At 36.8% G+C, this 71,491-nt stretch overlaps 6 protein-coding genes and 1 long non-coding RNA gene across 10 annotated transcripts; 2 read left to right on the plus strand and 5 right to left on the minus strand.

Annotated features, from left to right (window-relative positions):
- Positions 1 to 11,126: 11,126 nt before the first annotated feature.
- Positions 11,127 to 21,440, minus strand: LOC122027064 (7-dehydrocholesterol reductase). Its single transcript, XM_042585884.1, has 13 exons — positions 21,277 to 21,440; positions 20,285 to 20,507; positions 19,212 to 19,267; positions 18,120 to 18,222; positions 17,967 to 18,032; positions 14,536 to 14,649; positions 13,566 to 13,692; positions 13,113 to 13,213; positions 12,851 to 12,976; positions 12,692 to 12,756; positions 12,443 to 12,524; positions 12,276 to 12,358; positions 11,127 to 11,477 (listed from the first exon to the last, which is right to left on the minus strand). The coding sequence occupies exons 1-13, from the start codon at positions 21,366 to 21,368 to the stop codon at positions 11,411 to 11,413; spliced, it is 1,305 nt and encodes a 434-aa protein (XP_042441818.1). The 5' UTR covers positions 21,369 to 21,440; the 3' UTR covers positions 11,127 to 11,410.
- Positions 21,441 to 23,616: 2,176 nt separating this feature from the next.
- LOC122027856 (WRKY transcription factor WRKY51-like) lies at positions 23,617 to 24,986 on the minus strand. The gene is made up of 3 exons (XM_042586867.1): positions 24,220 to 24,986; positions 24,009 to 24,137; positions 23,617 to 23,930 (listed from the first exon to the last, which is right to left on the minus strand). The coding sequence occupies exons 1-3, from the start codon at positions 24,882 to 24,884 to the stop codon at positions 23,774 to 23,776; spliced, it is 951 nt and encodes a 316-aa protein (XP_042442801.1). The 5' UTR covers positions 24,885 to 24,986; the 3' UTR covers positions 23,617 to 23,773.
- A 5,202-nt stretch (positions 24,987 to 30,188) lies between these two features.
- On the plus strand, positions 30,189 to 31,819 carry LOC122026249 (protein ENHANCED DISEASE RESISTANCE 2-like). Its single transcript, XM_042584917.1, has one exon. It carries the CDS (start codon positions 30,835 to 30,837, stop codon positions 31,720 to 31,722), a length of 888 nt encoding a protein of 295 aa, XP_042440851.1. The 5' UTR covers positions 30,189 to 30,834; the 3' UTR covers positions 31,723 to 31,819.
- Positions 31,820 to 35,121: 3,302 nt separating this feature from the next.
- LOC122027623 lies at positions 35,122 to 37,304 on the minus strand. Of its 4 annotated transcripts, none has more exons than XM_042586617.1 (5): positions 36,429 to 37,304; positions 35,942 to 36,307; positions 35,814 to 35,859; positions 35,576 to 35,626; positions 35,122 to 35,507 (listed from the first exon to the last, which is right to left on the minus strand). In XM_042586617.1, the coding sequence occupies exons 2-5, from the start codon at positions 36,235 to 36,237 to the stop codon at positions 35,481 to 35,483; spliced, it is 420 nt and encodes a 139-aa protein (XP_042442551.1). In that variant the 5' UTR covers positions 36,238 to 36,307; positions 36,429 to 37,304; the 3' UTR covers positions 35,122 to 35,480. The 4 variants fall into 4 exon arrangements, with proteins under 4 accessions (XP_042442551.1, XP_042442550.1, XP_042442549.1 ...); XM_042586616.1 differs by having other exon boundaries at positions 35,122 to 35,498; positions 35,772 to 35,859; XM_042586615.1 differs by lacking the exon at positions 35,814 to 35,859 and having other exon boundaries at positions 35,122 to 35,498.
- A 20-nt stretch (positions 37,305 to 37,324) lies between these two features.
- On the plus strand, positions 37,325 to 38,435 carry LOC122027624. The gene is made up of 4 exons (XR_006124476.1): positions 37,325 to 37,463; positions 37,559 to 37,853; positions 37,960 to 38,212; positions 38,296 to 38,435. It is a non-coding gene; the product is annotated as an uncharacterized LOC122027624 (long non-coding RNA).
- On the minus strand, positions 37,454 to 38,405 carry LOC122027622 (xyloglucan endotransglucosylase/hydrolase protein 20-like). The gene is made up of 3 exons (XM_042586613.1): positions 38,270 to 38,405; positions 37,986 to 38,179; positions 37,454 to 37,917 (listed from the first exon to the last, which is right to left on the minus strand). The coding sequence occupies exons 1-3, from the start codon at positions 38,321 to 38,323 to the stop codon at positions 37,548 to 37,550; spliced, it is 618 nt and encodes a 205-aa protein (XP_042442547.1). The 5' UTR covers positions 38,324 to 38,405; the 3' UTR covers positions 37,454 to 37,547.
- Positions 38,436 to 53,964: 15,529 nt separating the features above from the next.
- On the minus strand, positions 53,965 to 55,601 carry LOC122027328 (rust resistance kinase Lr10-like). Its single transcript, XM_042586273.1, has 2 exons — positions 55,461 to 55,601; positions 53,965 to 55,348 (listed from the first exon to the last, which is right to left on the minus strand). Exons 1-2 carry the CDS (start codon positions 55,483 to 55,485, stop codon positions 54,111 to 54,113), a joined length of 1,263 nt encoding a protein of 420 aa, XP_042442207.1. The 5' UTR covers positions 55,486 to 55,601; the 3' UTR covers positions 53,965 to 54,110.
- Between the last annotated feature and the right edge of the window lie 15,890 nt (positions 55,602 to 71,491).

Below are 71,491 nucleotides of genomic sequence, written 5' to 3' on the forward strand. Positions count from 1 at the left end.
GATCTGGTCAACGTAGAGGACAGATCATCGACCGGGTCATGGGGATGCGGTCAACCTTCCAGACACGTCACACCGGCAGGTTCATTTTCTCAGCTTCCAGACAGGATCAAATATGATTCTTTTTTTCTATAAATGAGCCGGGTCAATCCTTCCTTTCCTCCAAAAAAGAGATTGAAATGATCAAAGCTTCTGGTGTGTTCGAAAGCAAATTTGAAGAGAGTAGATCCTCTATTTCGTAAATTATGGATCAGGAGATGATTCATTACATGAGGATCTTTAATTTGGATGGACTCTATTTTTAAATAGATGGGGTTCATCCAAATCAAGGATCCACATCAGTGGACCATCCCCTGGTCCGTAATTTACGGACCAAAGAATCCCTATTGAAACTTGAAACCTCAAAATACAAAAGACAAAATTTCACTTTACTCTCCGCAGTTATCAAAATTCTCAATTGACAATTCTGACTGTTTTGAAAAAAAAATATTAATTCACCTCCTAGAGTTTCCATTATATCAACCTAAAATCATTAGCAAATTTGAAGTTTTAATCAGACAGCAAAGTAATAATTTTGATACTACGAGGGTGCAAATTAAGTGACGTTTCCTCACTTAAAACTACTTAAAATCGACAAAATCTTTCTCGGAATCAACTAATTCTCCATATGCAATAATTTTTTCCTACCTTCAAGGATTAAGAAATGAGATTGAGAGAAGCACAGAAGATCAGTTTAGAAATGAAGCCTCCCTTCTAAGGAACATCTCAATCTCGCACCCACTTCCACTCAGATCTTTGAAAGATAGGCCTGTCTCCAATGACCGATCCTTTGACAGACATGCATGTGTTGATAATGGATGAGCTGTAGATATCCAATCTAAAGAATCAGAATCACACTCCACAGGTGGCAGATCAAATCCAACTAGATCCTATTAGATCCTCTAGCTGCTTAATTACGTGATCCCAAAATATGTGAACCATATCTAATTATAACATGTATCTTGCTATCTCCTTAATTAATTAAGCTCTCAAATACAGCTAGCTAGCTGCACATTGTGATCAATTGCTTATATTTATATACACACTTGTCTGCCTGATTCTAATACATTGGCCTCTATGCATATGCAAAGAAGATCACAGAAAAAACCATTCTGCTGTGTCATTTTTGCACACTTACGCGAACCATAAGACTAATGCAGTTGGCAATTAATGCCAAATTTTGGATATACGGCCAGAATTTGCCACCGAAACCAGAGTCAACCACCGGCAAGCTGTCCCCTTCACGCATCAAGTTGCATCGGCATTCTTCCGCATTTTAAGCAGCCTTCCCACTTCTTCTCTCACTTTGAGAACAAGGCGAGGATTAGTTTAATCTTCTCGCCATGTTCTCTTCCTCTCTGGCTCCACACTTTGATGCATCACAGCTGCACTAAGTTCAGGTCCCCTGCCTCCTCTTCTGTATTTAATTCCTGACTCAACTCAAATCGTGCTCCTTTTTTTTTTCTTCTTTCTAATTTTAATTCCATGCATGGAGTGAAAGCAACCTCCGTGCATGCATTTTTTGTGTATATAAAACCTTGGAGATCACTAAAACCTTGAAAATGAAGCTTGAGCTATAGCCTCGGCCTCGGCCTCATTCACCATGGCGGATGCAAGGAAGAAGGGGAGGAGGGGGCTCGGCGGGCGGTGTGCCGCGCTGGTTAAGGAGCAGCGGGCGAGGATCTACATCATGCGCCGCTGCGCCACCATGCTCCTCTGCTGGTGCATCCATGGAGATGATTGATCAAAAGATTTAGCAAGGCATGCTTTTCAAGTACTGATGGCCAGCACCAGGCTATACAGATAGATAGATAGATAGATATATGCTTCTCTGCGTCATGGCCAGGGCATGGTTTTTGCTGGTTCTAGCTGCTGCAATGGATGTTTGGTTCGATCCTAATTTTTTTTCCCCAGGAATTGATGGAGTACTGGGTTTATTTGCCACAGCTGCGGAATGCAGAGGCAAGATCGAGTTCCATGGTTTGTCATTGCAGTGATCTTGAGAATTAAGGGCCAATTAAGTGGATATATAATATCCCCTTTTAAACTGAAGTCTGTTTCCTCGCGATGGACTAAAAGGCTTCATGTATCAGATATCTGTCTGTGTATGCTAGTTAATAAAGAAATGCTATATCTTAATTAGCTTTATGAAGCTAATTATCAAGTACTTAATTTTCAATAAATTGGTGCCTATATTATAATAAATAATAAGCGTGTTTTAATCAATGTGAAATTATTGTTTGAGAAGAAAGTGATAAATTAATTTAAACTTCTTTTGAAATATTATTATACAAAGTTAAACTTTTTGACGTTAAAAATTCTGAAGCCTTGATTAGTTCATGAAACATGTGTTTTAATTGATAAAGGAAAGATTGTTTAAAAATTAAACTACAATTTCTATTTAAATTTATTAGTTTAGATTATATTATCAATATTTTAAAATTACTCATTGAATTATAATAAGGCAGTATACCTATAACAGTTCAATTCGTCCTTAAATTATGAATTTTTTGAATTTTAAAATTTAATTTATTCAATTTTAATTAATAGAGTTCAATTTTAACTGAATACTTAATTCTATACCCACCCACCACTCTGCCAGAGTGGTGTCGTTGCCCTAGCCACCACCCTCCTTATCACAGTCATGCCGATGCTATATTGTGGCGCGCCATCTCTGGATCTATATATTCTACTATTGGCACTCTGGTGTTGGTTGTTGTCCCTACAACATCATGTTGTTGATTGCTATTCGGAAAATCTAATGATTCCACTGTATAAAAATTTTATACAAAGGTCTGAACCTTTTCCTAGCTACCATGTGTTCTTTTAAATTAAACTTGGATCGCCTGCGGAACTTAACACGTTTGATCCAAAGTTTAATCTATTTGTTCTTTTAGGTTTAGACTTGGATCTCCTGTGAAACTTAACACGTTCGATCCAAATCACCTAGGTTATTAATTTCATTAAATATTAGTTTCCAAAATTGACTTTCAGGACTGCATGACGAGGCACATGACCTTCTTGGATATGAGAACAATCACCACCGCCTAGACAAAGCCTTTTAAGGAAAGTTAATATTTAATTTCCTTAAATAACTTTAGGTCAACCGAAAAAAACAATCAAATCACAAGGAAAAGAAAAACAAAAAAAAACACAAATTCAAAAATTATTTCGAAATACTAGAATCGCACGCCTCTTGTATTTGGTATTATTTCCAAAAATAACTAGTATGATGCGGAAAGGAAAAATACTAGTTATACCTTTTAGAAAGACCTCTTGATCTTCTACCGTATTCCTCTTCTAACCTCGGACGTTGTGTGAGCAACGATCTTCCAAGATGAGGACCACCTAGCACCTTCTTCTTCTTCCTTCAAGTTTCGGCCAAGCACCAAAATCCAAGGATGAAGAACTTTTTCCACCAACTAAGCTCCAAGGGATGCAAGCTTTCTCTCCTTCTTCTTCTTCTTCTCCAAGTAGTATCCGGCCACCAAAAAACTCCAAGCAAGGAAGAGTTTCGGCCACCACAAAGAGGAAGAGAGGGAGAGAGGATGGCCGGCCACAACACCAAGGAAAAAGAGGGAGAAAATAATAGAAGTTGTGTCTCATGAAGGCACCCCAACCCCCTCTTTTATAATCCTTAGCTTTGGTAAATTAGGAAATTTAATTACAATAAAATTTCCTTAACTTTCCTTGACATGGATTAATTAAGAAAAATAAAATAAAATTTCCCAATTAGACATATCATGACCGACCACATCAATAAGAGCAAACAAGGCAATTTCAATCAACAATTAAAATTCCTTATTTGTCTTCAGAAATTTTTAAAAAATAAAATTTCCCTTTAAAATCCCTTCATGGTTGATAAAAAGAAATTTCTATAATTTTAATTTTTCAACATGTGAATAATTTACAAAGAAGAAAAATAAAATATCTTTCCAATCTACAAATAAGGAAAAAGATCTAATCTCTTTCTTTAATCTTTTGTAGATCCTTTTAAGAGATATTTTAATTTTTAATCTCTCCAATAAATTATATCTTTCACATAAGAAAAATTTAAAATTAAAATCCTTTTTAATTTAATGGGGGCCGGCCACCTAAGCTTGGGTTCAAGCTAGGGTCGGCCACCCATGAGCCAAGGCTTGGCCGACCCTAGATTGATCCACAAGCTAGCTTGGCCGACCCCTATATCATGGGTATGAAGGTGGGTATAGTACTCTATAAATAAGAGGCTACGATAGGGACCGAGAGGAGGAATTAGTTTTGGTCTCCCGATAAAATTAAGCATCCCGTGTTCGCCCCGAACACACAACTTAATTTTATCAATAATAATTCATTCCACTAGAGAACTATTATTGAACTACCGCACTAATCCCAAATTACATTTTTGGGTTCCTTCTTATTATGAGTGTGTTAGTCTCCCTGTGTTTAAGATGTTGAATGTCCACTAATTAAGTGAGTTACTGACAACTCATTTAATTAATATCTTAATCCAAGAATAGTACCACTCAACCTTATCGTCATGTCGGACTAAGTCCACCTGCAGGGTTTAACATGACAATCTTTATGAGCTCATCTTGGGAACATTATCAACCTAGATTACTAGGACACAGTTTCCTTCTATAATCAACAACACACACTATAACTGATATCATTTCCCAACTTATCAGGCTTATTGATTTATCGAACTAAATCTCACCCATTGATAAATTAAAGAAATAAATATCAAATATATGTGCTTGTTATTATATTAGGATTAAGAGCACACACTTCCATAATAATTGAGGTCTTTGTTCCTTTATAAAGTCAGTATAAAAGAAAACGACCTCTAATGGTCCTACTCAATACACTCTAAGTGTACTAGTGTAATTATATAGTTAAGATAAATTAATTCCTAATTATACTACGACCTTCCAATGGTTTGTTCCTTTCCATTTTGGTCGTGAGCTGCTGTTTATAATTTATAAGGTACTGATAACATCATCTTCTGTATGTGACACCACATACTATGTTATCTACAATATAAATTAATTGAACAACTACAAACGAATGTAGGTAATTTGACCAAATGTGATTCTTTATTCAAAATAAATGTTTACAAAAGCTTAAGCTTTCAGCATACACTCTAACACATGTGGCAAAAGATGAAATCGAGCTCCCGCCGCACCCGATCCTAGATCATCACGAGGGAGATAAATCACGGTAGCCGAGAGGACAAGTGATGGTGGGATGAGTTACATAGGATCTGGAGATTTACGCCTCGACAGTCTTACGGTTCGATCCCGTGACCTCATGTGATAAATATAGCACCATTTATCATCTCGGATGATCCATAAAATCACTGTTCCCATGAAATCACTGTCCCTACGACATCAGCACCTGTGACATATTGCCTCGCCTCCTCCAAGATCACATCATCTTCATTGACGATGATATTTTAGATGACATGACCGTTGCTCAGCTGCTATTCCTGGACTCTAGAAAGCCCTTCGATCTGATCCACATCTACATTAATTCCCCGGGGGTCTCATATCACGGCAAACCTAGGGATCCAGGGTATAATGGAGCAGATGCACTCCCCAGTCTCCACTCTTCGGATCGGCCAGACAGCTTCCATGGCCGCACCACTCCTTGTGGCTGACACCTTTGGCGGACGTCACACCCTCTCTAATTCTGGTTGACACCAACTATATGCAAGATTTTGATTAAGGAGGAGTAAAAGTTCGATTAAATTGATTAAATTTAAAATTCAAATTGATTATTTTAAAATTTTATTTTTTAAAATATTAGTTATTTTGATTAATTCTGTTTAATTTCGATTTTAAAATTTTTAATTCGATTAAACAGAATAAATTAGATAAATCAAATAAGTCCAATCCTAAATACCTAAATTGGAAAAATTCGTAAATTAAGTGAATAGAAAGTTAAGATAGGATAGAAATAAAAAGTTTGATAAATCAAACCTAATTAATCATATTATTGGTACAATTTATTTAATTTTTTTTTAAAAAAATTATTAATTCAATCAGCTAAAAAAATTAAATTAATTTAATTTTAATTAAAGCTTGACACTGACAGAAAAAATAGGACGAAAAAAACAGGAGTCGAAAGATAGAGCATAAACGATGTCAGTTTATAGAATTTTAGAGGAGCATTTATTTTCAAACGATGTCAGATTATAGAATTTTGGAGTAGAATTTTTTAAATACGTTTTATAATTAAAAGGGTATCTCATGTTTGATCTTATGCCCCTTTCCAAATAAAAGTCCGAAAGCTGGATATTGTAAATATTCAGGGATATATTTTAATACGATCAATTAACTTAATATCTTATATCTAGGGACTTAGAAATATAAGAAGTTGAGCGAAAGATACAGTGAGTGAGAATGATAAATTAGGAAGTGAGTTGATAGGCTCAGTACGCATCCGAAAGACGAGGAGCTGCTGAAAAGTATGTTGATGGATAAGAAGTCGGAGAGGAAGAAAAATGTCAGAGTTAGATTCGAGTGAGCTCAATTCTGGATGGTCGGAGCATCATTCACGCGAGCAAGAATGAAGAATGGTTAATGCTGAAATTGATCATTCGAATGAACAGTGTTCGAGGCGCCTTATATGAGACAGGTGACGCCTCAGATAAATAGTATCCGAGGCACCTCAGGTCAACTAGAGACACCTCCAATAAGCTAAAGTTGCTGGTGAAGAGATAAACTGTGAAGTCCAGCTCAACCGATTCAAGGCACCTCAGATGATTCAAGGTATCTCGCATGAACGATAGCTGAGGCGCCCTGGATCACTAGAAGTGCCTTCAATCTACAAAATCAGAAAATTGAACGTTGGCGTGGATAAAGCTAAATCCACTTGGAGGTGCCTCCAACTGTTTGAGGCGACCCAAACTGCCACGTCAGCAAAATAGTCACTTTGACCATTAAACTATAAATAGAGTCTTGAAGCTACTTGTGGAAAACACACCTGTTTTTACAATTATGTAATATTTTCTTTGAGCTTCCAACTGTTGTAAGGGGCTTCTTCACCTCTGACATATCGAAGAAGGAGTTTGTTAGTGATCTTTCTACTATCTTGGATTAACAATCACTTAAATTGTAACCACGTAAATTCTGCCTCCTTACTGTATGTTTTTGTCATTAATTTAAGAAATTAATTTGTGTGCCCTTGCTAAACTAGAAGCAAGAGAGTTGTTAAATTAACTTGAAGATCATCTATTCACCCCCTCTAACTGATCCACCCGATCCAACAAGTAGTATCAGAACCCAGACACCTTAGAATGACTAATCACCGACTAAAGCAATAAGACGATGGTCAGATCAAGTATTCACCCTTCAAAGTTCGAAAGGGAGTTTGTACTTTGGAAGTGTAAAATAAAGGTATATTTTTAAACCAATTTCGGCATTTTACTAATAATAAAATATGATTTTAAAGTACATAGGAATGAGACGGAGAAGAAAAAGAAGAGCTACAATGGAATAAAAAGTAGCAGACTGACTTTGTGGCTAATGGCAAAACAGAGTTATATTTATTGAGTGTACTACTATCCCAAAATGTCAACAAGATTGGTGCCTACAACTCAGCCAAAGAACTCCAGGAGAAATTATGGAGCTCCATGAAGGAACATCGGAGGTCAAGCTAGCAAGACGGAATATCCTCCAAAATCAGCTAATGAACCTCGGATGGAAAAGGAAGAGAAGGTGGCTCAAATGCACGTGAAGCTCAAAACACTGATAACTAAACTCAACAATCTTGGAGAAACGGTAATGAATTGAGATTCACTAAGATATACTTTAAATGTGTTTTCGAGATCACCAGAATGAATGTCTATAATAGATTCCTACTATATCTTCATAGACTTCGAGATAAGTAGTTTAGATCTTATTTTCTACTTTTGAATTACACAAATCAAGATGTGTAGACCTTAGTAAAAGAGGAGAAGTCGACCCAAAATTTTGCACTGCAAGCCAAGAAGAACGAATCGGATTCGGAGTCTTCCCTCGATGAAAAGGCTTTTATGGTAAGAAAGTTTTCAAAGTTTTTTAAATCTAAAAACTTTGATAAGAAATAGGCAATGAAGCTACTTCAAAAGAAAAGGAAGATTGAATACTACAATTGTCAAGAAGAAGGATATGGCAACTGCCTAAGATTAAGCAAAGGAAAAGAAAAAGAAAAAGGTCAAGAAAGCCCAAGTACAAAAACTCAAAGCAACGTGGAGCAAATCATCATCATTTGAGTCTGAGACAGAAAAATACGTCAAACTAGTATTGATGGTCAATCGCCAAAAAGAAAATGACAAAGCTACTTCAAAAAAGACCATCGATGAAGGGAGAACATCTAACTATGAGTTTGACATGGTAAATGAGGTAAGATTCTTATCTTTTGATTAATTATATGATGTGATAAAAATGTTATGTAGATCTTATGTAAATTATGAACTAAGTATATGAATTTAAATAAAATTAATATTGACTTAAAAAATAAAATAGAGAATGCGTGCTTAAAAGAAGAGTTTAATAAAGTTTTAAATGAAAATATAAAATTAAAAGAATAAATAGAAAATTAATTTTTTTTTAAAAAAAAAGATTTTATACGTTCAAATTTTTATGCCCTAAAAAATCATTTTAGATATTATAGAGAATTAAATTAGTATTTGATAATTTATAGGAGTCAAATTGTAAAGGTTTTAAAAAATTATATTTCAAAAAAATTTCTGATGAATTCAATAGATAGAAATTTATTTTGGGTTTTAAAATTATGCTTAGCCTATTAAATTAATTTTATGTGCATGTTTCAAATTAATTTAGTTAAATTTTTAAAGTATTAGTAAAAATAATTGTTCATACACTTTCTATTTGATTTTCCTTCTGTTTAATTTTTCTATGATAAAAGAATTATATTATCTATTGGTAGAACAAATTTCAAGATGTTTTGAAATTAAATAATTTTTAATGAAATTTTTTAACTGAAATCAAATTTTTTGAAATTGAAAAGTGATACATTTTTAAAAATTTTGATTTTTCCTAAACTAATCGCTGGATTTTGAATGTTCACAAAAAATCAGTAAAATTTTCCAAAGTTAAAATCTATTTTTTAAGTATTTAATATCAAAAATACATATTTGTTAAAAATATTTATTTTTGTTATAAAGAAAAATAGTTTTCTTATGTAAATTTTTATCATGATCCGAATATTTTTGTTTGATATTGAAAAAATTTTAAGAATTTTTTAAAGCTTAAGAATAATTTTTAAATTATTTTGTTTTGCCAAAAATGAGATTTATTTCTTAAAAATTATTTTTGTTGCAAAATAATTTTGGTAAAAGGACAAAGATAATTTGCTTACAATCCCTCAAAAAAAAAAAAAAAAAGATTTTATATCTTTTTCAATCTTATTTTTTTTCTTATTTTTACGTGATCAAAGGACAAAATTTATAGGGGTTAAGTTAAGGGAGAGTTTGCAATTTTTCTTTTTTAGTTAATTGTAAAATTTGATATTGGTACTTAATTGTAATATTTAATATTGAATGTTATGATTGTTTTTTTATAAATCATTTATTGTGTGTTCTAACCTTAATTCGGATTGTTGTACATCAAAAAGGGAGAGATTGTAACTACCAAAGATAGTTTTGATGTGATCAACCGAATTAAGCTAGGTCATATATATTTAATGTCTTGTGTTTGAGTGTACAGGGACTTAGAAACACAAGAAGTCGAGTGGAATACGTAGTGAGCGAGAAAGATGACACAGGAAACGAGTCGATAAGTTTAATATATCCGAAGGGTAAGAAACTACGAAAGAGTACACCTGTGAATGAGAAGGACACGCACGGAGCGTCCGAGAGATGAGAAGACAGGGAGGAAGTCTACTCGAGGAAAAGACCGGAGTTGAATTTTGGTGAACTCAACTCTGGACAGTCGGAGCATCACCCAAGCAAGTAGGAATGAAGAATGGTCAATGTTGAAATTGACCATTCGAATGAACAATGCTCGAGGCACCTCAAATTGGGCTAGAGGCGCCTTGGATGAACAATACCAGTCATTTGAAGTGCCTCAGGTCAACTAGAAGCACCTCTAATAAGTTGGAGCTGTTGGCGAAGAGATAAACTGCAAAGTCCAGCTCAGCCTATCTGAGGCACCTAAGATGATCCAAGGTGTCTCGTATGAACAGTAGCCGAGGTGCTCTGGATCACTCGAGACGTCTCCAGTATGCTAAATCAAAAAAATTAACATTGACATAGATAAAGCTTTATCCATTTGAAGGCACCTCCAATTGTTCGAGGCGCTCCGAACTGTCACGTTAATAAAATAGTCACTTTGACTGTTGAATTATAAATAGAGTCCTGAAGTCAACTGTGAAAAATACACCTATTCTTACAATTATGTAATCTTTTCTTTAAACTTTTAACTATGATAAGAAGCTTCTCCGTCTTAGACGTTGTCAAAGGAATTTATTAATGAACTTTTTATTATCTTGGATTAACAACCATCTAAATTATAACTAAATAAATTCTACCTCCTTACTTTATATTTATATCATTTATTTTTTAAAAAATAATTTATGTGTCCTTACTCACCGTAAGCCCCCTTAGTTTATGTTTTTATCATTTATTTAAAAAATAATAATTTATGTGTCCTTACTCAGCTCAGCTAGAAGTAAGTGAGTTGTTAAATTAACTTACATGCCGTCTATTCCAAATAAAAAACAATGACCCGAAGCTAACTTATCTCATTGTTTTCCTATTCCAAAAGTGCTAATTGATTTGCCCCCAAGAGAGGCCCTTATTTATTGTAGGAATTTCTTCATTTTCTACCTCTCCTAAATGATTTATCATTCCGAAAGAGGATTATATTTATACAAAAAATGCAGCATATATATTATTACATATGCTGTTATTTTATTAGGGAAACACAGAAGTACCTATAATTCAAGCCACCGTGCATAATTTAATTAGGCAATTAAGTTGCATTAATTAAATGTAGGCAAGCAGTAAGAAAGGTCTCAATAGAAAATCGCTTGCATCAAGCTTAGAGGTCATTCAAGCACCTCAAACAAGCATAGGCTTAGAGGAAAAGCGCCTGAAGAGTTGGTTCTCAGCATAACATTCAACCATCATAAACTACTGGCAACGCAAAGCATTCCAAAAACCAATCCAACGTCTCTCTACATCAACCACGATACAAAGAGTATAAAGCTAGATAGACTGCGTAAACGGCCAAGGAATCCCACAGAACGTCAGATTGTCTAGACTACATTTCATTATGCTACATGGTAAAGGGTTGACTCAATGAGCGCACACTTGCATAAATTTGAATACAAGGATACCATCTTTTTTATCTGACTTAGCATGTGAATCTTAACCGAGCAGAAATATTTAATAAATCCCAGGTACGACCCTGTAACGCACCTTGTCGCAGTACATCTTCCAGTACTTTCCGTACCTGTCACAAGTTGAACATTGCATCAACATTTACAACAGGTCAAGAATAAAAATAAGAAACACAAGTAAGCTCATCTACAGGATTCAGAAATGTTTAACCATATTCAAAGACAGATGGAAGTAGGAATTTCAGGGTAGGTAGGGGTAAACCACACTGACAGGGTCAACGAAGTTCACGAGTTCGAGGGAAGAATGGCATAAAGCCTTGCAATACATGAAGCCACAGATGATTAATCCTAAGTCTTTATCATAAAGAAACCATATTAAATTCCAGCAATAGGTGGATGTGAATTCTACACTAGAATACTTGTAGAGAAAAAGATGAAAAAATTGCAAGCATTTCAATAAATTGCTATCTCAAAAAATTGAATATCCATATGATGTATATTGATGTTATCATCTAGCCCATAACAACATGATGTAATTGTCCATTTATGCAAATCTACTATATATGGTTACTGGCTCGGCTATGCCCTGAGGGCAGGACTTAATTGTCCATGGCTCTATTGATGGTATATCCATCCAGTACCTGAACAACTTCATTTCTAATATGACCCAAATCCCTGAAGTTCCAGTTCATTAAACTCTCACTTTTTACAAAGTAGCAATCAAAAGAGAAATTTTCTTTTCAACAATAACATATAAAATAGTAAAGGACAAACCTTCCAATAAGTCAGCTGATCAATGTGTACAATTGTTTAATATGTTAACTTCATTAATTATTCATCATATTTTTATCATGTGCCTAGATGGGAAAAAAAATATGGAAACAACATCAAAGAATATTTTTATAACTTACTTAGATGAACATCGATCATCATCCCTTTTCGCTCGATCCAAGAGGAGAATAATGAGAAATATCACATAGAAATAAGGTAGGAACTGCAGTAGTAGAATAAAATATCAGATCAAACTCATAGGCAAAGAATGCTACCAGACAATAGAATATATCCAACAAACACTTGCATGGTTAAAAAGTGCTGGTACACTCCAGAAGAATGCAGCTAATATCTCGGGCACATAGTGAAAGTGACGAGATACACCCCACCTGCCCATAATCTAATAATTAATAATTGCATTCAAAGTTTACTTTGCAACCAACTTAAACTTTCATAACATAAAGAGTTTGACCATCTTTGATCCAAAAGATGAAGTTACATGGAAAATACAATTTCAAATCATCTTATTTTACATGTTGCCTATATAAGGACTGACCATCCAGAAATCAGGAGAAGACTAGTTTTCGTCTCCCCTTGCTCAGTCTTATAGGAAGCAACTATCTGTTGGAATCAATATGTTCAAAGCTTCAAAAGCATATTCAAAAATAAAACAAAAATTCACATAAGAGAATATGGTGTGTAAACAGCCCGAAACCTTTGATGGAGCTTTCCCCCAAATCAAACACTTCCCGTTGGTTCTGCGAAAGACTTGCCTTTGTCTGTCGCAGTCATAGTTAACATAGATGCAAAGAAGTCCAGATATCAGTATGAGAACTGCAAGCTACAGAGATAATCAAACATTAAGATGCTACAAAAAATGTTGCATAATTGCTGGCACAAGAAAGTTATAAAAAGAGGAATAAGATTTACATTTAACAAGATCATTCATGGGAGAAATTTGAATATATAAAATATACCTGGGTACCAAGATGAACAGGATGATTAACAAGGTACATCCCTGGAGAGGTATAGATTGAGGGAACCCATACCAAGCATCCCCAACAGATGTAGAATCCAGCTGATAGAAAAGTGCAACAGTTAAACTTGCATCAGAAACTTAAAATGATTTATGTTTCAAACTCTAAAACTAAAACTGTAGAGATTAGATTGTAATTATTAGAAAAATGTTGCTGATGTTTAATTAGAAATATTTTCTATCAGAATGGGGTAAGAAGAGTAAGTATTGAGCTGACAAACTTCATAAGTTCATATGGTATGTTTATTGGTCAATAATAGGTTATAAATTCAAAGCTAAAAGATAGGTATCTGTCCTGATCCTAATTATTGATCACTATGCACAAGCATACATAAAACAGATATTATAGAAAAAAAAAAGTTTCAAAGAACGAATTATTGAATTATATACCAACCCCTATCGTGTGCAATATCCATAGTGCTCCAGTACCCAGCTTCCCACCAGAAGAATTTAGTGATATAGACAAGCATCAACACAGTATTCACCAGCATAGAATCAGATACTCCACCATTCATTTCATACTGCAGGTAAAAAATTATTTGAGAATCAAAACTAAATTGAACAAACCACTGATAAGCAGTGATCATGCGTGCTGAGTTCATTGTTGGTAGAGAATATATTAAATGTTTCCTTGCATGTGTGTTTATCCTTTTTGTCTTGTCTTTTGATCCAGATATCAGCATCATAGGTGAATTAACTAGAAAACTCTACATGTTTTGCTTCAAATAATCTCTCAACTGTACAACCTTCAGTCATTTTTGTCTTTCTCATGTGTTTTTAAGGTCGACTTGGGGAATCCATCCTTTGACATAAGGCATTACATCCAGGTGCCTAATTGCTTGAGATAACAAGTCGATGGCAAAAAATACCTACTCCCCAAATGATCATTTGTTCTTTATTGGTTACTACAGTCAGTCATATGGAGCATGGTTCGCATGAGAGCAACGCCCAACTATAAAGGCACACCTTTAAACACTGCATTTGGAAATATTAGGGTAACTGTAACTCTCTTGTAAGCCACCAAAAGTTCTTTTAACAAACTGGACGTCAAGCTGAGGCATTGATGGGCAAAACTAAGATCAATTGGCCTTTTAACCCTAAGTAAGTAATACCTACAGGAACCCATAGCAGTTAAAAAAAAGTGTAGGCTGACATCTGAAGGATTTGCAATTTAAACTAAGAAAATTAGAAAAATTTCTCACTATCACCCAGCTTAAAACCAGGGATACAGACATCTGTAAAGTCAGCATCTTCTTCCTCAATTAATTTTCTTATTGTTCCAGATGCTGTTTGACATATTAGTGCTTTCCTCATATGCTATATTTATCAACTGCTCAAAGAACAGATGTAAAGATAAAATTGACCTGTTTGATGCAATATGTGACGGCAAGAACAGCCCAGGACATCATACCAAATCGGCAGTTTGTAAAAACCTTGATGTCAAAGTTTTTGCCGATACGAGGATACAGTTCCATGCCCTGCACAAGAAAAAAAAAATTGTCCACAAACTGTATAAATTGCAGCTACATTGATAGGAAAAATTAGGCTGAAAAGCATTGCCAAGTAATTCATTTGTTCATTATAGAAGGATATTAATACATGAGATACAACTTGCATGATAACAACACATAGCTAGAAAAAACTAGCATGAAGAAAGGCACAAACCAAATGGTTGAGCAAAAGGAAGTCCAACAATATCAACAAGATCCTCATGTGGTTTTAATGGCAATTATTTAAAAGCAAAGAATAGCCTATTCCACCTAAGGTTTCCTCTGCCAGGACCTCATATCAGTGAATATACTTCTCCGTGCAAGAAAATTGAACAAGCAGTGTGAGGCAAGTGTTTATTGTATAGCCAGAAATCAAACTTTACTGATAAAAAGAGGAGAATTTCAATTCTGTCGAGATGCTCTTTTCCCAACAACTTAACATGAATGGAGCTTTAGAGATTGAAAAGTTCATGGAACTGCAGAACTAGCTTGAAAAGCTTAAATAGAGACCAGGCAGGAAAGTATTCCAATGCGCCATATTCAAATTGACTTGTGACATCCCAATTCATTGGGTATTCCTTATAATGAAAGCTAGAATGTGGTTGCCGAAATCAAAGACATCATATTCTAAGCCATGTTTAAAGAGTTTTTACATGTATGTGATATTATATAAGATCCCATCATCATAGTAAAAATAATCCTATTGTTGCAACAGAAGTACATGCATATGTGTATTATAGTGGGCAGTGAGACCAAGGATGTGAGAGAATTTTTTTTTCCATGACAGTGAATATATGGCAACATTGAATATTGGTGGGCAAGTGTTTTAGATTTCTAAATAAATCATTTCATAAGATTTCACATATAACAACAACAACAATAACCAAACCTTTTCCCACTAGGTGGGGTCGGCTGTATGAATCCTTTTACGCCATTGAGCTCTATCTCCTATTATATCATCATCTATATTTAAATAAATTTTATTTGTTTTATTGTTGCTAACCAAGTCTTTTTTGGTTTTCCTCTTCCTCGTTTGATATGCATGTTTATTATAATTTCACATCGCCTAACTGGAGCATTTATTAGTCGTCTAAGTACATGTCCGTACCATCTTAAACGTGTCTCTCGGAGTTTGTCCTCAATAGATGCAACTCCAACTTTCTCTCTAATGCTCTCATTCCTTATTTTGTCCATCTTCGTATGTCCACACATCCACCTTAACATCCTCATCTCTGCAACTCTCATCTTATGCTCATGTGCTCGAGTCATAGCCCAACATTCAGCTCCATATAACGTAGCAGGTCTAACAATGGTTTTATAGAACTTACCTTTAAGTTTAAGAGGTACTTTACGGTCACATAAAACACCAGACGCTCCCCTCCATTTAACCCATCCTGCATGTATTCTATGTAAGACGTCTCTCTCAATCCCTCCACCATTTTGTAAAAATGATCCTAAATATTTAAATCTCTTGGTTCCGGACAACTCGTCCTCTCCTATCTTAACAATTGTTTCATTATTTTTAATATTGCGAAACTTAAATTCCATATATTCTGTCTTTAATCTACTAAGTTAAAACCTTTCCCTTCTAGTGTTTCCCTCCAAGATTATAGCTTAGCATTTACTCCTTCACGTGTCTCATCTACCAAAATAATATCATCTGCAAACAACATGTACCACGGTACTGTGTCTTGAATGTGCGTAGTGAGTTCGTCCATAATTAGTGTAAAAAGATAAGGACTTAGGGTTGATCCTTAATGTAACTCTATCTTTATTGGAAATGCTTCAGTTACTCCGCCTGAAGTCTTTACTCTGGTCATTACATCCTCATACATATCCTTAATTAGTTCAATATATGTTACGCTAACACCTCTCTTTTCTAAAATTCTCCATATAATTTCTCTTGGACTCTATCATAAGCTTTTTCTAAGTCACTAAATATCATGTGTAGATCTTGTTTTTGCTCCCGATATTTTTCAATTAATTGTATAAGGAGATGTATAGTTTCTATTGTCGACCTTCCAGGCATGAACCCAAATTGATTTTCTGTCACTGTGGTCTCCTTCCTTAATCTTTTTTCTATTATTTTTTCCTAAAGTTTCATAGTATGACTCATTAGTTTAATACCCCTATAGTTTGCACAATTTTGTATGTCTCCCTTGTTCTTATATAAGGGAACTAGAGTACTATCCTCCATTGATCAGGCATTCTTTTCGATTTCATAAGATTTCACATAATGGAAAAAATACTTGAAGGTTTTTTGTGATTCAGTTGGTTCCACAAGTAGATATGGTTAGAAAATATCCTCTGAACTCTTAAGTCAACATATCTTGGATCACGAACAAACACATACAGAGTAGGCAATGAAACATTTGAAAATAAAATACTAATGAAGTCACAAATAAGGTTATTCATTTGTACTAAACATAAATATTTAACTAATTTTTTTTTTAAGGAAATTGCATTTTCCAGTGCAATTTGATCTCATGGTACTCCTTTTACGACTAAAACCCTCAACACCAAAACATGTTATAGCACAATTTCCCATGGAAATATCTAGAGCATTAACTACTAGTCTTGGGTAGTTCTGCTCCCTGGTGTTGGCTAATGATTGAGACTTAACTATTCAGCAAAACACATCACAGAGTGATTTTCCTGTTTAAGTCTGTGATCAAGAGCATATATTACTTTCTATGCTAAAAAAGAAAATGAATGAGGCTACATTGAATTTATGACATTTGACTTTAGCAAATAGACGTGCTTTTTTAATGTTTGTTGAGGATAAACATGCACAGTTAAGAAGCAAAAGGGAATCAATTGGTTAAAGAGACAACCAGAAGAAAGTAAGACTGCTACATATTCTACAAAGTAAACTTTAACATACACAAATATAGTTTAATCTATATGCAGATTGGAGAAATCTCATGTAACCATTAGTACAGAGAATGGAAATACAAGAATAGAGTGCACCCATGCAAACATAATTGTAATATGTAAAAATAGTGATACATCTGTGCACAAGTAACAGATAAAATCCTTCACTATCAAATATAGCTAATAAAAGTTTAAGCATTGGCACATAACCTGCCATGATTAGGTAACAGTGATTAAAAAATAAATCAACAAATCCATTGTAATATGTTCATTTGTTTTTTTTTTTGAAATATTTGCAAGGCCCTTGCATACTCCATAGTATCTCAAATTATCAATCAGATGCATTTATCTGATTATTTTATGTGCAATCAATCCAGAAAAAAACAATGACGCATCAACTCTGCAAATGATGTCTGGTTAAGAAAGCTCACCCAATAAAAATCAATTATGAAGTTCCCTAATGAACCAGAATCCGAAGAAGATGGTGCCAAATGACCCTTTGGAGAAAAACAATCATCTCAAATTAGGAACAAAGGATAGTAATAACCATAGGAAAAGCTAGATTGAAATTTACAGAAGCTCACTTTCAAGTATAACAAAATGCAGAACACTAAGCTTCCCACAATAAGTGCTGAATAAATTTCTCCCAGGTGATCATACACGACTGCTGGGTTGAAGATTCCAAACCTTCAAAGATAATTCAAGAAGCACTGGTCATAGTTAAAAGTTAGAAGTATGTTAAAATAAAGATAAATACACATGAATTGGCAACCGACATCAAAAAATGTGCATACATGTAGAGGAAAATAAGAGATGCAACTAGGTGTCTATAAACCCCTCATCTAACTCCTTGCAGAGAAACAAAATCCTACGTATGCACAACAATACGAAAAAGTATGAAATTAAACCATTTAATTACATACTTGAGGTATGAGTTAAACATAGGAGATCAACAAATTTAGCAATAACAATGGTAATCATCATGGCGACTTATCATTAATACTATCAATTTTCTAGGAAGAGATGTGGAAACTTACAGGAACATGTAACCACAACCAGATATGTAAATGTGGTGTTTCAGCACGTTGAATATGTTGCATATGCAACTCATCATCATCGTTAAGTCATATTAGTTCTACTTATTCAAGGTCGGTTGTCTTGATCTTAACCATCCATTAAGCTCTATGCAAGTTATATCATTGGCAATTTTCAAATCTATAAAATCATTTTAATACATTAACAAAGATTTCCTTTTTCCCTCCACCCCTTACATCTTCAACTCTAATTAATCCAAATACTTGAGAGTTTATGCACTTTACTAACAATATTCAGTCTTTGTCTGCATGACTTTATGCCTCTGTATATGCTTTGTGAAGCTTGATCACAAGATAGGACTTTACCATGTGCTATTAAATTTGGAAAAAGTGGCATACTTGTAGCCGTTTAAGTGATATGCTAGTATATAAAATAAAAAAGACTGCCATTACCTTCAAAACTTACAACAAATAGCAATCAAACCAATCTCCATAGCTTGTGTTTTCCAAAAACAGAAATTGGAAAAGATAAATTTCAAGTTGAAGAAAAAAAAATTGGAGAAAAGAACATAGAGATGTGAAGATAATCAGGTACTTAGTGAATCATACAGATTTAGCACTATATATTTTCAAAACACTCACCACCAAAGGCCGAGGTAAGTTACTAATGTTACAGCGTAAGCTAATAACCCATTTGCCTGCAATCAAAAGAAAGAAAGAACTTATGTTAACAATGACTTCATATTGTTCAAAATGTATAGTCTCCTTAAGTGAAAGAAAAATAGGCCTTGGGATCTCTAAGCTGCTAGACAGAAGTATATGCATTGAGAAATTCTATAAATGGGGTGTCCTTTTACTACACAATCTTTATATTACAACATCCTAAATCTACTAGCTATTTGTTTTTTTAAGAATACTTATCACAAGTACATAAATTAACAAGAAAGAAATAAAAAACTTATACAATGATATGTGGTCTTGAATGACTGTGACCAAGTAGTTTATTAGACTATACATTTCTGGATACCTAACAAACAACACACGTAATTCAAGGTCATGTACACTCTTCATCATCATTATTATCACCACCAAGTCATGTAAGTCCTAACTATTTTGAGACCTGACTGCATGAATCTTATTCCATGATTGGAATCTACGTGAGGTTATATTAACAGAATCATTGGATCTCTTAAATCACTTTTTAATTACATTAACTAGAGTTCCTTTTGGACCATAAGACCATCACAATATATTCTCTCATTCTACAATCTATTAGAATTACACCTAGTTGCTCATGCAGGGTAGACTCATATCCATCTTAGCAATCATGTCTACTATAATAATTTTTTTGACATGCCATTTTCTAACTACTCAATACTCTAATCCAATATACATATATATATAATATGGTGAAATTTTCTTTTAAAAATTCAGGTGAACACAAGGATCATAGATGACTCCAAATAATTTTTAAGCAATAGAGTGTAGAATACCCACATCAGTACATAACTCAAAAGGTCATATATATAACCTTTCAGAGGATCATTATTTTATACTAACAGAAATTGCACATAAACAGGGGCCTCGACCGAATGGAGCGGGAAGTACTTATAAGATCAAGCATTGCTTTAATTTTATAAATATTCTTTAAACAAAAGGTATGTGAACGGCATTTCTGAGGTGTTATGTCAGTCTTGATGTTAATTAACACAAACCTTGTAGACAGGTATATTTCCATTAGGAGAGATCGGACCTTCAACCCTCTTTCCAGGAAGTGCAAGCTGGAGTATGGCTTCAAAAGCACCAAAACAAGCAATTATCTTCCAAGCAATGAGGGAAGGTGCAGGCCAGATATTTTTGAGACCCTGCAGGCCATGTTTCCTAAAATATTCAAAGGTTTGCAGGACTGAGCCATCAGCATGAACCATCGTATACCATCTGTGTCAAAGAACAGTGACATGAGCAATATGATCATTGCATCCAGAAAGTAATTAGATCCTCAACTCATTATTAAGAAAATAGCCTAAAGATATAAATAAAGAAGAGGATAACTGTACAAGGGAAAAAGTATGGTTATCCATTAATGGATCGAACAAAAACACATGCTGTTTGAGAAACTTTGGCATCCGAGTATAATGAATTTATACAAGTTTACCACTAAGGAAACATTAAAAAGGATCCAGATGGGCATGAGGCGACATATTTAGCTAACTCCTTTCCAAATTAACCAGGAAGCTAATAACTATAAATATAAAGTGATACCTCCCAAGAATTGAAGCATGAGCTTGATAAGGAATTAAATTTCTTAGTTGGAGACGAAATAGATAAACCAAAACTATGTGGCGGAGCCACGTTCATGGCTACCCGGGTAGCCAACGACGGTGAAGAAGAAAATTACAGTGGAAGAAAGGGAGAAAAATGGGCGGCCAGCCCGGGGCGGCGACGTCGCGTCGGTGGCTAGCCAGGGGCGACGACGTCAACGTCGGCAGCTAGCCGGAGCGAAGACGTTGACGACGTCGGCGTCGGCGCTTGTGGCCCACACCCTGAGATCAGCCCGGGTAGATCACCTGGGCTGGCTCCGCCATTTAATGAGCATACGGTATGCTGAAAAGAACGCCTAGTTTCACAGTTATAGTCTGACAATTTGCAATCACCTAAACAAATCAGAGAGAAAGGGCAGGGAAAATGAAGAGCGAAGAGATCTTACAGCAGGATGACGAAGGGAGGGCATAGCGTGAGGAGCGAGAATATGGAAGTGTAAGTGACGATAGGTGAATGCACTGTCTTCGTTTCCCCCATCTCAGTCGTCGTCCTCTCTGCTGATACTGGTGTCGAACTGGCTTGACTGCTGAGATTTGTTTTATTAAAACGACGAAACGCAGACGAGATCCATTTAATCTCTTCCTATCTTCCGAGAAATTGACACTTCCGATGATTCACCTCATACTTTTTCCTATTCACAAGAATGCCACTACCGTCATGTACTTACATCGTCGTGTATATCATTGTGACGATGAGTTTATATCCATGTTATAGACATGGCATTTCGGTGTTACAAGAAAAACACGGAATTGGCGACGAAAGGGCTACCGCAGGTAAAACAGAAAAATAACAGAAAGTCGTTCGCACGGAACGGGTTCGAAGGAACAGAAAGTTGTCTGTAGGAATAAGCCATTTCGTAACGGCTTCAAAATAACAGAATCTTGTTTGCCAGCATGGAGAAGCAAAGCCATTCCGCGCCCACTAACGCTGAATACTTGTACAATTCATTTTAAAGTTTATTACTAAATATAATTAAAACAATAGATAATTTATACTTCAAAAAAGAAGTATACGGAATATCAATAATAAATCAAAGGTCCAATCACTTATTTTGAGATAATTTATTTTTTTCTTTACAAAAATAATTTATTTTTGTAAATTTCACTCCATCCCCTCTGACGCAGCTTTTTTTTTTTTTCCTTTTCCAATTTTATCTCATGTAAATAACATTTATACTCCTAACTTCTTTATTTATATTTTTTTAAAAAATTTATTTCATATTTATTTAGTTTTATTTTTTTAATCAATTTTATTTATTAATTTTTTATTTTATACGGGTATTTTTTTAATTTTATTTAATTTTATTTTTTAATCAATTTTGTTTATTATTATTTTATTAATTTTTTTATTTTATATTTTATATAATTTTTTAATTTACTCAGAATCTTTCTTCCTTTAAATTATTTTCCTAATTCGACATTTTAATTGTCCTCATCCAATCCTTAATACATGTCAAAACCTCTCCTCCCTTAAAATTACTCCTCTCCAACTCTTAATCAAAATCTCTCTCTTTAAATTACCCACCCTCCAATCCTTACATATATCAGAACATCTCCTCCCTTTAAATTATCCACCATCTAACACTTGACACATATTAAAACTTTCTCTTTAAATTACCCTCCTTCCAACCCTTAACATATGTAGAACATCTCTTCCCTTTAAATTGATTAAAATTTCTATTTTTATATATTCTTGTGTATTTTTTTATTATTACATGTATTTTTCATTTGAATATATATATATATATATATATATATATATATATATATATATATATATATATATATATATATATATATATATATATATATAATTTTTATTTTCATCCATATTTTTATACTTTTTAAAATTTTTATAAATAATAATTCCTAAAATCTACAACTAAATAATAAACAAAAATTACAAATATATAGTAAAAAACAAATTATTCAAAAAGAATAAAATTATAAAAAAATTGATAAAAAACTGATTAAAAAAATAAACCCAATAAAAAAAAGAAACAAAACTTAAAAAAAAAACGTGGACAAGAAAATAAGAGAAGGATATAAAGATAAAAAATAAATAGGACGGAAAGATGAAAGTGTAAGAGAGGCGGGAAATGCGGCTCTAAATGTTTTTCTATCTCTTCCTATAAATTTATCCTTTTTCAATTTAGCAAAAATCTAACAATTTTTTTTTTCTTCACAGTTTTAAAAGAGCTTATCTAATTTAGAAATGTGAAGAAAGAAAATAAATTTTAAATATGGTTAAAAGGAATTTTAAATAAATAGATAGATCCTTAAAAAATTTTAAAATATAAGTTTTGATAAAAGCATTGAAACCGAAATAAAAAAAATATGTAATAAATATTTAAATCGTAAAAAATAATATCACTTTGCCAAATAATACAGCATTAGGAAATGCTTCAGGTGGCCCACCCACCTTCACCGCCATTTAATAAACAAATACCGTCAGTAAGCACCAGTAAACCAGGCAGTGGGCCCCGGTATCTTCATCGTCTTTTGACTTCTGCTATCGTACCTTCTCAAGCACGACCCGCAGTTTAGTGCGAGCTACGCAACTGATTACCCATATTCGATTCCGGTGGGACCCGTTATATTTCTTCGGGTATGCATTAGGAAGACGTAGACTTCAATCCCCGGATTTCAAAACGCTCTTCAATCCTACCCAATTAATTACGAGCCCGCTACACGACAAAGACTGCCACTTGATACGCACCGGCCGCTTGGTCAATTTTTTTTCGGTTTTTTCTTCAACGAAGAAAATATTTTACAAAAAACAAAACCTCTCTCCTCGTCGAAAGGCAGCGGAAGAGAGCCCACGAATCCAACAACATGGGAAAGGGGATCGAGGAGACGGCCGAGGCCTGCACTGAGACGGCGTCACATTGCGGCGGCTCCAGAGATCGGGATGCAGGCGGAGGGAGTGTGGCGGTGCTCTCCTTCGTACGTGACGATGAGCATCGAGGGGTCATCCGGCGCACGCTCGACGTGCTTCCTCGCAGGGCAGCCGCGCAGGGTGCTGCACTTGTAGTAACCCCTGCGGTTTGAAGAGAGTAAGATCGATCCGTGCCAGTTTGATCGGGATTAGACGGAGCGGAGCTGGGAAAGGAGTTACCTTGGATATGGGGATCCCTTGATGGGCTTCTGCCCGTATTTGCGCCACGAGTACTCGTCGCCGGCTGGGATATTCGCCGCCTTCGAATCAGCCGCAGGCACGCGGATCGTGTGTTTAACACGCAGTTTCCTGCTTAATCGAGGATTAATTCGTTAGGGGCGAATTGATGTATAAATTGATACAGGATGGATTTCGAGATGGCTCTATTCACCTTCGCTTGGAGCAGTGGCAGCGAGCACCGGGAACAGCGTATTTTCCAGCTACGTGCTCCGATTGGGTCTGGTCGTGCTCGTGGCACCTCCGCTTATTCGTGGATGAGAGAGGCGGCTTCCCAGCCGATGCAGCAGAGAGAGGGTGGAGGAGGGAGGACGGTCCGAGCGTACAGTTCGACACGCTGCCGTCACCTGTAACGGACGACACGAACGACGACGTGGCGGACGGCATCGGTGTCGACATGCTGAAGCACTCCCTAGCCGAGGCGGTGGCCGGCTTCGTGAAGTCTAGCGTCAACGACTGCGGCGGAGGCAGGAGCGAGAGCGGGTGGTTTGGGGGCTTGACGCTGAGCGGGATCGGAGCAAGAGCAATCGTCTTCGTGGCTGCGGGTGGAGACGGTTCCGGCAGAGGAGGCTGCGGCGGCGCAGTGGGGCCTCGGCGGAAGCGAGCGTGGCCAGTGCGGTTGAGGATGGAGATGACCTTTTTGAATTTGGAGACGGCGTGACCAGCGATCTCGTGGCAGTCGAGCGGTTGCTGCTGCTGCTGCTGCTGGAGCGAAAGTTGCTGGATCAGATGCTCCATGGAGCGGATGCCGGCGGAGGCTGCTTCCTGGATGGCGATCTGGTTGTCTATCTTGGAATATCTCATCAGATCGACGGCCATCGAGCGCCGGCCGAACGAATCTCTAACAAACGAGCAACACGAGAAAGACGGAAGAAGGGAGTGGCGGAGCAAGGAAGATGGAATGTTTTATAAAGAGGACGACTAAGATTCGAGTCAAAGGCAGCCTTACATCCAACGGCTGATACCGCTCACTTTCTCCTCGTGATTGTATCCAATTTTGGTTATCACCTTTTCTTCTTCTTCTTTCTGCCAACATACACCCGCCTCTTACCATTTCTTCTATTTGCTAGACAAGTTGTCGCCGTATGCAGGACCCATTGTGCAACAAGGAGAAGATATTGAGTTGAGTTTTGAGGCTATTGGTCCACAAATTAGGTGGACAGCAAGTGGGGGTGGACTTCCTCGTCCTGCGTGTTTAATTAAAAATAAAATAAAATAACGAAGAATATCTATAAAGAAATCAAGGAAAAAAATGATCCACGTATTCATCGCTTACCCATTTTCCACCTCCGACGTCGACCGTTGAGTGAAATCATTGGCCTGACACCTGTTTCTTTTTCTCAAGATCACATGTTTGAAAATTATCTCAGTCGTAGTAGACTTTTATCTTTAATTTTGAATGCTGCTGGTCTTAAAATCTTATTCAATATTTTATTAGAAGTCTATCCGTTGTAATTTACTATTATATTTAATTTAATGCGTTTATTAAGATTTAAATAAGTTAATGCGGAAATAAAATATGGTGGATGGCACACTGAACTCAGCTGTAGCGTTGACCATAATCGATGTCTGAGTTTGACGTTTAATTAATGAAAATAAAATAACAGTACTGCCATTATGATGTGGACGGAAAATAATGAAGCATAAGAGACAAACGTCAAAGCGGGGCCCGAACGTTGGCGTGAAACAGACGGCCATTATAATTGTATACCCAAATTTGCACCTTCGCTGATGGCCAAAAGAGAGGGGTTGAGTTACTACGTTCTGCCTTGGGGGATATTCCGGTTTTTCTTCGTGGATCTACAGACAGTCCACCTTGAATGAGCCGGATTATAATTGATGATGGCACAACAGACAACAGGCTCATGTCACATGAAATATATGATCGAATTACCCCCAGAAGAGTTCATTTTGATGAAGTACAGGGAAAAAAATCTTCCTTTCGTACTGAATAATTATAATTTTCCGAACCTCTTTAAGGGAAAGAAGCGCATTTTTTTGGCCTTCAAAAGCAGTGATCTTGGCAAAATGGCAAGTAATGTTCTTTTAATATTATCAAGCAGAAGTTACCTCAACTGGGAAGGTTTTGAGGGGATCTCTGCTTATACCTAATCCCCGTTTCAATCTGGGACGCTTCTTTGAGGTTTTTATTCCCATGGCAGCCATGGACAGTTTTAGGAGGCCGCTAGCTTCCTTGGTTGTCCGATTAATAAGATATTCAGGAACCTCACGTAGATGAGATGGAGGATCCTTCTTGCTCAGCAACTTGTCATGCTTTAAAAGATCGACTCATAAAATACAGAAGATAAATTGCTAATAATATAAACTTAAAATACAAAGAACTAGGGACTGTTGTTTTAATGAACAGATGACATGATTCCTATTTCTTGCGACAAGTAAAAGAACATTTCTGGGTCATTTCAGAACTTATTGCAGTATTTAAATCTAATAGAGTGAAATGCTTACAAGGGAGACAGATACACCAGTGTTAAATGCTCTTCCTGTTCGTCCCATCCTGTGAATGTATCCAGTAGAGTTTTCTGGCATGTCAAAATTGATTACCTGTAGTGAGGCATAACATAGCTTGATAGATGTATAAAAAAATCTCAGATTGACTTGATTCCAAAAAGAAGAGTAAAAGTTTTTATTCTGCAAAAAGATAAAAACATTAATCTGGATAGATAATAGGTCACTGCATATTGGAGAATCTTAGCAAGGCAAGTCCAAAGATGCCTACGAGGTTAAATAGTTAATTTGACCATCCTTCTGTACGTTCCATGCTTACATCTGATCAATCACAGAATTCCATCTCACAAGTTTAACAGGGTCATGAAAATAAGGTTCAATATTGTGCAAATTTTTTGTTTGTGTAAAGGAAAACAATTAGCCAACCCGCCTAGTGGATGGGATAAAGCTTGGTTTTTGCTGTCAAGGAAAACAATTGTGACATGAAAATTTAGAGTTTGGCAAGGCCATGAAAATAAGGCAAGTCCACTAATCTTTCAGAGAAGTATGCATTTGGAATATGTGGTAACACATGCTAATCTTGTATGGAGAAAATAACTGAAATGTCCAAGAATGTGGAAGACAGTACGTGAGTATAGTAACATTTAATTTGCAGCCATCACCATACCGTAAATACATTCTTGAAGTCAATTCCTCTGACACCTCCAAACTCTCCATCTACTTTGTGCCTTGTTTGTTTTTTAGATTTCTTTGATGACATTTTATTTTCCCTCTCCTTTGGCTCCTTCTCCTTTGTCGGGCTGTCATCTGCTGCTATTAAATAATCAAATAATCCTGCATTGAATTCCTGATAACCAACAACAGAAAATAAATATCAGGTATATATCATACCCACAAATCTAAATCAATTAATCAAGTATTTGAGAAATAAAATAATTAGAATATGAAGGAAAATTAGGACAAAAGGGAAAATTGTAATAATAGGAATAAAGGAAATTATAAAAGTACAAACCTCAAGGATATGAAGACGTGACACTACAAAAGAAAGTAAGATTACTGATGGAATTTTAATTCCGTCGTTAATCTTTAATTTTACCGACGGAATCATTCATTCCGTCGATAAACCCTATTGGTACCGATGGAAGAAAAAATTCCGTCGGTAAATCAAGGATTTTACCGACGGAATAATTTATTCCATCGGTAAAATTAAAGGTTACCGATGGAATTTTAATTCCGTCGGTAATGTTACCTAAAAAACTCTAACCCCTTCGCTCATTTTCCAGAGGTATAACGGTAAAGAGCTTCTGAAGATTTAGGGTCATATTTTGATTTTTTTACTAAATAAAGCGACACCTCACCCTATTTCACATCCGTCAGTTTCAATGACTAAGTAGTCTAAGCCTAATAGTAAAGTTAATTGGGGTAAATGTTGTACCTTGACTTTGATTTGTTTAACCAACTCAATGTCTTGTTGATTAAAATACCTTTGTCCAGTTTAAGAGGTTTTATTGTATAACAGACCACTTAATTTGTCAATGTCCTTCAAGTATGGTCTAGCATAATTAAGTAAGCTTAGAAAGGATTTGAGTGTTTTTACATTTTTTATTTTATCTGGGAAGGACAAAATCTTGTTGGAAATATGAGGTTGGAGTGTAATTTTTCCCTAGCCAATAAGACTGTCAAAGAAGTCTATATATGTTACAGCTAATTGCATCTTTTTTTCGTGAGACAATTAAGTCATGTTTTTCAAATAAGTTAAAAATTATGTGTAGATGAACATAATGTTCTTCTTTGGTGCGTGAGAAAACTAGAATGTCATCAATATACACGCAAGTGAAAGTAGTTACTAATCTAAAAATATCATCTATTTTGTGTTGAAAAACTTGAGGTGCTATTTTAAGGCCAAAAGACATAACTAACCATTCAAAGTATCCTTCGGGGCAGGAAAAAGCTGCCCAAGGGACTGAGTCGGGATGCATTTTAACTCGTCAAAGCCCAGATTTCATATCAAATTTAGAATACCATTTTGATTTATGGATTTTGTTGGGTAGTTGGTCCTCATCTAGTATTTTATACTCGTCTTCATGACAATTATCATTAAGGCATTTATAATTGAATACCATTCTGGATTGACCTCGCGTTTTTATCCTGCTCCTTTGTTAATAACAAAAGCAGGACTTCTATGACTAGAGTAATATGCATTTTGCATTTTTACATTTTCCAATTAGTATATTTCAAGTCATGTGCTTTAATAGTTAAATCTGGATTGATGATATTAAGTTTATAGTATACCTTATCTTTTTCCTAATTTTTTGTAGGATTTTCTCTTATGATTTCTATTTTCTCAAGTCCAACATAATAGAAAAACCCTAAAAACAGAAATAGAAAAGTGGCACACCAGGATCAAGGGATGGGTTCGTGCTGGATGGGGGTGACTTTGTTGATGCCCTTCTTCGACATCGCTTGCGTCAAACGGGGGTCAAAATCGAGTTCCTCAAAGCCGACGTCCTCTTCTTTCTCCTCGTTCCTGCTCGTCGGGTTTCGATGCTCCATCTTATTGTAGCTCTAAGTCTACGTCCTCGGCTTCAGGCGGCCAAATCAAGGTGCTGCTAAGTCGCAAGAGACTGTTCGTCGTAGTCTTCTCAGCCAATATAGATGCTCACCGCTTTTGCTACCACGCCGCTGCCGATGTTCGGCGTAGTCCTCCGCGCCATTGGGAAGTAGATTGTTCTGAAGGTAATTAGGCATTTAGGTTTTGAGATAAGACTGGGTGGTGGATGGAAAATTCATACGAGGCACTAGGGAGGGGCGCAAGGGACCGGATCCTCTGGTCCCCTTATCCTGGTCCGCTCTTGGATCGGAATAAGGGGATTGGTGGGAGGCCATGACCCCCACTTGTTAACAGGTGGGGGGTCATTGTCTCCCACCAATGTAAAGGCTCATGGTCCAGCCTTTGTGGACCAGAGGATCCACCCCCGAGGCGCAGGGCTATGTTTGTAATTAAGAAACATTCAAATAACGAGAAGTGATGTTTAGAAACAATAGATAGTTATATAAGAGCATCCACATCAATTACCCTAAACTAAACTTTTATCTTAAATTTTATTTTACATTAAAAAAATATCCGCATCAGGTACCCTACTCATTCCTTAAATATACATTTTATGAATAGTAATTTTTTAAATTTAGGGAATGAATTTCATTCCCTAAACATTAAAATACTATTTCTCTCTTCTCTCTCTAATAATAAAAAATTTCTCTCTCCTTCTTCTATTAATAAAAAATTTCTCTCTCCTCTATCTTTTTCCTCTATCTAATAATAAAAAATTATGAAGGGAAGAGAAAAAATAATATAAAAAAAAACATATGGTAAATTATAGGAAAGATATGTATCATGTAGTAGAAAATAGATATCTAAATTTAATAAAATAGTTTTTTATTCTAAATTTTAAATTTTGGATGAGGATATTGATGTTGATGATCTAACCATAAAGCAATATTATTGGTTTTTAGCAAGAACAATATCTGAACATATTCGAAAAAAAATATTGTGAGTCAGATTTTCATCCCCAACATTCGGTTCCCTTCCAAGCAAGTGCGCCAATCCATATAGAAGTGCTATTGTCACGGTGGCATGTTGTTTTTTTGCTACCGGTGGGCTCCATTCCCCTCCAGCTCGCATTTTGGATTTGCTTCTGCAAAACCTCCGTTGCCAACTCACCTCCATAATTTCACAGCGCCGCACCAAACCAGATGCACTGTAGGAACAGCGTTCTGCGGCAATGACTCGATAATTTCACAGCGCCGCACCAAACCAACTGCACTGTAGGAACATCGTTCTGCGGCCATGACTCGATAATTTCACAGCGCCGCGCCAAACCAACTGCACTGTAGGAACAGCGTGCTGCGGCCCTCCGGCCCTCCGGCGGACGCAGTCAAAGAGGGGATTATCAGAAGTGACTTCGACAAATGACATCACGTAGCGACAAATAGACGACAATTTTATTGGGACGCAACGTGGAGGAACACGTTTACGGAATAGGTAAGGCAACCATCTTGAGTCTTGCACTCTACGTGACAGCGGATCGCCTTGTACGAAAATTACAGCCGCCGGCCGGTTAGGTGGCTCCGCTATTTGCAGTCGGCCAAGGTCCAAACAAATCTCAATCTAAAGGGTAGCAGTGGCAATGCAAGAGATCTTCTCTGGGCGACAATAAAGCGATGGCGTATGCCGTAATAACACATGTTAAATTGGCGAGACAGAGGCCGAAAAGGTTAAAAGAAAGCGTCGTCTTCGCGGGAGATGTGCCCGACGACGAAGAATCCAAACGACACTGCCTACGAGGATGCCAGCGGTTTCGCACCGACGCGGGTGATCTCCTTGGCCGTGGTGGAGGATCCCAGCTACGACTGGCGGCGGGAGGCGATCGAGGGGGGCAGCCTGCGCCATGTTGACCTCCACAAGGGTGTTAACGGCTGGGCCTCCCCTCCTGGGGATTTCTTCCGGCTACGCGGCCCCGACTATTTCTCCAGTCGCCAGAAGTACCCCTCCGGCGAGTGGCTTCTCCGGCCCGCCGGCGTCGATTGGCTTCGCTCCGCCAACCGCCTTGATAACGTCGTCGGCCGCCGGGACAACCGCATCGCCACCGCTTTACGGCGCGCTCACTCCCTCGGCCGAGCCCGCAAGGCTTTCGTCGTCGCTGTTAACCTCCAGATCCCAGGCCGCGAATGCCACTCCGCGGTGTTCTACTACGCCGCCGAGGATCCGATCCCGGCCGGATCCCTCTTGTACCGCTTCATCCACGGCGACGACGCGTTCAGGAACGCGCGTTTCAAGATCGTGAACCGGATCGTGAAGGGCCCGTGGCTGGTGAGGACGTCCGTGGGGAACCACGCCGCATGCCTCCTGGGGAAGGCGCTCAGTTGCAACTACCACCGCGGGGAGAACTACCTCGAGATCGATGTCGACATCGGGAGCTCCGCCATTGCCACTGCTATCCTTCACATCGCTCTAGGTTGCGTCACCGAAGTGACTATCGATATGGGCTTCCTCGTGGAAGCACAAGAGGAGGAGGAGCTGCCGGAGCGGCTTATTGGGGCGGTTCGGGTGGCGCAAATGGAGATGAGTTCCGCCAGATACGTGGAGACCAGAGACGTTGGAAAGGAAGGACGGTTAGGCATTCTTCACTAGCTGCTTAGTGAAGAATCAATCTAGTTGTAATCCTATTCAATTATCCACGATTACTCATCGTCAGCTGTCTAATTGTTTTTACTAAGTATTCGATTCATTTTCTGTGTTTAGGCTACATTTGCATCAGTTGTATGCTTCGCATACTTGTTCCTTTTTGCAATCATTAATTTTTGTGGCCTAAGTTAGAACCTTGAGAGCACATTAGCCCAATTTTAGAACTGCAACAGTTCGACCTTAGGTTTGCCAGAACTCTTCAGAAGCAGTTCCCGTAAATATGAACACTTTATATCCCTAGCAGAGCTGGCTCAGAGCTATTCCAGTTCAGCCCTCATTTCCCCAGACTTTACAACCTCCTGTCAGTTAATTCTTCTAGCTCAAACTTACGGACGACCTCTCTGCTAGCTTTGTAGATATGCCAAATGTATCTATCAGTCTTGATCTTAACAACTACAAGCATGAACCACCACTAAACTTTCTGTGCTGCATGCTTGTGTCTGTATCTACAGGTTTATGGCATCACATTATTCCATTTCTGTGCTTACTCATTTCAAAATTGTTGTTGTTTGTGAGCATCCTCCTAATGTTACTTTTTATAAGCTGTTTTGTAGTCCCTCAAAATGCCTCTTTTGGTGCATTTTATTATATGTTTCAGTAACATGATAATTGTACAATAGAGACTTGGAAGTAATAATCAGGCAATACAAGCGCACCTAACTTGCATTTCAAAAACCATATATGTAAAAAATAAATTCTTCTCCAATGGATTGGATGCAGACACAGTTGCATTCTGATAAGGATTTAGCTAACTAACCAGCAACTTTAAATCCATTCTTGAGCTGGAGAGCAAAAGGAAGATTCTTTTGATAAACAACTGCGACGCAGCCTGGGAGCATCATTGCGGTCCTTGACGCCCTAATTCTTCCCAAGATGGGCTAACAAGAAGGAAAATTTGAGGAGAAAGTAAAAAAAAAAAAGAAACTATCAAAATCAAAGAGAAACCTACTGTTTTCTAGATTTTACTAAAAAAGCAAATTTATTCACTATAGAGAAAAATCTCTCAAACAATTACGTACACAGGGCAACTTTAATTCATAAATACCTAACATACTAAAAATATCTTAAATACCATAAAAATAGAAATGACAAAATAATAAAAAGATGTTCGATCATCTGAAAATGACTTAAACAATATTTTTTTATCTAAAACTTGACTGTTATGGGTTCTATAATAACAAATTTAGATTTTTCAATTCTTACTCAGACAAAACCTGATTATGAGTTATGAATCAAAAATTATGATATGTTGAAAATTGGATATTCCTACTTATCTTGCAAAGAACTGTTGGGACCGAAATGTAGCTAGAGGGGGGGGGGGGGGGGGAATAACTCGGCGTGATCTCGTGCTCGTCGTTGCTTGCTTCTTGTGATGAAATGCAGCGGAAAATACAAAGAAACAAATACACAACGCTAACACTAGGGATTTACTTGGTATCCACCTCAAGAAGAGGTGACTAATCCAAGGATCCACACACTCACGCACCCTCCACTAATAAAACACTCCTTTACGGTAACTACCGAAGGCGGAGAAGCCTTACAAGTTCACACTACAAGAAGAACGGGAAAGGAAACAAAATATAAGCAAACGCTTACAAGTATGCACAAGAAAACCCTAACCCTAACTTTCTTCTTCTTGCTGTAGATCCGTCTCTTGACTTGGAAAAACCTCCAAGAACTTCAAGAACTGGCGGTGAGAACTCTATCGAGAAGCAGTGGAAGCGCTGTGAAGATCTGAGATGAAAATCGTGAGCACTACTGAAGACGAACGCACGCCAACAGCTATATCCTGCGCTAACGGTCGGATCCCAATCGATTGGTTTGCTCCCAATCGATCGGGAAGGCTTTGGATCGATCGACCGATCGATCCAGAGCGCCTCTGTGTTCCTAGAAATTGCCTAGATCGATCGGCTGATCGATCCAACCCTTATCGCACAAAAATAGAACCTCCCAATCGATCACCCGATCGATTGGAGGCTCTGGATCGATCGACCGATCGATCCAGAGCTGTTCTGTGCGATCGCGCGATTCTCCCAATCGATCCACTGATCGATTGGGAGGGGGCTTGTCACAAACACTCGCCCAATCGATCAGCTGATCGATTGGGCATGAGCCAATCGATCGGCTGATTGATCCAGTTCATGATTTCGTCCAAAATCAAGTCCAAAGCCCTCTAGACCAACATTCGGTCATCCATGACTTGTTGATCCACCATGCCTAGCATCCGGTCACCCTTGATCTGCTAAGACTCCCTCACCAAGTGTCCGGTCAATCCCTTTGATTCACTTAGATTTTCTCTGCTCGTGCCAAGTATCCGGTCAATCCCTTTGACCTACTTGGACTTTCACCAGATGTCTGGTCAACCTTAACCCATCTGGATTTTCCTGTGCCTGACTTCACTCACCAGGACTTCCCTTCTGCTTAGCTTCACTCACTAGGACTTCTCATCTACCTGGCTTCACTCACCAGGACTTTCCTCCTGCCTAGCTTCACTGACTAGGGCTTTCACGTGGTTTCACTCACCAGGATTTCCCTCCTGCCTAGCTTCACTCACTAGGGCTTTCACCTGGCTTCACTCACCAGGATTTCTCTTCTGCCTAGCTTCACTCACTAGGACTTCTCAACTGCCTAGCTTCACTCACCAGGACTTTCCTTCTGCCTAACCTTCCAGTTAGGACTTTCACCTGAATTCACTCACCAAGATTTTCCAGTCAACCTTGACCTACTTGACTATTCTTCACAATCTTGCACATGAACAATTACAGCTGCAATCTCCATGTCTTGTCTCCATGTATTGTCAAACATCGAAACCAACCATCAAGACTCGAGCTTGACCCAATTCAAACTCAGTTAACCAGGTCAACCTTGACCCAGGAAATATTGCATCAATAAGAACAAGTCAAATCATTTTTGTTTTCTCTACCGTTGCATTTCCTAGATATTTTTTCTCCATTAAATCTGAAAGCATGTAGATTGATTATGAAGTTTCAGTCTCCTATTGTTCAAGATGATAACTGGATTCTTCTTCAGGATTGCCACAAAACTCCAAAAAGGGAAAGATCTTTGATTGGTAATTAGTGATGATGTGTTACTTTAATTTATTACAATCCCAAAATATGACACAAGTTTTTTTACATATGTAATTAATCTTCATTCCTTTCAACTCCATCTAAATTCTTATTTGACTTCTTTAGTTTGCTCGTGTATTTGATCAATTCATTCCATATATATTTCTTCAGAAACTAATATAATTAAAATAATTGTGCTTTAAAATGATTTAGGATGTTTTTAAAAGTTTAAGGAAAAGATTAAATGAGAACAATTAATTTTACAAGATCTATTTTTTTTTAAAAAAACAATGAGGTTATAAAAACAATGGACTCAGATGCTGTGCTTGATAGCTATGCCATGGCAACACAATCTTCTTCCTGCTGCAGCCGCAGTGGAAATGTCAAGCGTCTTCACTGTAGAGGAAAAAGAGTTCAATCTATGACCCTTTACATAGATTCCTTGGACAGATATTAACATTAGTTGCCGTATTATTTATTGACATCTCCTCTCCAATGAGGAAACCCAACCCCCCACACGTGGCTCTCATGTCTTCACATGAATATAGATTTGTGTCCGTTAAACAGAGGTCGGGTTTGAACTGAACTGCATCAAATTGAAGTCGCCTGGAAAAGTCTGCCAAGCTCTCATGTGCATCACTGAAGCTCCTCTTGCTTTGTAATCTGCAGCTACTTAATTACCATTCTTTACAATATACTGAATCATTAAGTAGACAAATTCAAATGATTACTTTATGCCCTTGCTCAAGAACTCTGGATACTGGTATACTTGGTTGATGCAGCTTTCGCACATGGAAAAATTAACTTCAAATTAATAATGTTGTAGAACAATACTGTAACTTCAAATATTGTAGGATTTATAGTATTGGATGAATGAGATAATGGGAAAGATGGCACAATGTTAGTTTCAAATTCATATATTTTAACCTCGAGAGTACTTCGGGGGAAAAAAAATCTCTTCGAGCAAACCTTAGCTTCCATGTCCAAAACAAAAAGGAGAGAGGAAGTGAAAGATCTACAAGCAGATCAATATGCAACCATCTCATTAATCTTCTTTGATCAAATATTGTCATGAGATCTCCTTTATAGTTGTTCACCTGTTATGCAATGGATTTGAGCCGGTCGGCACGCGCCGCTTGTCGTTGTCGACGACCAAGCTCTGGTTCTTCTCGCCGTCGTTACAGAGAATATCGACCTTCTTCAACCTGCATCCTTGCCGGCGAATGGTAGCTACGCCGGCAGCAGCCAGCTCCTGCGCCGGTGGTGGTGGCCGACGTCCGGCGTGATGGTGCCTACTGTGCTTCCTGTGGACGACGCCGCCGCGCCAGGAACCGGCGACGACGAACAAGATTAAGCATGCGATCAACGCAGCCTGAGCGCGCCTCCTCTTCATTCTCCTCACGTACTACTTGGATACCAAATAACGGAGGGGAAGAACCGCATTAACTCATCACCGGCCAAATCTGTTGCAGACGAAGATCAACAAAAAAAAAAAAAAAAAGATGACAGAGACAGAGAAGAAGGAAGGATGGCGATAACAAATATTTTATATACGAGAAACGGAATTCATCTAAAATGTCGTACACTGCAAAGCACAAAGTAGACCGTCTATAAACACAATGTAAGAAATGAGGAAGATGAATGGGAAGGAAGAGGAATTGAGGCAGGGGGTGGAGGAAGAAGAAGAGTGGAATACAGTGGAGGTCACTTGGATCTCCCATTAATCCCGTGGGGGTCAGCTTCCTTCTTTGGTTGTTTCTGTGTTGGGATGGTGGGCACTGCTTGCAGAGGAAAACAACGGCACCAGCAACTACCACTATGACTTCCATTGCTATTTCTTATTTTTCATGCTACTCCAACTGTACATTTTAATCCTATACCACATTCAGATTAAAATAAGAGATTGCGATGTGGAGAGTGGGTTAATTAAGCTAAGAAATGGCAATGGAAGTCATAGTGGAGATCTAGAGCATCATTCTAAATTTCAAATGCAGTCGAATCATTCTGACTTCATCATATCAGTGTCGTTGAGAGTGATGATATTGGAGGAGATGTTAGAAAGGAAGTATTTCTTTGGTGGATATATACCTCCATCTGATCAAGTCTACCTAATTGAACAAAACGTGTATCTGTCTGTCTGTCAACGCTGTCGCAAATTTTCCATCGTTCAAATCCACTGTGAATAATGGCCTGATGGAGATGGCGAAAAGGAAGAAAATGGTTGGCTCACATCGTTTGAGGCCGACAAAGGAGAATGACCTGCTGCAAGCCACCTTCCCTCTGTGGTAGGGCAATTAAAGTCGAAGACGACTTGCAGTGGAATCCTCCTCCTCATGCTTCATCATTTTTAACACGAGGAATGTCCGATCTCTGTCTATTGTTTTAATTAGTGCGAGGCGACGGTCACTTAATCGGACAATAGTCAATATAGTGTTGGTCAATCATTTTGCGCATGGCATGCTGCATTCGCCCCACACTCCGCAACATCTCGACACCAAAATGCTCTACGGTCAAACCCTCGCTCATTTCAGTTTCTGTTTCTATTCTTTCTCGTGACTTCAGCCTCTGTGATTCTTGTCTGCGTACGTCGATCAGCTATTCTTTTCCCATAAAAAAAAGGTTGGGAATTTATTATTTTAATGTAAAGGAATTTGTGGTTTTAAGATGCCTCTGTATGAAGAAGATCGATTATGAAGGATTGATCTATCTTGCAGAGCACTCAGGCGGCAGGCCCTGAGGGAACCTTTTGGTATCAGTGCAGTAGTTGTATATCATGTAGTTCTTTTGCGCCCATCTCAGCTTGTTCAGCCCTGCACCATCGAGCTGCTGCCACATCCAGGCGTCGGCTTTGCAGGAGGACGACGGCCAGGAGCAGCCATTGGCGGTGTAATTCCTGAAGGCGGCGACGAAGGGCTCCTTGGACCAATCTGTCTTCACCAGCCCTCCTCTCGTTGCCCAGTCCTCGGCGTCCCACAGGCTCCCGTAAACCCTCATCGCCTGGCTCTTAGGGTAAGCCACCCCTATCGACTCCTTGTCCTTGAACTCCCTGATCGGTATCCCATCCACGTAGAACCTGCAATCGTTTAAATGATGTTAGATGCTATGCGTTATTCAGTGTTGCACAGAATTCATGTGACTCACACAATATGGAACGGATTCCACAAAACAGAGTAGGTGTGGAAATGCTTGGAGGGATCGAACCAGAGGTAGAACTGCTGCTCTCTGTTTCCCTTCCCTTGGCTGTACACGTTGGTGTGGAGGACGCAGGGGTCCCCGCTGAGGTTGCCCAGGAACTCCAAGTCGATCTCATCATGCATTGCACCTTGCGACGACAACTGCAACAGTGCAATGGCATTATGCCAACGCAGGTCAATAATGTTATCGATATGCATGAAGTTAAAGATCAAATCTGCATTAATGCTTACATAAAAGGCGGTGACTGTTCCTGCAGAGTTCCCCGGTACGAGTTTCAGTTTCATGTCGAACTTGCCGTAAAGGTACTGGGTTTTGGACTGGAAGCCAGAACCAGAGTACTTGTCGAGAGAGAGCGTGAGGAGATGGCCATTGTCGAGGATCTTGGTACGGCCATTGCCCCAAGTGATATCGACTTCTTGGTGGAAATTGCCTGCAGCCGATGAAGTAATCAGCTATGTAAGCAAGAGGAAGTAGGAAGGTGGTTTCCGAAAGAAAGCAGAGGAAGCCATGGCGTTCGAACAGCAGACGATCTGCGGATGAGTTGGTGGAGGAAGGAAGATTCATGGTGGTGTTATATAGGGAAGGGTAGGTGAAGATCGAGGAAGGTCCATTAGTTGATGATTCAAGAAGCTCAGAAAATGAGCTGGATCCAGTTGTTGCAGTGCATCTTCTGGAACTGGTTTTCCAGGGGCTACCATTACCATCGGGCAGTGGATTTGGACTTGGAGAAGCTTTTGCAGTGGATTTGCTATGGGAACTATGAATTGTAGCACGCAAACCATTTCTAAAGATTGATTTTAGATAAGAGAGTCCTTTAGAGAAGCAGGAGGCCACGAGACCACAGAATGCTCAGGAAGAGTGTGGGAGTTGGCCTCTAATCCGAAAACTACCAACCAAAATCCGGTTTTTTTCGGATCAACTCGGATTGAGTTAGCAGGTCTGATTCATTTTTAACACCCCTCCAACTTAAGAACTAAGTGAGTAGGATTACGTTCAAAGTTCTGTAAAAATAGCTTCTTTGTTCTAAGAAAGGATGTCTAAGGGAGGCTGAAAATAGTGTTGAAAGTGGAGCTGAGTTCAAGTATGTTTTGTTCAACTTTATATATATTTTTAAATTATGTAGAGCTATTTTTTTTATGCATTGTTATTTTAAAATATAAACATTTATCTAATAATCAAAGTTATATTTTTTCTTTTTTTTTAAAACTGAATAATTTGGGCTTATAAATTTTTATATATTTAATAACTTATAATTAAATTTTATATAAATTCACTCAAATTATTCATAAATTTTGTTCACATTAATGAATTAAAGACACTAGTGTTCTTTTGCTATTGAATAAATATAAACAAGTTTTTATAGAATAGAAAACTAAATTTGTTAATATCATCTAAGGCCTAATTACAAGCCCATATTTTTTTAGCCTCATTTAGACATAAATTTTATAAAAGGTAATGAAAGTGAGATGTAATGTATTCTAATTTTATATATTCATATATTATTACCTTATCTTATATATGTATCATTATATTATAATTTTTTTTGTATTTATATATATTTTAGTTTTAAATTTTAGATATAAGTATATAATATTCTAATATCTGACTATAAAATTATAATATATTTGTACTTTTATACTTTATATTTAATTATAATTATAATATGATAAAAATATTTAAATATTTTTAAATTAATATTTATGTTGTAGGATAGGATAGAGAAATGCTTTCTGCAGCATGGTCAAAATCTCGCATGACGTTTTCTGATGACTTGTCCAGCCGTTGATCTAATTATTTGCGGTTTATGTTTTGGCCTTTGATCTGATGTTATCATTATTATTATAATTGTTATTATTAGATTTTTGTGTTTGACTATTCTTAAAGAAAAATACTCGTTTACATACTCATTATTTGTCTGCCCACTTTCAATATAATTTATAATTTTGAAATTCTGTATCTTGAATTTGAAAATAGTATATTTTGTAATTTTGCTTTCATATTTAAATACCTTGTCTTTATGTATTTCATTATTACAAAAAAATCTTATCTTGATGTATTTCATATTTCATAGAACGTAGTTAATTGTCATCATGCCAAATGAGACAGCGGAACTCATTTCCTCCACAGGACATCTTTGGCATTGAGCCTGCCACATAGTCCAAGCCAAATATAACTCTATGGGCAGCTGAGAAAACAAGCACCGAATAGCTTTTACTACGTTTGTAGTTGGAGATTGGTAAAGCTAACTGAGAAGGAGCACAAAATTGACCACCTCCAAATGATTGTGATCGGATCTATCGTAGGAGAAAAAGAAAGCACCCCTAAGTTGAACATGCACCGATCAGTCAAATACCGTTCCAGTTTTAGATCCTCACAACAGATGGAAAGTCAACCATAGGATTAGAGCAGAAAAGAATAGGCAGGGAACACACTGTATGGTTAAAACTCCTCTGGTCAATTACCATGGTAAACTTGTTAGAAATATGAATGGTTAAGAAGGAACGAAACTTTTTGGGTATGAGTTTAGTTTTATAGTGAAAGTTTTACGTATTATGATTGATTTATATTGTTACATATAGATTGATGATGTGAATAATCATACGTGGAGAGATTTTTTTTTACATATAGGTAACAAGGGAGGGGGAGCAAATTCAAGGCTTGAATTGCACTGAACCAAGTTGACTCGTGTAAGAGTACGATATGAGCGCGTCGAATGCCGGGCCAATTAGGGCTAAAATTTATCCAAGTGAATGTCAGGACTCGGACTCAGGAGTTTGCACTCGGGAATTAGAGTTTGCACTCGGGAGTCAGGAGTCTATACTTGGACTCTGCACTCGGGAGTTTGCACTTTGACATGCAAGGCAGCCCAGTTTTTCAGCCAACTAAGTCATCCTAAGCAACTCTTCGTTCCCTACTTAGCAGTATGAAATTATCAGTCAACTCAACAAATAAGTCTGATTTGATTACAATTTAGACTACTCCTCTGTCTTCAGAAAGATTGCCCAACAATTTTAAAACAGACTATGTTAGTTGAAATAACCACAGAAAATATTGAGGTGCCATAGATTTATCGCGTGAAGGCCTCCTCCACTTTAATTGAAAATGTTTCAATCAATCATGGGAAAAGACCAGAGAAGTTCACTGGATTGAACTTTAAGAGATGGTAGCAAAAGATGCTCTTCTACTTGACTATGATCAATCTGGCTTGGTTCTTGACCGAGGACCCTCCCAAGTATGTTGAGGATACTGATGTTCATACCATTAGTGTAGTGGAAGCATGGACTTATTCTAATTCCTTTACCGAAACTATATCCTCAACTGTCTTGATGACTCGCTATATGTTGTGTATAGCATGAAGAGAACGACTAAAGAGTTGTGGTAGTTCTTGGACAAAAAGTACAAAACGGAGGATGCGGGGGCCAAGAAATTTATTGTGGGCTGATTCTTGGACTACAAGATGGTTGACTCCAAAACAGTAATTAGCCAAGTCGAGGAGCTTCAAGTGATCCTGCACGAGATCCACTCAGAAGGTATGGTTCTGAGTGAAACCTTCTAGGTGGCTGTTATCATTGAAAAGTTGCCTCCTATCTGAAAGAACTTTAAGAATTACCTGAAACACAAGCAGAAGGAGATAATCGTGAAAAAACTCATTGTTAGAGTTCGAATCAAGGAATACAACAAAAGTTCCGAGAGAAAACTGTTCTCTCAAGCTATTATAAATATCTATGTAGTCGAGCACAGTCAAAACTCGAAATAGAAAAACCCTAAGACTTTCAAGATGAGACCCAGAGGAGGTATAAGCAAAAAATTCTCTAAAAAGTGTTTCAACTGTGATCGAGTCGGTCACAAATATTTGGAGTGCAAAAAGTCAAAGAAAAATTAGGAGGCTAACCTAAACAAGGTGTTGGAGTTGCAAGGTTTCAAAAATAATCCCACATTGAAAACATATGGGAAAGATCATGAGTTTATAAGAGAAAAATATTTCCGTTGGTATGAGACCTTTTGGGTAGAGCCCAAAAATAAAACTATTAGGGTTTAGGCTAAAGTAGACAATATCATATACACTACAAGAAAATTGATTTATAATGATGAAAACTTAATGAGGGTATTTAATTTCGTAACTATAGATAACAAATCCATAATTCCTCTCATAATTGAGTATTATTTTTAGGTGCCAAATTTTCCACCAAATAGAATTTTTGTTTATATTATATTATATTATATTAAAAAAATATATAACACATCTATGAACTTTGTTTTTACCCTAGCTATGTTCGTGCGTCTCCTTCTTCTCTCTATAGCGAGCGAGCGACATGCAACGACATCGGCTTCTCCTCTCCGTACTAATACGCTTGACTCCTTCCCTCTCCACAAGTCAAAACTACACCTTCCTTGTCTCAACAGCGCACTTCCTTCTCCTCTCAGTAACGGTGCAACCCTCGCTTGTCTCCTTTCTTTTTCGTAAGCTAAAGATAAGCTCTCATCTCCTTTCCTCTCAACAGCAACCAAGGAAGCTCAATCAAAGGTAAGCCTAAGCCTATTTTTTCCCGTTTCACAAAAAAAATTCAATCAAAGCCTCTGGAGCGATTGTTGCCTTGCCAAGTAGTGACGCCTCGCCTGCAAGCAGCGATGTTGCTTCTCACGAAGCTGTCATCGCCCGCAAGGCAGGCGATGTCGCCACTCATGAAGGTAGTGTCGCCTATTCATGAATCTATCATTGGTCACCTGCAGGCAGCGATGTCGCTTCTCAATGTTGAAAATAAATTTAAAAAAACTCATGTTATTTTTAATTTATTTGCAATGCTGGTTTTGACTCTTTTTCAAATTTAATTGCTTCATTTGTATCACCTTTGAACTTTGATTGGTATCTTCAATTTCTTATGCTACACACTCTGTTACGGATAAGTTACAGAACATGCTGAAAGCATTAGCAATGTGAAAGGCAATTGCTACTCCTTTATGGCTTGAGAGTTGTGGACAAGCAAGTTATTTTTTAATTTATTTGCAACGCTGGCTGTGACTCTTTATCTAGTTTAATTGCTTATTCGTATCACCTATTGTTCCTACTATTAGTTTGTTTAACATGCATATTTGTTAACTATTAGTAATTAATTTTGTTATTCTTAATGTCTTTTCTCAATTCTTGGAACTTTTAATATTCGCTCAAGAAATATCATTTTTTAGACTTAAAAACCCCTAGTACCGACCCTATGAATATGGAGGGAGGTAAATGTAAGTACACAGGCCATAGGCGCATGGTGGGGTAAATCCCAAGTCGTCAGTTCTTGAGAATTGACCTCTGACTATTACACCAAAGATGTCATGTGTCCACGGTATACGCTACGCGCTAGGGACATTTTTTTTAGCATTACAAAACATATCTTTATGTTGTGTTGCCTATCAATCTATTATAGATTTTTTTTAGCAAGAATTCATATTCGTAAAAGGAAAATGACATCTAGTAAGGAATGGATGAGTTTTTTCAATGGTCAGTTCAATAGAAAATACGAGGTTGGAGTTAAACAATTTTTGAATTATGCTTTTACAAAGATAAGTGAAGAGAATAGTATTCGGTATCCATGTATCAAGAATAATAACACTGATTATAGATCTTGTAAAGTGGTTGAAATGCATCTATAGAAAAGGAGCATTAACACGCGAGGATGGTAGACATTAACTGAGTTGTATATGGAGTAGTCAAAAGAGTCGAAACAATCAACCCTCCCGCTAATAGTAGAGATAGTAGGAGGCCCCATCCTATGGGGATAGTTGACACACTTTATTAATGCCTAGATCGATGAAGTATTCAAGCATGGTCTGACCTGTTAGAGAAAATTGGGAGGAGGATAAGAGGACAAGATGGACAAGTGGAACACAATAATCTTTCACGCTTCACTTAAATCATAAAACATGTAGCCTATTTATAAGCTACATACATAACTCATTACAACCCACTAACTCTACAATTAACCCCACTAACTCAACTACTCTACCCCACTACTACCACTCATTGCCACCTCATCAATCCACTAACTCAATTGTTAATTTTGAGTCATTTATCAACACTCCCCCTTGATTCAAAATTACTAACACCAAGACACGATCTAAAATAAATAAACTTCTCTCTTGGAAGTGACTTCGTTAAGATATCCGTCACTTGTTCATACGTGCTACAGTACTCCAACATAATTTCTTTATTTGCAACTAAATCTCAAATGAAATGTAGACGAATATCAGTATGCTTAGTCCTCGTATGGAAAATTGGATTTTTTGTCATTGCAATTGTCGCCTGTTATCACAAAAAATTATAGTTGTATCTTTTTATTGTTGGTAAAGATTTGCAAGTAATCTTCTAACCCAAATTGCTTGACATGTTGCTAAAGTTGTTGCTACATATTATGCTTCTGAAGACGATAAGACTGTAGTAGCTTGTTTCTTTGAACTCCATGAAATTGCTCCTGATCTAGTATTAAAAACACTAGCTGAAGTGCTCTTTCGATCATCCACTGAACTTGCCCAATCACTATCAGTGAACCCACAGAGATCAAATTTTGAAATTTTAGTATAATAAATTCTATAATCCACGATTCCTGCAATATAGCGTAAAATCCTTTTAGCTGTTCCAAGATGATGATTCGTAGGCTTTTACGTAAATCTGGAGATTACACCAACAAAAAAAAGCAATATCTGGTCTAGTATGAGTTAAATAAATTAAACCTCCAAGGCTCCAACCAAACTTCTGAAATTTCTTGCATCATCTTTTTCTGAACCATCTTCCAGTTGCAATTTCTCATTTATATTCATAGGTGTAGTAGCTGGATTGCAATTGAATAAGTTGAACCTTTTCAGAAGATCTTTCGTATATTTTCTTTGCGAGATAAAAATCCCATCAGCTCCTTGCTTCACTTCAAGACCAAGAAAATAATGTAATATTTCCATATCTGACATCTCAAATCTCTTCATCATATTAGATTTAAAATCAGCTAATAGAGAATCAGAAGAACTCATATAAATTATATCATCGACATAAAGGCACACAATAATATAATCATCTCTACCTTATTTTTTCACATAAAGAGTGACTTCATTTTCACTTATGAAACCATGTTGTCGAAAATAACCATCAATTTTGCTATACCATGCTTGTGGAGCTTATTTTAACCCATAAAGTGTCTTTCTCAATTTATACACCTTCGTCTCTTTGCCTTCAATTTTAAAACCTTCTGGTTGATCTACATAAACTTCTTATAAATCGTCATTCAGAAATGCAGATTTAACATCAAATTGATAAACAAGCCAATACAATTGTACAACTAATGCTAGGATAATTCTTACAGTTTCAAATCTAGCAACCAGAAAAAAGGTTTCTTCGAAATTAATACCTTGTTGTTGCAAATATTCTTTTGCAACAACTCAAGCTTTGTGTTTCTGAATGGTTCCATTGACATGATATTTTGTTTTAAACACCCACTTGAGACCAATCACATTCTTGCCTTCAGATAGATCTACCATCTCCCATGTTTCATTTTTATGGATTGCAATTAACTCTTCTTTCATTGTATTCTTCCATTCCTCTTTTGTTACTGCTTCTTCAAAGGTTGTAGAATCTGTAACAAAAAGAGCAAATTGACTTGACTCATATATTTCTCTTAAAAAAAGGTAGATCCGCTACCTTAGCAGCCCCCCTAGTGCCGGCCCCACGGATATGGAGGGAGGTTCATGCAGGTACACAGGCCATAGGCGCATGGCGAGGTAAACCCCAGGTCGTCAGTTCCTGAGAATCGACCCCTGACCATTACGCCAGAGATACCATGCGCCCACCGTCTGCACTACGCCCTGGGGGCATATATTTCTCTTAAAGATCTAACATTTGATGGAGGTGCTTTATCAGAAGATTCTTGTAAGGAGGATGAACTGCTACTTCTTGAATTTGATGGTGAGGGAGTTGGTGATCCCAAAGGACATGATTCAACACCTTTTGTTGTTGGAGTTTTGTTCTCCATTGAGATGTGAATTTGAGTCTCTTCACCTTGTGTATTTCAATTCCACTTTGAATTTTCATCAAAAATCTACATCTCTCCTTATAATTAATTTGCCAGTAAGAGAATTATATAACCGATATACTTTTGATTGATTGAAATATCCGACAAATATGTATTTTTCAGATTTCTTCTCAAGTTTATGATGAAATTGAGAGTTAATCAAAGCATGTGCAATACAACCAAAAATTCTTAAGTAATTTATTGATGGTTTTCTACCTCGCCATGCTTCATAGTGTTTAATTTAAAATGACCCTTGTTGGAGAAATATTCAGCAAGTAAACTGATGTGGCCACTGCTTCAACTTAGAAAATATTTGGAAGTCCTCTGATATTCAACAAACTTCTAGCCATTTCTACAATGATTCAATTTTTTCGTTCGGCGACACCATTTTGCTTCGGTGTATAAGGTGTTGTTAATTCTCTGTGAATACCATGTTCTTCACAAAATTTACTAAATTCTTTAGATAAGAACTAACCTCCTCGATCTGTACGAAAAGTCTTTATTAAAGTACCATTTTGATTTTCCATAAGCGCTTTGAATTTTTTGAAATTTTCAAAAATCTCTTACTTGTCTGCTAGAAAATATACCTAACTCATCCGACTAAAATCATCAGTAAATATTAAAAAAATATTTACTCCCACCAAACGATGTAGTTCTCATAAGACCACATAAATCAGCGTGAATTAGCTCAAGGTATTCTGAAGCTCTCCATGATTGTCCACTTGGAAAAGACTTCCTTGATTGTTTTCCATAATACATCCTTCACATAAATCATAAGAAATTTGAAGTAATCCAAAAACCATACCTTTCTGATTTAAAAATTGCATGCCTTTGATGTGGAGATGCCTATATCTCAAGTGCCACATCTTGGATTCATTATCTTCACTAGCAATAAAAGCTTAGTTTCCTACATTAGAGATTTTCAGTGGAAACATCTTATTTTCTATCATTTGCACGTTAACAATAGACTTTTCAGAATCTTTGTCAGAAATAACACAAGCTCTGTTATCAAATACAATAACATAGCCACTTATCATCAATTGCCCAACACTTAACAAACTATATGTCAAACTAGGAACAAAATAAACATTATAAAGCAATTTTACTTTACCATCGCTAGTCTCCACGGCAATTGTGCCTTTGCCTTCGACTTTTATCTATTTATTATCTCTAAGTCTTATTAGTATCTTATGTGATTCACCAAGTTCTTTAAATAATGACTTATTGCCAATCATGTGATTTGAACATCCACTATCTAAAAATCAAATATCATTTTAAACTTCGTTAGAATGAGAATGAACCATAAATAACTTACTTTCCTCATTTTCTTCTTTCACATAGTTTTCTTGTGAGTCATTTATGCAATTTGCCTTTATATGCCCAAATTTTTTACAACCATAACACTGAATGAAATTTTTATTTCATTTTTGATCCCCGTTAAATTGCTTCTCTTGTATTAAAATGGTTTCTTCCTCTACAGCATTCTCTACCATGAAAACCTCCTCTTCCACGACCTCTGCCAGCGAAGTCTTTTTTTTTTTTTCTATCTCCTTTACTTGAGAAGTCTGAAATGCCTTTTCTTCATTCTTCTCAGGGGATCTATTTCGTCTTGCCTCATGAGCTTGTAAAGAACCCATTAGTTCATCAAAAGATAAAATCGAAAGGTCTTTTATCTCCTCAATCACAGTTACTATGTAATCATATTTAGGAGTCAAGCTTTGCAAAACTTTTGAAACAATAATTGCATCAGTGATCTTTTCTCCATTAGATATCATTTGACTGATAATCGAAATTATTCTAGATAAAAAATCTTGTAAAGTTTCATTACCCTTCATAAGCAAGACTTTAAACTCACTTCTGAGAGTATGGAGTTTCACTGCTATAACCTTGGAGGAGCCTTGGAATTCTTTCTGTAATATTTTCTATGGTTCTTTAGAAAATGAGGCAGTTACAATTCTTGAGAAAATTATCTCATGTACTGTTTGTTGAAGAATAAACAGTGCTTTCGAATCTTTCTTTCTGTTCTCCTTCAATCGACCTTCATTGACATCCTCGTCGTCAAAGCCTTTCTCTATTAAATCCCAAAGATCTTGAGATCTAAATAGAGTCTTCATTTTGATACTCTAAAATTCGTAGCACTCTCTTTTGAAAATAGGGATGAGGGGTTGAGAAATTTCGTTGATTGTCATTGCGAGCAAACTAAGACACATCAAACTAGGCGCTCTGATACCACTATTAGAGAAAATTAGGAGGAGGATAAGAGGACAAGATGGACAAGTGGAACACAATAATCTTTCACGCTTCATTTAAATCATAAAACATGTAGTCTATTTATAAACTACCTACATAACTCATTACAACTCACTAACTCCACAATTCACCCCACTAACTCAACTATTCTACCCTACTACTATCACTACTGCCACTCATTGCCACTCATCAATTCACTAACTCAATTGTTATTTTTGAGTCATTTATTAACATGACCATGTCGTTTCAGGAGGTAGCAGGAGTTTTGGTGTGAATTGCTCTGATAATCACTCTGGTAAATGTGCTAGTCACTATTCCAAAGGCTAATAGCCGCTCGTGATTTACCTCCTCCGTGTTGGTCCTGGGACAGGTTGGCGGGGGCGCTGGGGGTGAGCGTATTCGCCTTTTTGCCACCAAAAAAGGTAACTTTTACATTTCATCTTAGATGAAAACTAACCAGCTCGATCAAGCCAATTAGTCATGTCAGACCAACCTGCCTAGTCAACCCGACCAATCCTGTCAAGCCACCAATGGGGAGAGCTACGGCTCGATAGATACCATTCTTAGTTGTTATTTTGGAGGAAGTGTTATCAGCCAACTTTCGCCCGCCGCAAATGCGTGAATACAATGACACTACATATCCTAAAGAATACCTTTGTCGCTTTGAAGCTTTGAAAATACAACTCTTCTCCGCCAACTCTCTAATGGCATGAAGTGTTAGGAGCTCAGTAGTGGTTTGGCACTATGCACCAAGCCGCTATTAAGTCCTTTGATGATTTTTGCAATACTTTTCTCCTTCTAATTCTTTGGGTCTTTTCTGTTGAAAATTGACCAACAAACAAGTAAATAAATTACTTGTCTTACACTAACAATAACAACACTACAACACCCTTTTTTGTGAATCACTCACAATTCTAAGACAGAGAAGAAAAACAAAAAACTTTGACTCACAAATTGATACTTGATTGATGAATGAAACTAAATACAAGGTAGAGTATTTATAGTACTCTTCATACAATCTGGACCGTTCAATTAAATTAAATCCTAGCCATTGAAATTCTAATTCTTATCCATGAAATGAGAAAAACACTCTTGATCACATATTTAATTTTATCTTTTATCAAGTCGTCATCTTTATCTATTAGAAAAATAAATAATTAAATAGCAAATCTTATCTATAACTCTTATCTTTTATTGGATAAGTTTTATCCTTTATTTGGGTTGGAGTTGATATTTAACACTCCCCCTCAACACCAACCCTTTGTACTATGCCGAGTTTATCACGAAACTTTTTGAATTTACCCATTTGGACGACGCTTTATTTTGTAAACCCATTTGCACGAAATGGGTTTCACATCTCTTGGTTTTGGTATGAGATCCGAAGTCTGATTTTGTTGCAGTGCATCAATCTCTTGTTTCATAGCTGTCATCCACTCAGAACTTTGTGATGCTTTTTCAAACGTCTCAGGCTCTACTGCTTCTTCAACTATGACTGCATTTGCATATTTTGGATTTGGCCTTCGTGTTCTTGTTGACCTTCGGAGTTGAGATTGTGGAGTTAATTCTTCCACTTCATTAGGCCTTTCTTCTTCATTTGGATGTTGATATATGTCGGTTTGCCAAGGACTCTGAGCCACTCTTTGCTCTGCATCATTATCATTTGGACCTCCTGATTCATCTGAACCTGATTGAAGTTGAACTATATGCTCCCTCATCTTTTGTTTTACTTTATCTTCAAGGTCTTTAGATTCTGGCAAGACCTCCTTCTCTGTGGTCCACCAAGAAGATGCTTCATCGAACACTACATTTCGTGAAGTGTAACATCTTTCGCTTGTTGGATCGCAGCATTTCACCCCTTTCTCTGGCTATCGTATCCCACAAAGATGCATCTAATAGCTTTCTTGTCAAACTTGCTTCGTAAGTGATCAGGAACAAATACATAACATATACATCCAAATACTCGAAAGTAGCTAACTGTAGGTTTTTTGTTCCATAACTTCTCAAAGGGTGAAATAAATTCTAACCTTGGTTGAGGAAGTTTATTGATGATAAAAGCTGCAGTCCTCATTGCTTCAGCCCAAAAACGTCTAGGTACATTCTTCTCATGCAGCATACTTCGACAAATATCTGCAAGATGTCGGTTCTTTCTTTCTGCTACACCATTCTGCTGTGGTGTGTTGGCACAAGTGTATTGATGATATACTCGACTTTCTCTCAAGTATTGAGAGAACTCTCTTGAGCTATATTCTCCTCCATTGTCTGTGCGCAAGCAACATATCTTTTTTCCCAATTCTCCTTCGGCTGACTGCTTGAACTCTTTGAATATTGAGAAGGTATCAGATTTTTCTTTCATAAATAAAATCCACACATACCTTGAGAAATCATCAATGAATGTCACCATATACCACATACCACCAATTGACGACTGCTTAACAGGCCCGAATACATCAGAGTGAACTAACTCCAATGGTTCCTTTGTATTGAAGTTTGACTCCTGATATGGTAATTGGTGTGCTTTACCATACTGACATTCTGCACATATTATGTCTGTTCGTATGTCTAGTTGAGGAAGTCCCTTGAGCATCGACTTCTGCATCATCATGTTTAATTTGGAATAGCTAACATAACCTAGCCGCATGTGCCATATAACTGTTGTCTCACTTTTTCTTGTCTTGTCTATATATGCAGACTCTGCTGACATCACGTAGAGCGACTCTAATCATTGACCCTCCATTGTTGGTGTTTCTGAAATTTTGAGGTTTCGATATACCTTTACATTTTCAGGATCAAATAGAACATAATGACCTGAAGATGCTAATTGGGCCACAGACAGTAAATTCTTCTTCATTCCTGGGACATGATAGACATCTTGAAGAGGCACTTGATTAAAATTATATCGAGGCGTAATTACCATCTTACCAACATGTGCTATTGGTAACCTTGAGTTGTCGGCTGTAACCACCATACGAGCTCTTTTGTATTGAGATAAGTTTTGCAATTTTTCTTTTTCATCCGTCATATGATTTGAGCAGCTTGAATCCACGATCCAATCATTTTTGTAGTCAATCTGTTCTGGCGTTGTTGTGAGAGCCAAGTCTTTTTCCTCCGTAGCCATCAAAGCTTCAGCTTCCCAATCATCTTCGCAATTCTCTTTAGAATTGGAAGTAGCAGTGTTGCTTTGAACGAACCTTTTCTTGGACCAACAATCTTTTGCCATGTGACCCACCTTCCCACAATTGTAGCACTCGCCAGAAATTTGTTTACGATCACCATAATTCTTCGAGGCTCCCCCTGGACGAGAGCCTCCATTCCCATGATAGCTTTTTCCTTTGTCGCGATCCTTTTTAGATCCACCAGTGTGCCGTTTGAAGTTGCCTTTATTTTTGTTGGTGTAGAGCGCTTCTTCTTCATCTTTTAGTGAGAGTCTTCCCATTTGCTTAGTCATAGCTTCTTGACCTGCAAGTAAATTTTCAAATTCAAGAAGCGATGGCTGTGTTGGCCATCCTTGTATAGCAGCAATAAATCCTCGATATTCTGGCCTCAATCCATGAATAATTATTCTTTTTATCCTTGCTTCCCCAATAGGAGCTGATGGATCTAACTATGAAATTTCGCGACATATCAACTTCACCTTGTGGAAGTATTGGGCAATCGTCTTGTCACATTGCGCTATTGACAATAGCTCGTTCTCCAGAAGTTGCAATTTTGTATCATTCTTCTTTGAAAAAAGTGTAGCAAAGATATCCCACACTTCCTTTGGTGTTTTGGCATCTCGGATGTGCTCCAACATTTCTTCTTCAATTGTGATCTTTAAGGCAAACATTGCTTTACCTGCCTTAATCTTCTATTTTCGCAAAATGCCATCGACGTCTTCTGCCAGCTGCGTAGCTTCACTACCACCAACAACCTCCCAAAGATCTTGACCTTGTAGGTAAGACTCCATGCATGTTGCCCACGTGTTGTAGTTTTTGTTGTTGAGCTTCTTGATACCTCCTACTACTTGAAGGTCCCCCATCACGTCGAAAAGCTTTGATTATACCAAACAAGTTTGATTAAAAAACTTGTAAAGCATAAAACTCCTCACAATCTAAGATAGCTCCATCAAGAATAATCCCTGATTAACTTGGCTCTGATACCAATTATTGAAAATTGACCAACAAACAAGTAAATAAATTACTTGTCTTACACTAACAATAACAACACTACAACACCCTTTTTTGTGGATCACTCACAATTCTAAGACAGAGAAGAAAAACAAAAAACTTTAACTCACAAATTGATACTTGATTGATGAATGAAACTAAATACAAGGTAGAGTATTTATAATACTCTTCATACAATCTGGACCGTTCAATTAAATTAAATCCTAGCCATTGAAATTCTAATTCTTATCCATGAAATGAGAAAAACACTCTTGATCACATATTTAATTTTATCTTTTATCAAGTCGTCATCTTTATCTATTAGAAAAATAAATAATTAAATAATAAATCTTATCTATAACTATTTTTTTTTATTGAATAAGTTTTATCCTTTATTTAAGTTGGAATTGATATTTGACATTTTCAACTTTAAATAGAAACGGTAGGAATCTGTTTGAGAGGTAATATAGAGGTTTAACTAAGTTATACTAGAGGTGCCTCCAGCCGCACCGGATATCTTGACTGGGATCTTTTCCCAAGCCTCCGTGATGATGTTTTTTCGATCCATAACTAAAAAATCACCTCGTGATTATGATGAATTGCTGACTCGAATGGAGAGATACATTAACACAAAGGAAGCACAGAAGCCTAAACAAGACTAGCGCGCGACCTATTCTGCCGAGGAAGTGGGGGGGGGGGGGGGGGGGATCGCCGCCAAGACTACACATTCCCAATGTTACATGCTCTTTCAGTACCACATGTTCCACCTGCTCCGGCGATACAGCATGCGCCACCTCCAGTACAACCCACTCCCCCACCCCCTCCGGCCCAAACACCATGCCCACCTTACCCCGTTGTGGGTAACCAAAGAACAGGCAATGCAAATCTATGAGGAGTAGCAGGTGTTGAGAATGACCATTCCGGGAGAAAAACCATAGATTGACCTTGTCAATTGCTGTACTTTTCTAGCTAAGCCCTCCCTTAGCGGATCAAAACACTCTTTCTGTAGCTTGCCAAAGTTCTTCCCAGTTCAAGTCCTTCTCTTAAGGAAGACGACCTTTTTTTCGTTAAATATGATGCTGACTTAAGTATCAGAGGGCAAAACCAACAATGTTGATCCACTGACCAGTGTTGACGTTGCAAATCAGACGGACAGCACGGGCACAACAGGTCGAAGGAGTCTCGAAGATAACATGTCATAGAAAATTGAAAGATTTACCAATGTGAACCCAAATCAAATGGTGGCCGAAGGAGGATCAAGAGTAGGAAGGGAGATTCTGACTGCATTGCAAATCTCCATAACGTGTTAGCTTATTCATCTCTTTCACTCCGTAGCATTTAAGTTAGAATTAAAGAACTTTCAACTCAAAAAAATTTCCAGAAAGGTGCTTCATGTTTATGGTGCACAAGTACCGCCTCACATATGGTAGTGGGGGGCTATTGGAAGACGGATTCTATTTTTTGCTACAACAAGTCAATCCATCTAATCATCTGGTCATAAAGTTGAGAACAAACATCACATATGAATGGTTGAACTTATCAAATATTGTAGATAAAATTTGATAGCCAGCGACCATCAAATAAATATAATTTAGTTACGCGTACAAATATAATTAAGGTAGCATCTGTAATAAAATTCAGTTGCGAATTTCCATTTCAATCTCATATCTGCGCATGATGGGCGTAGTTGCACTGTAATTTCTCAACGACGAGCCGGTGGTGGTGCCGCCTTCGTTCCACACATCAAGTTCCGGACCTACTTCGATCAAATAGGGAAATGGATCATTCATGGGCACCGGAACGATCTCCATCTCCCCTTCCAACATCTTCACCACCTTGCTCATCGGAGGCCTCGCGTCCGCATTCATCTGCACGCACCACAAAGCCACCTTGCACATCCTCTCCGCCTCCTCTCTGTTGTCTTCCTCGATCTCACAGCTGGATATGATCTCCCGCAATGCGCCGCGCTCGAATTTCTGATACACGGACTTGGGAAACCACCGCAGACTCTCAGTGCTGCTGCCGGTGGCAGCACCGCGATTCCACTTCCTCCCTACTACGTCAAACAACAGCATCCCGAAACTGTACACATCGCACTTGTGCGTCACCGGCAAATTATTCCATATCTCCGGCGCCATGTAGCCGTACGTACCCCTGTTTCTGGTCAAGGTGACATGGCTGGCCACCGTGTCCATCAGCTTGGCTTGTCCGAAATCAGCCACTTTGGGGTTGAAATTGGAGTCGAGGAGGATGTTCCCTGGCTTAATATCGTAGTGAATGATCTTCTGTTGGCACTCCTCGTGCAGGTACCTGATTCCCTTGGCCGTGCCTATGACTACCTTGTGCAGCGTCTCCCAATTCAGCCTTCGGTCCTTATCGTACAAGTATTTGTCTAGAGAGCCCTTCTCCATGTACTCGTACACGAGCGCTATTGTGGCGGAATCGAAGCAGAAGCCGTAGAGGCGGACGAGATTGATGTGGTAGGTTCTCCCCATCGTGCCCACTTCCGCCATGAACTGCTCCTCGACGCCTTTGTCCAAATTCCCGCGTAAGACCTTGACCGCCACCGGCACGCCGTTGGGTAATTCGCCTTTGTACACTGATCCGAATCCGCCGGCTCCCAGCTGGGTGACGTAATTGCCGGTGAAGAGAGCAAGCTGCTGAGAAGTGAATCCGATGGGCTTCTCTCTGGCTATTTCATTCAGGAAATCCTCCACCGTTTTATTCCTAATTTGATCGTTGGTAATCGTAGGATAGGATGGAGTCGTCGACGATGTGTTGACGTTGATCGCCAGTGAGCGAAGCATGTCGATGCAATGGAAGACTACCGCGACGATGACCATGAAGAAGATGACGCCGAACACCGATGCCAGTGCTGCGAGATTAATTTAATTGCACATCAAAGGTTTACAGTTTTAACACCATGAGAGTTCTGTTCGTGAAGGCGATCGATGAACTGGGATTGCAAGAAGCTGAAGGGTTCTTACCTGGCACGACGCTGCCACTGGCCATGCTGATGAAAAAAAGAGAAAGAAAAATAAAAACTTCAGGAATCAATCGACGCAATGGGGATCGAGGAGAGGAATCAATTGTCACAAGGAGGGAGGAGGACGAGGATCTCTATTCAATTTGAAGCGTTCTTATAGTCCGATGCCAGTGGAAATGTATTATAAGTTTTAATTATTTCATGCTTACCACCGTAACGTGATTGGTAGACGGTAAGTATTATTGGAACTGTCTAGTGGCTAACACATAAAATATTATCATAATAAGATCTGGAGTTCGAATCTCGATAAAATTGAGGTAAATGTCTCCCTTATGTGCAAGTCACTATTCTAAAAATTAATAATCGTCTTTAATTTACTTCCTCCGTGTTGATCCTAGGACACATTAATGAAAATGCTGAAGACAAATATATTCATCTTTTATCACTATAGTTGATAGACGAGAAGGTACATACTTTCCCCAACATGATTGGTAATGTCGTCTAAATCCAAGGATTATCCATCGAATTTACTCATACCGTGCCTCAGGGGCAATGCATTAGCTCACGTGCTTAGACAGAAAAAAAGGATGAGCACGACTTGTGTCATTGAGCTGCATGGGAAGACCAAGTCTTTGGGTTGACTTGGCTGTCTTTGGGTTGACTTGGCTGGTGATGGATGGGCTATCGCATCAACATTATTAAGCTCTTACATGCACAATGTCGACTTTGTTTTTTTTTTTTTTTTTTTAATTATATCGAGAATTAGGAAGAGAAGATCTTTAGATTCAAATCCATGCGATAATTTTTTGTAGTTGACGAAATCCATGCGATAATTTTTTGTAGTTGACGAAATCCATGCGATAATTGATCGGCATCAAAGTGTTAATTTGCTTCTATATATTTACAGGGTTTTCATTCTTTTATATTATATTTATTTATTGGATACACCAAGTCCCGTGGAAGTCATCCCTTGTAATTTATATAGGAAAGTCCAGATGAAAGTATACTGAATTCTAATTTATATGTTGCAGTTGGATTTGAGTAGTGTCTGTTCTTCAAGAGTTTTTATTTTTTATTCTTTTTTAACACTTAACTAAAATCATTGGATAATTCACCCTGCTAGCCTATTAAAGTGTGCATCTGCCATCTTTATTTTAGACAGACTTAGATCGTATTGCTCGTCTATGTTTCTTGCTTGTTTATTAAAGTCTGAAATATTTTTATGATTGTTGTCGTCCTTGGACCATTTGCATCTCTTTAGATGGAAAATGGGTCACGCTCACGCGTCTTTAAGAGATCGCATCAATACCTGTTGACTAATATACTTGAAAGACGTTCAGGCTGATTCATGGAAATTTCCATAACGTGTTAGCTAATTCATCTCATTCAGTCCCTAGCGTAGACCTGACTACGGTTCGGAATCATTGGTTCAATGATTTCAGACAGGTCGACTCTTAACCTTAACCACTCAAGACGGTTACGATTCACGGTTCGGTTCACGGTTCGTTACGGTTCGCCACAGTTCAAGATTATTATGTTAAAAAATTAAAAATTAAATATTACAAATTATAAATTTATTGGAAAAAAGGACTTGCACTTATTTAAGTTGCCTATGTATCTCTTTAGGGGAATCAAAGCCCACGTAGTTCTTTTACATTTTTATCCTTTTACATTTTCACTCACTTCCATTTCCTGCTCCTGTTGTATTTGTTCCTTCAGTATCAAAATCTTCAACTTCGTCATCTGAAAGTTGCATCCCTTGGATTCTTTTCTCCGCTCTGGTCCAATCGTCCAGTAATGCTTAGGCTTCTAATGAGTCGGGAGATAAAGTTGATCGTCGTTCATCTAATATGTTGCCGCCGGCACTGAGCGTCTGCTCCACAGCAACAGTTGACACTGGACAAGCTAATATTTTTTTGGCGATCACGGAGAGGACGGGAAAACTTTGAGCCTTCTGTGACCATCACTTTAAGATATCGAAATTTTCGCTATCTACTTCATTAAAATCAAAAGAAATCGTAAAATAATTCTCAAGTTCCTGTGTGGAACTTGAGGATCCTCGTGGAGGTTTTGTCCGTTCTTTTAATAAGAGTTGTGCTTTTGTAAGTTTTAAATTACTACTAGTAGTTTGTTGTATTTCAGAAATATTAGTTTGTGTTCCATATTTTACATAATATTGATTATAAATATCATATAAATAAATTCTAACATTATATATAATATTAACTGGATAGGGGAAGAAAAATCTTTAATTGAAATTAAACCGTCATAATATAAAGTTAACATTCTTTGTAAAACTTCTAATTTAAATCTAGGATCTAAAGCGAATGCAATTAAATAAATTTCAGGAATTAAATAAAAATATTTTCCCCATTTAATTTCCATAGCTAAGATGCAAGGAGATAAATATTCATTATTAATATGTTCATTTAAAATTAATACTATATTAGAAAAATTTTCTAAAATTAATTAAGCAGGGTAAGTGTTCGGTTGCATCATTAAATACTTTTAAAATTTCACAAATACTACTACAAATATTCCATTGTTGTGAAAATAAATATATATTAGTATTAGTATTTTATGCAAAAAATGAACATAATAATTCTTTATATTGAAATAAATCTTGTAATAATTGGTATGCTGAATTCCAACGTGTTGGTACATCACGTGTAAATTTTTTAGGTCTCATTCCATTAATTTTACAAAACATATCCCATTGTTTCATTATAGATATGGATGAGACCATAAATAAGAAATTATAATTTTAATTGGTTTAATATAACTTTCTAAAATTTTTAAACCATCTTGAACACATAAATTTAAAACATGGCATACATGACGAATATGAAAAAATAAACCGCCAATAATAGGTTGACAAACAAATTTTAGATCATCTATACAAACGATATTGGAACTAGCATTATCTAATGATATTGAAAATATTTTATGAATTAAACCATATTCTTCTAAACTTAAACATAATAATTGTGCGATATTATGAACATTATGTCATTCATCAAAAACTCTATAAGCTAATAATCTTTTTTGGAGGTTCTAAGAGTTATCAATCCAATGGCAAGTCACACCCATATACGAATGTGTCTACCAATGATCACTCCAAATATCGGAGCATAAAGGAGCTTTATTATCTAATTTACTAAATTCATCAATTAAATTATTTTTTTCTTATTTTACTAATTTTTTAATTATACGAGTAAGTGTAGTCCTAGGAACACGTTTAGCACATGGATTAAGAGATTCTTTACAAAAATCTTCAAATGTGCATTTAGATCCAAAACTAAAAGAAAGATGTTCTACGGAAACAAATTTAGCTAATGATTCTCTTAATTTATTATCCGAATATAAAAATAAACCAGAATCGGTACTACTGCTGGTTGAAGAAAATCTTGATAATTGTGTTTGAGAACGATCGAGTCCATATTCCGTCGGGTGCTTCATTTCTACATATCGTTTCAACGACCCATAGCCGGCGGCGGCTTGGAATTTGTAGGAAGCATTGCAGTGCTTACATTTTGCACGCATTTCTCCCGACGGAAGAGTGACATTCTCAAAATGTTTAGTGAAAATAGAAGACTTTAGAGGAGGAAGTTCCCGAACCTTAGAAGTAATTGTATCGGTACTTCCTTGTTTTTCGGGTGTCGGATTCGGAAGATGCTCGATCTCATCATCGGTGGATTGAATATTGGGGTCCTCCTCCCGCGGATTCATTATTTGCTTTCCCTTACGAGTTCGAGATGATGCACCTTCGCGGCCTCCTTCCATTGTAATTGAAAATTGGAAACGAAAGCGTGTAGAGATTAGAGAATATGAAAATGAGATTAAAAGTAGAGAAGATGTGTGTGAAAAATGATGAAATGAGCTCTCTATTTATAGAGTTTTGATAGTAACGGACACTAAAACATAGTCATTGATAAAAAAACGGTCAAATGATCCTAACCGTTGAAAAAAAATACCCAAAAAACCCTCCCAACGGCTACGAACCGCCGATTAACCGGTAGTTCCAACGGCTACGAACCGCCGGTTAACCGGCGGTTCAAACCGTTTAAGGGGGGGGGGGGGGGAATTTGCTACTGAACCGCCGGTTCAACCCGCCGGTTAACTGGCGGTTCGCTAGTTTTACAGTGAATGAACCGGAACCGGCCCGGCAACTTGTCGGACCGGTTCCGGTTCGAACCGGCGAACCGGGTCAATGGGCAACCGACCCGTTGACCCGGTTACGAGCCCGACCCGGGTTCAGGTCAAACCCGGCCCGCGGTCGGGTCTACCCTAGCGTAGTACTTAATTCTGTTCATGGTCCACAAAACTTATGATTAATGCATATGCACGTACTTTTCGAAATCAAGTTCACTAGCGTATACTCAAAATAATTTCCACAAATTGGTCTTATTAAAAAAAATCTAATTCAACTAGAAAATAAAAAAATCTGAATGAATAGTATAATATTGATAATTGTAGTCGATTTGTAGTCACAATTCGATCGTAATTGATTATGATTTCTTTTTAGAATCATCGTTCCTCATATTATAGTTTGGATTCTAGTGGATGGCCGAAGACCCCTCTCCCCCACCGCTCAGCGCCCAGTAGCCTGACTACTTGTCCACTTTCGACTACCTCCGGATGGCCTCCAACCGCCCGTCCAAATCCAAACTATAAACTAAGGGGATGATAAATTTAGAAAAGGATATTAATCAATTGTGATCGGATAGTCATGATCTGATCATAATTATGAGTAATTCATCCTGATTTTTTTTTTTATATAGACTACAAGATCTAGCTAGACTCTAAACAGTTAGGGATTCAAGTTTTTTTTTTGTTTTTTTTTAAAGGAAGACCCGCTCAAACAGATATGCTTCAAAGGTTATATACAAGATTTCAATACATTTAATTTGGGAACATTCCCTATCAGGAATACCCCCAAAATGTGTTGCACAGGACTATAATTAATTGCACTTACTTTACAAACATTTCCGACTGACAATAGTATGTAAAACATGGGAATAACATTTTCAATAATCATATTGTACAGAATAATGTATGTAAAACATGGATCTTCTAGTCCACATTTAGTAGACCAGGGCCCTGGTCCACTGTAACGATAGGTGGATTCAATGGCCCCCACTTGCTAAATAGGTAGGGACCGGTGAATCCCATTTATCACTGCCTTGGTCCAGGAGCGGACTAGGACAAGCGGGACCAGAGGATCTCGTCTGATGCATCTATACATAATGTCCTTCAAATTATCCTTATACCAAAATTGTCCTAGACCTCTGGTCATTATCCATCGAGATTGGAGCACCCCAAATACCTACTCAACATCCTTTCTCGCGACCTCTTGTCGTTGCTTAAACATTTTTCTCTTGGGATCCTGGGGGCATGGAAAGTTCTTAACGAAAGTAGTCCATTCTGGATAAATTCCATCAATCAGATAATATCTTTTTGTATATTGTATATTGTTAATCGTAATATTAACCTGAGATGCATTTTCTTGTAAGACGTTGTTGAATAAAGGTAATTCGTTAAACAAGTTGATATCATTACGCGACCCTGCAATCCCAAAAAAGCGTGTCATATCTATAAGTCCGCAGATGCGACTGCTTCAAACACAATTGTTGGGACACTATGATCTCCCCCAGTAAACTGACCTTTCCAAGCGACGGGGTAATTTTTCCACTGTCAATGCATACAATCAAGACTACCCAACATGTCAGGGAAGTCGTGTCTTTGCTCATGCATTTCAAGCAAGTGTTGGATATCAGTAGCATTAGGTCTTCTCAAATATTAGACCTTGAACACTTCAATTATATATCGATAGAAGTTAAATAAGCATTAGATGACAATTGTTTTAGTAATTCGTAGGTATTCATCATAATGATCAATAGAGACTCCATACGCCAATTGATGGATATTTGCTGTGCATTTCTAAAGCGGCGATAAATATTTTTTTTTTCGTCGCATCCACCTTCCATTAAAAACATTCTTAATAAATTTTTAAGGCATCGACTATATGAAGAAATAACCCTCTTTGTATTCGGAATAGACGTCGGAATATATCATCAGGATATATTGATTCATCAGAGAAGTAATAATTAAAAAGACGAGCATGTCCGACTTCACGATCCTGATTCAAATACCGTCTATGTGTTCTACTAGAAGAGCTTTGAGCACTTTGACATACAATTTGTTGTAGCTCATATAGCCGGAGCATTCTTTGTTCATCTATATTTTCCGCATCTTCCATTAATTCATTTCTTTAGAATTCACGGAGCATAGATTGGATTTTCAGCCATTTGAAATAAATCGATATATTTTTGTGGTTAAAAGAAGTAGAGAATTAAGAAAATGACAAGAAGAATCAAAAGGTGAGCGAATATATTTATTGATTATTTTTTAAATAAAAAAGTAAAAATGAACTATGGAACAATAATTAAAAATTAGTTATTGTTCAATGATTAAAAATTAATGTTTCATATTTTTTTTAATATTTTAATATTTTAATTTTTTAAATCAGAAAAAAAAAATTTAATAATTTTTTTAAAGAAAAAAACAAGTAAGAAGTGGCTCCGTGAATCACGTAATTAACGAAGGAGCTCCCAATGAGAGGGAGATCGAGCTCCTTGCGGATGCTCTTCTATTTTTTTTCCTTTCTTAAGGGAGGCTCTCTCGCACGATGGCTATGTTGTCTTTTGTTTGTTCTCGTTCTCGTTCATCTCTCCTCAGTCTTAACTTGATCATCGAAGGGATCACATCGATCATTGCTAATAGTCACTGAAATGTATTGATGTGGCAGTCTTAGAGGTAGATCGGGTGACAAGGAGCGAAGACTCTACTGATCAAAACCCATGCGGTGATGCGGAGCAGCGACATCACTTTGATTTCTTAAGGATGCAACAGACCTCCATATCTCTACACAATCAGTCTTTACACTTTTTAAATCATGTACTATTGAATCAATAACACTTACCAATAGGGGCGTAGCAGGATCCAAATTTACCTGACCGCCAATGAATTTGTGATGTTATTGTTGGATAAAGAGAATAAGAAAAACTTGTTATTGGTTTGGCTAGAAGAGAGAAAAAAAAATTAAAATTCTTCTTTATTCTTGTTTTCACTAAAGGATAAATAAAACTTTGGAAGAAGTTATTGTTGAACAGCCAAAAGCTAGTTGTTGTTGCGGTTGTTGCGGTTGAAAGAGGGCAGCAGAAAGTAACGAGGGCCGCTACTGTTGTGTTGCTAGAAAAGGAAGAAAAAACAACGGGAAGGTTACATCTGTTGTAAAAGAAAGGAGCAAACTATTGCGGTGGGGAAAAGAAAGGGAGGAGGGAGGAAAAAGAGAAGGGAAAAGAGGCAAAGGCTAACGTCATAGATAGTGGGAGTTGCTTGTCTACTTAAGGATTAAGAAAAATAAAGATTGATAAGAGTGTGACATGATCTATGTCTCATCGATCAATTTAGATATCAAGGATAGAAGGACTGAATTATACAAGATAATAGATACGGACATGTTAGGTCGAATCTTGATATTCTCGTAACTTGGGTAGCAATGATGTATTGCTAGATGTCATACATTATTTGTGTATCTAAAATATTGATTTGGAGACATTGCTAACGTCACGGACTTATTAGGTCGAATCTTGATATTCTCGTCACTTGAGTAGCAATGATGTATTGCTAGATGTCATACATTACTTGTGTATCTAAAATTTTGATTTGGAGACATTGCTAACGTCCCGAACATGTTAGGTCGAATCTTGATATTCTCGTCACTTAGGTAGCAATGATGTATTGCTAGATGTTATACATTACTTGTGTATCTAAAATATTGATTTGGAGACATTGCTAACGTTACGAGAACCTATTGGATTACACAAAAAAAAATGTTGATTTAGATATGAGTTTATTTTATTTTGGCCAAGATATAATGGACTCTAAGACCATAGGGTTAAGTCTAATCCGAATTAAACTCATTAGATTCAAATTAGATTGAGTCTAATCCAAATTAGACTAATTGGATTAATAGATTAGACTCATTGGGTTATTGGATTAATGGATAATTCAATATATTAATCTAACTCATTAAAAAGATTAATGGAGATTAATAGAGATTATCATTAATAGAAGAATACCAAAATGCATGAACCCTTGATATTCTTTGAATGAATATAAAAGGTTTTTGAGTGAAATTTTCATAAAAGACTTCATCTTCTTCTTTTTCTTCTTCTTGCTCATGGCCGAACACCCTTGTTTGGCTAGCACATAAAAACGACGAATGAGAAACGTGTTCGTATGGATACCGTAGAGGTGCAAACGTTATGATCATATTGAGAATCAAAATTGCTATCGTAAGTACCACTCACATGACAAAGGTAATTCAACTATATTATATAGTAATAAGAATGAGTATATCATATTTATATAAATCTGTAGAGGGATTTTTTTTTCTATTGTATTATGTTTTATTTTATGTATAATATCCCTGGAACATAGACCATTGAAATCGACATAAGACTGAAATCGGTTATCAGAAAATTTATAGTAGATACTTTGTATAAATTATTATTTCTTGAGTTGATTGAAGGGATTGACACACAAGTTAAATTTTCATACATTACAATATGATAACGACACATTTATTATTTTCTAAAGCAGACTGTGATGACATTTTTGGTATTCAATGGTCTCAAAATATATAAAAAAAAATCAGAGAAAAATAAAGCTGGAGGAACCAGTCCCAAATCATATAATTAACTGGGTTCCTCGTGTCATTATCTGTGTAAACAATAAGAATCTCACAGTAGTGAAAAGTGCCCTAATTAAATTAATTTAACAAGTTTAGGGTAAAAGTGCAAACTAATCCAATCAAATCAAATAGTACGGAAAAAGATTGAGAAAAACACTGAGATGCGGATATTTTGTTCGAATTTTGATTAGAGTAAAATCGAACAATAATGCAAAATAGCTTAAATTCAAGTTTAATTAGAGTTATTTGAATCGTAATTTAATTTTAACATATTTAAATTGAAACAGTGTAAAAATAAATAAAGTTATGTTCGAATTTGACTCACTAGCAATTTGTAAATAATCAAACAAAATAGTATGAGTTCAAGTTCAGTTAAAAAAATTATTAAATATATGGTTCAAATTCGATAATTTTAAATATAAATTAAATATTTTTTAAACTCACAGGATTCCCTTGCACCCTAAATAATGTTATTATATGTAACTTAGTATCTCAATTAGTAGAGTGATATGATCAGTCATTTATCAATTATGAAGGCATTGGAAAAGAAATATCAGATTACAGGAATTTTCCATCACCTCCTTTTTCTTTCTGTAATTCCTATAAGCATTCAATTTGTTTTGATCGTGTTGAATCACAATGATCGATCTGGTCCATAAATTAGAATTGAATTTATTTTTAATTATTCAAAAATTATAAAAATAATAGAAAATTGTTAAAATAAAATCAATATCGATCTTTAAAAATGATATTTTTAATTAAATGCTATTAAATATATTTAATATTAACAACTACATTATTTTTCATATAAAAAAAAGAACCATATTTAGCTCAGCCTACCGTTTATATCTTGTATTTGTATTTACATTTGCATTTTTATTTGTGTAGTGTTAATTTGTTCTACAAGAGTTTTTTTTTAAAATTTGTTTTTAACACTTAACAAAGGGCATAACTTGGAGGAAAGGCTTTCCTGGATTCTGGGGCTACACAATCCAATTCAGTGCCTTTCTCAAATATAAAAGTTTAAGAGGACTGATATACATATATATGACCATTGGCCAACATGTTATCAAGGTGACTAAAGCCACTGGATAGTTCACCCTGCTATCCTATGTATTAAAGTGTATATCTACCATCTTCATTTTAGGTACAGATCCTGAATCCTATTGCTCGTCTATGTTTCTTAATTACTCGCTTGTTTGTTAAAGTGTGAAATATTTTAAAGGTTGTTGTCGTCGTCTTTGGTGTTGGTCCCGCATAGGTCGGCTAAGGAGGGATGAATAATTTATAAGTCAAAATTAAAATCTTCTGTTGCTTTGGAACTTTAGCAAGAACACACTTAATTAGTATCTGGGAGATTGTTAATCCAAGACTATGTAAAGCTCCACTAGAAGATCTCCTTTTGACGAAGTCTCTTATAATCGTTGATAAAACAGAATAAAGAAATGAAAGTACAAGTGTGTTGTCAATCTTCGAAGACCAGGACTCTATTATAGCTCACTAGTTGAAACTAGTTGTTTGTTGATGTGACAACTCGGCGCCTGGACCCTATCCAGGCATCTGGACGTGGTTACCTCGATTCACTCTGCAACAGCTCTTAGTCAACGACTTATCGACTTCCGAGGCCCTAGACCTAGTCCGAGCGCTTGAAATTTGCTGACGTGGACTCTAGCTTTGATCCTCTTCGCAACGGACCATTGATGTGGCTGGGGCGCCTGGACCTGGTCCGGGCGCTTGGAGTCCAGACGCTTGGGCCTGATCCATGCGCCTTGACGTGGTTACCTCGATTCACTCCACAATAGCTCTTAGTCAACGACTTATCGGCTTCCGGCCCCCTATACCCAGTCCGGGCACATGAAACGTGAACTCTAGCTTTGATCCTCTTTACAACGGACCATTGATATGGTTAAGGCACCTGGACTTGGCCCGGACGCTTGGAGTCTGGGCGCCTGGACATAGTCAACTCCAGTTGCCTTATTCGGTCATTTTGGTGATCTTTTCACCGTCCAAAGTTGAGCTCACCTGAACCTAACTCCGACTTTCTCCTCGAACAATCTTCTTTCCCGGCTTCTCGTCCCTCGGAAGCGCCAAGCACGTTCTTCTCATCCGCCAGTGTACTCTTCCGCAGCACCTCGTCCCTCGGATGCATCAAGTCTATCGACTCGCTTCCTGTGTCATCCTTCTCGCTAGCTGCGGATTCCGCTCAACTTCTTGTGTTCCTCAGTCTCTACATAATTAGACACAAGACATCAAATAAAATGTAGATCCTAACTTAATCCAGTTGATTACATCAAAACTCATCCTGGATACTTATAATTTCTCTCTTTTAATTTACATCAAATTAAGTTAAGTTTGGATAAGACAAACAATAAAATAAGTGAAGTAAAGAAAATTTGTAATTAAATAAAATAATTTGACAATCATAGCAAGTTATGAATATTACAATTATAAAATTTTAAAATTTATACTTCTCCTAAATTTAATCTCTTATTTCTTTCTGTTATGAAATAAAAAATAGTTATAAAAATAGTGAAACTTTTTGTGGGGTGTAAGATAGAATTATTAGTTATATGTCTTTTTACCAAAATTAAATTCCAAAAGGAACAATTTTTAATAAATTAATAAGAAGTTTTTTTGTAAAAATAATTTAAATATTATTTGACAGTGTAGAAAAATCTTGAGATTTTCTGTCAATAATTATTATGATAATTTAAAAATATGCTAAAATTTTTAAGTATAGAATATTTTTTTATTTTAACCGTAGAAAATATTTTAAATAGATTTTGAAAATAAATATTTAAAAATAGTTTTCGAATAATAAAAATATGGATGATTTTTCTAACATTAAAAATACAATTTTAATTAACCAAAAAAAAATCTAGTTTTTCAAAATTCATCTCTAAAAAAATTTAAAATTTAAAATATATTTTTATCAAGAATTCATACAAATTGTTATAATCGTCAAAAAAAAAACTTGAAAATTTTTATACTAGCAGTTATTTCATTTGTGCATCACAAGAAAAAAAAATTAATAGAAAATATAAACAACAGGTATACAAACTAATTAATTTTATAAGCAATATTAAATCTTTAAACAAATTATCAGTAATGCATACATAAAACTTGATTTTAATCAAGTTAAACATGATTTAGGAACCCAAAATAAGTTCCTACCTATGAGATTTATCAAAAATTTTTGTGAAATATAATTTTTAGGAATTTTTCTAATTTGACCCTTGTAAAATTTAAAATATCAATTAAACCCTTGATAATTTTTACAATTTGACCCATAAGTAAAATTTGAAGTTTTACATGCAGGATTCTTTTCTAATAATTCTATTTCTTCTTTCAATTTCTAACGGATAGGATACTCCTAATTTAATTTTTAGGTCATGATTATCCTTTTTTAATTTTACATATTTAGATCTTACCTTGCAAAACGATCTAGACATTAATTAATACCTGAATATATTAGATCAGGAAGTAGAAGACATACCTCACTTATCATGTTTGATCTGAAGCTGGATTCTCCCCCTTCATCATTGTTGTCTTCTGATGTAGCTTCCTTTTCATGGATGATTTCTTTGCAGATTGCTTTGTCATCTGATTCTAGGTGACTAATCATTAGTGCTAGTTCAACATATTCTTCTTTTTCAAACTCTGATGACGAAGTTTCGTCCCACGTGATCTTGAGATTTTCGTGTTTGGACTTATTTGACCCTTTGTTTTTCAGTCTTGGGCAATTGTCCTTTATGTGTCCCTCTTCGTCATAGTTGTAATATTTGATTTTTCTTTTACCTCATAGTTTTTTTTTAGCATCTCATTAAACTTGTTAAATTTAAAGAATTTTTTGAACTTGCTTACCATGTATGCTTCTTGATCCTTGTCGAGGGATGACTCTGAATATAGTTTGACCTTTCTGTTGGCTTTCAACGCTAAGTTCTGAGATGACTTTTCTTCTTTATTTCTTAAACCTGCACATCTCGTCTTGTGAAATTCAAAAGTTAAAAATAGATTATCTAAAATACTTACCTTGAGGTCCTTATAGATATAGAAAGAATCTACTATAGATGTTCATGTTAGTGAGAGCCCTAGAGCCGATCATGTGATGATTGTTGTATGGACTCGATGTATCGTATTCCTATATATATATATTTATAAAGATATTTCTTTATGATTATTATACTTACTTGTATTGGTGCCAAATAACTGAGTATAATAGCGTCCTTGAGTAGAAGGTTCTTATCTATATTAATTGATTGGTTGAATTGATAATGAAATGATATAGAGAACACTACTCTTAATCATTCATAGTCAAGTATTAACATTCAGGGACAATGTTAATGCGATGAGACTAGCATGTAGGTCAATTCGATGACTTGATCTCACAAGTCATGGATATTAGATATCAAGTTGACACATGAGTATACATTGGAGAATGTATACTGAATGACCCGCCATGAGAAAGTATCATGGATCGTTATATGAGTGTCATATACTTTCTCATGTGACTATTAATATGACTATCAGTCCTTGGACCTGAATTCACCATGGTTCCCTATATAAGGAGTTGCATACTTTGGCTTCGTCAAACGTCACCTGTAAATGGGTGGACTATAAAGGCGACTACTGGGTATGTAACAAATTATACGGAGGGATGTGAGTGATGTAGAAGGGATTTATCCCTCCTATATGACGGGAGTGATATCATGATTCTTGATAGAGTGAGACCACTAAGTGCATGACCATGTCCAAATAAGTCAATATGAGATATTGAGCTCATTTGATTAGAGTGAGTCTACTTGGAGTTCAAGACATAGATTGATTAGAGGATGACACGGTCTATGCCTCAATTGATCAATTTAGATGTCAAGGATAGAAGAGCATTGTCACATATTGTGAGAGTTACAATTGTGATGTTGGACCTCAACATTCATGTAACTTGGGTAGTAATGATGTGTTGCTAGATACCGCTCATTACTTATGTTTCTAAATGGGTTTAGGAACATTGCCAACGTTACAAGAACCTCTAGGGTCACACACAAAGGGCAGTTAGATGGAGATTAGGTTCATATGATGGACCAAGAGGATTAGGTTCATATGATGAATCAAATTGGATTAAGAGTAATTCAAATTAGACTAATTGAGTTGGACTCAATTTGATTCATGTGTCGAATGAGTCTAATTTAGACTATGATTCATTGAGTCAATTTAAACCAATGAATAGAAATTCATTAAATTAAATTGATTTGAATCCAAGGGTAGATTTGATTAACCATGGGAGATAAGAGGTCAAGTTTGACTTGACTTGAGAGGGAAGATGAAGAGTCAAGTTTGACTTGACCAAATGCCACTTCATTGTGACTTGGCATGGGCCGGTCAATGATGATGTTCCACATCATCAAGGCTATATCATTGTGTGTCACCTCATAAGGAAGACCAAGAGTCATGACTCTTGGTATTACATGGAGGTATAAAACACTCTAATAAGTGGCCGACCACATGAATGAATGAGAAAGGGTGTGCTTATTCAAGGTCCCTTCTTCTTCCTCTCTTCTTTTCTCTCCTTCTCCTCCATTGCCGAGACCTCTCAAGAGTGCTAGCACACTCTAAGTGGTTCTCTCCACCTTTTGTCCGTGTGGATACGTGTAGAGGAGTGTACACTTGACACTCTACGAGATCCGACAACCATTTGGACGGGCGGGATAAGCGAAGGGCATCACTACAAGGGTAATACTTCCTTTTCATGTAGATCTAAGGTAGATCTAGTGTAGACAAACATGTACATGAATATTTTATTTATCTATCTTCGCACGGATCCGTGGCTAGCTTCGAGGTTTCCACAACGCAAAAAGTGATTTTTACGGCTCGAAAGTTCTAACAGTGGTATCAGAGCCTTCTTCTAGTCTGTCGGTGTACTCTTCCGCAGTACTTCGTCCCTCAAATGTACTGAACCCGTCGACTCACTTCCTGTGTCATCATTCTCACTAACTGCATCTTCCGTACGACTTCTTATATTCCTAATTATCTATATATTTAAACATAAGATATCAAATAGAAGGGTAATGCTACATGGCCAGAATCTGGCTAGCCAGAATATATACATGTATATACATCAGTATTTTAGTAATATCATATGTATATATTAATTACATGCATACATTATAATTAGAAGATAAAGATTTCTGGCCGATCAAATTTTGGCCAACAAAATTTACTGCAAATAGAATGTAAATTCTAATTTAACTCGATTAATTACATTAAAAGTCATCGAGATACTTGGACCATTTGCATGTGTTAGATGCATGGAAAATGGGTCACTCTCACACGTTTTTAAGCAATCACAACAATTCATGTCAACTAACATGCTTGTGAAGACATGCTTGGGTATATGACCTACTCATGCATATATGCCTTCAAGGTTAATTATATAGAGGATTTCAATCATGCAAGTACTTTGGAAAACATGCATCTCCTATACCGAAAACATCTCCTTAACATGTTACACAGGACTTCAATGTCCTGATGTCCATGAATTCACCTTTGAGATCATCTTTGACTAAAAGCATCCCGTAATAAATTATACAATGCTCCAACCGTACACTTACTTTAAAACATCCTCGATTAAAAATATCTCCGTAATAGAATATAAACTCTCCCTTATTGAGAATAGAATAAATCTTGTTGGTCTGACCAATTATAAATTTTTATCTTTCAATTATAATGCATATATATACATGTATGTAATTAATATATACATATGATATTATTAAAATATTCATGTATATGCATATATGTATATATTCTGGCTGATCAGATTTTGATCATTTAGTACTATCCTTGAGAATATTCTTGTCAAGCCCGATTCATATTACCAACCATCTTTGGAAATTGTGGCTTGAACACAAAACTATCAATAACTGTCATTGACAAAAAAAAAAAAAAACAGATGATGACAGGTGAGACTCGCGATGAGCATTCGGACTACGCCATAGGTACAACGTTGGCAGGGGTGTTGCCAAGTGGGGACGAGGGGTGTGCCTGCCACTTTGATATATAAATATTTTAATAATACTATATCTCACCGCCTCTTTGACTAGCTGATTCATCATTATTTGTCACGAAAAAAATTAAAATTGACTACATATTTAAAAAGTCATCAACCTACGCTATCTATTGGTACCACTTTTATGAGGAAATATAAAATTTAAATATTAAAATTTAAAAATAAAATATATATAATAATAAATGAAAAACTAAATTGTAGACCATGA

Source organism: Zingiber officinale, chromosome 10A (genome assembly GCF_018446385.1).
Source record: "Zingiber officinale cultivar Zhangliang chromosome 10A, Zo_v1.1, whole genome shotgun sequence".
Classification (NCBI taxonomy): Eukaryota; Viridiplantae; Streptophyta; class Magnoliopsida; order Zingiberales; family Zingiberaceae; genus Zingiber; species Zingiber officinale.

What these genes read in the sequence shown, in the direction of transcription:
- LOC122027064 (XM_042585884.1), bottom strand. Translation starts at nt 21,368, where the DNA reads ATGGGGGAAACGAAGACAGTGCATTCACCTATCGTCACTTACACTTCC. An exon ending in CCTCCCTTCGTCATCCTGCT is followed by an intron (nt 20,508 to 21,276) that starts GTAAGATCTCTT and finishes TCTTTGACACAG; the next exon opens with ATGGTATACGATGGTTCATG. An exon ending in GGGGGAAAGCTCCATCAAAG is followed by an intron (nt 12,757 to 12,850) that starts GTTTCGGGCTGT and finishes TGATTCCAACAG; the next exon opens with ATAGTTGCTTCCTATAAGAC.
- LOC122027856 (XM_042586867.1), bottom strand. Translation starts at nt 24,884, where the DNA reads ATGGCCGTCGATCTGATGAGATATTCCAAGATAGACAACCAGATCGCC. An exon ending in TGCCACTGCTCCAAGCGAAG is followed by an intron (nt 24,138 to 24,219) that starts GTGAATAGAGCC and finishes TCGATTAAGCAG; the next exon opens with GAAACTGCGTGTTAAACACA. An exon ending in AAGGGATCCCCATATCCAAG is followed by an intron (nt 23,931 to 24,008) that starts GTAACTCCTTTC and finishes TTCAAACCGCAG; the next exon opens with GGGTTACTACAAGTGCAGCA.
- LOC122026249 (XM_042584917.1), top strand. Translation starts at nt 30,835, where the DNA reads ATGTGCCCGACGACGAAGAATCCAAACGACACTGCCTACGAGGATGCC.
- LOC122027623 (XM_042586614.1), bottom strand. Translation starts at nt 36,237, where the DNA reads ATGAAGAGGAGGCGCGCTCAGGCTGCGTTGATCGCATGCTTAATCTTG. An exon ending in TCAAATCCATTGCATAACAG is followed by an intron (nt 35,627 to 35,941) that starts GTGAACAACTAT and finishes CATGTGCGAAAG; the next exon opens with CTGCATCAACCAAGTATACC. An exon ending in TTCTTGAGCAAGGGCATAAA is followed by an intron (nt 35,508 to 35,575) that starts GTAATCATTTGA and finishes AAGTAGCTGCAG; the next exon opens with ATTACAAAGCAAGAGGAGCT.
- LOC122027622 (XM_042586613.1), bottom strand. Translation starts at nt 38,323, where the DNA reads ATGAAACTGAAACTCGTACCGGGGAACTCTGCAGGAACAGTCACCGCC. An exon ending in GAACAGTCACCGCCTTTTAT is followed by an intron (nt 38,180 to 38,269) that starts GTAAGCATTAAT and finishes GCACTGTTGCAG; the next exon opens with TTGTCGTCGCAAGGTGCAAT. An exon ending in TGGAATCCGTTCCATATTGT is followed by an intron (nt 37,918 to 37,985) that starts GTGAGTCACATG and finishes AAACGATTGCAG; the next exon opens with GTTCTACGTGGATGGGATAC.
- LOC122027328 (XM_042586273.1), bottom strand. Translation starts at nt 55,485, where the DNA reads ATGGCCAGTGGCAGCGTCGTGCCAG. An exon ending in CAGTGGCAGCGTCGTGCCAG is followed by an intron (nt 55,349 to 55,460) that starts GTAAGAACCCTT and finishes TTAATCTCGCAG; the next exon opens with CACTGGCATCGGTGTTCGGC.